General features: G+C 36.2%; 1 protein-coding gene across 1 annotated transcript; it reads right to left on the reverse strand.

The window, feature by feature from the left end:
- Positions 1 to 23,646: 23,646 nt before the first annotated feature.
- Positions 23,647 to 38,514, reverse strand: LOC131040985 (light-harvesting complex-like protein 3 isotype 1, chloroplastic). The gene is made up of 4 exons (XM_057973956.2): positions 38,137 to 38,514; positions 26,478 to 26,615; positions 26,132 to 26,393; positions 23,647 to 23,892 (listed from the first exon to the last, which is right to left on the reverse strand). The coding sequence occupies exons 1-3, from the start codon at positions 38,462 to 38,464 to the stop codon at positions 26,143 to 26,145; spliced, it is 717 nt and encodes a 238-aa protein (XP_057829939.2). The 5' UTR covers positions 38,465 to 38,514; the 3' UTR covers positions 23,647 to 23,892; positions 26,132 to 26,142.
- Between the last annotated feature and the right edge of the window lie 33,575 nt (positions 38,515 to 72,089).

A 72,089-nucleotide genomic window follows, 5' to 3' on the forward strand; every position in this document is an offset into this window, starting at 1 on the left:
AGCAACATAAAACATGGGTTGATTTGGTGAAAAATTGGCCAAGGTTAGATCAATAGGTTATGCAGGAGCATGGCGGCCTAACACAACTAGTTAGGGTTTCAATACCTATATATAGGTTCGAGGAGGATCATTTTTCCTTATTTACATCCATCACTTTTAGCAATTGAGCCTAGGGCAGATCAAAATGGAGGAGAGGTAGGATTAGCAGAGATGGTACGAACATACGCATGTAGCCACTAATTTGAGCGAGTGAGACAACATGAGAGGCCAAAGGATGCGGGTGAGCCAATATGTATCTAACCCTCTTGTCAATTTTGTGAATTTAATATGTTATTAATAGGGATAGAATGTTGTTTTGCAAAAATTTGTTAGGACTACTTCGACATATATGTAGGCTAAAAATGTGTAAATATCACACAAAAATGTGTATCTAGAAATATCTTGATGCGTATATGCTTGTTTATGCATATATGATAGTTAAAAATGTATTTTTATTATGATTATGTACATGTTAAATGTTAGTATGTATATGGAAATGTGATGCTACATATTAGTCTGAAGCTACGTATATCCAAGCTTAAAATGCATATTTGTAGTAATGATGCATATATGCTAGGTAAATTTTCCTATTTGATTAAAATATCATAGCTGATAGGATACACTATGTGATTGATAAATCGATATTTGGCAAGCTGATTAGGGTTTTGCTAATGCAATGATTGATGTGATTGCAGATTGATTTATCATTGTTGATCTCAAGGGATCGATTTTCCTACACAGAGTAGATGTGGCCACCTTTGACGGAGGGGAATCACGAGGTCTTATATGAGGTAGGCCTCTAGCATGTGACCTTTAGGCTCGAGATTAGAGAAAACCTAGGGATGTTATTCCCGCTAGCAGAGAGGTGGCATGGTGAGCACAACTAATTTCATCTCCTTACTGGGGAGATGTTAATGAATTTGGAGGACGTCTGATGGATACCGAGGATATCAATTGCAGGAGAGATAGTTGCATATGATCAACATGGGGATGCAGATCCTCTACAATGGGCCTTTGATAATGAGGATCTAGTGATTAGATGAGATGGGATAGTTAGTTGGAGGGAAATGTTAGCACCATGTCATTCACTCCCATCGGTTCTAGCAAGAGTCATTGGGGATTACATTTGCCCCAATAGGCAGACACATCGGTTTGGGATTGGATGGGGTTGAACATTGGAATAGATGATTATGGATGGGTTTCATTTTACCTAGGGTCTATGTTGACTAGCACACCTATACTATGATCTTCATTAGTTCATCTACATGGGTGTTGCAAACTTATCAATTGGTGTTACACTACTACATGTATGGGCCTACGAGCACATAGAAATTTTGAGGCCATTCTATATGAGGTTTTGTAGGGCAAGACAACCCTATGTATATATATAACATGATCACTACTTAGCCTAAGTTGGGCAAGATGAAGTGGGAGACATGCGATTGATGACACTGACATAGTTAGCTAGAGACCATATTTTAATTGTGAGGATTGGAGGATGATGACATAGAGCTCCCATTTTTTTTTCCAAACCCGATGCCCCATTGGTCACACATAGTATACCATTAAGAGGTACCTGTCAGATGGGGTATCCAAATGGTTTGGGAGGATATAGGGACCACCACAAGGATCAATAGAATTTGTGCGGATGGTGCGAAGATGCCCTAGTGGGGATACACACTATCATATGATGTAGCGTTATCATAGTTTGAGTCACTTCGTCTGGTAGCTTGTGATCTTAGGAGGAATATAGTAGACACACGCATGACGCCTAAGTTTGAGGCTTGGTTCGTGACACATCCTTTTCCATGATTGACAAGAGTAGGAGAACTCCATGCCTTTACAAGAGATGAGGAGGATGAACCTCTAGCAAGGAGGAAACTCAAGAGGAGGAGGGTGCAGGTAGAGAAGGGGGATGAAGGTGGAGACAGGGGATAGGCTATAGAGGATGGAGGGTAGGAAACACTTAGATGACTGTGAGGGAAAGGATGGATGCCCCAGGTTAGAAAAAAAGGAGTGTAGATTTGAAATCATCCAGATCCATAGGTACAAGGTCAAGAATAGCCTATGCCATGGGCATAGGGAGGAGATGGTCAGGGGGATAGATATGTGATAACCTTTAGGCTCAAATTTAGGCCAAGGATGATCAGATTGGGATACTACATTGAGAGATATCATCTCTTAGGAAACAACTGAAGGATGTAATGGATGAGAGGTATACCATGATCCAAAAATATAGAGAAGTAGAAGAGATCATTCGACAGGATATAGCAACATAGGATGGTGATATGGATACCACTGTGACATTCTTCTACCATGTTGGACAGGAGACACGATATTGGTGAGAACTCAATGAGTCGGTAGTTCTTCTTGGATAGTGGGCAGGTAGCTATTAGCAAAGTTCCTTTGGGATGCCCAAACGGGCGAGGACAGATAGCACATGAGTGATGGGACCTCCACCACCACCACCAGGAGCGGTAGGATCAATAGGAAGGGCACCACCACCACCAAGGATAGGATGGATAAGACCGTCTAGAGCTCAACAAACTCTGAGACTGGCTAGTTCAAAGGGAGGGAGCACATCGTAGCTCGTTTTGGCCCTTATGTATCATTTTTGTTTGATATAAACACTTATGGGATATGATTTTGAGTCTCCTGGTAATCATGTATGATTTATGGCATCATTGTATCTGACACATTATTTTTTTATTATATATGTGATCACATGAATTTTGGCAGTGGCTATATACATGCGTTTACATCCGTATGTGATACCTTATGTGATGATTATGGATTCACTTAGGTTCTATATGATTATTCTCTAATACAATGTATCGATCTACAATTTTTTTTATGATTGTGGTCTTATTTGTTGTTTCTATATGATCTTTGTGATGTATGATTCCTACATGTGTGCATGTGTTGGCATGATGTAATTATGATGTATGATGATCTATATGGATATGTGCATAGACTTATGATGGTTTTGAGATGTTTCTTATATTATTATATGAGCCTATGATGATATTTATGGATCCATGATGCATGATGTTATGTGATGGATTATGATGCCTATTATGATATGATTACGAGCTAACCCTTGTGGAAGTAGGATGGGATACTATATGATATATAATCCTAACATGTGGTGATGCAAGATGGTGTCTAATGCAATGGATTCCCCTAGTATTTTAGGTGATCAATGTATTCATTCAATTGGTGAATGACTACCAATTTGAGGGAGAGGAGATGATTGATTAGCCATAGAAGAAAGGAGCAAATATGGATTTTCGTGGGATAGGGGAGCGATGAGATCTTATGTGAATCTTAAGTTCTTTATCATCATTGGGCTTATTATAGTAAGTGGTTGCGACTATCTGGATATGAATTAGACCTAGACAATCTACATACCATTTGCATGGAAGTAAGACACTCACATATAAGGAATGCCATCATTCACACTATAATCATAGGTCCTTGATGATCATAGACACTCATGTCCTAGGACAAGCCATAGTGTTACAAGAGAACAAACCACAAGCAATAATCAGGTTGAACATACCCCATCTTGGCCACTCTAGTTCGTAGACATCCTTGACTAGCATAGAAAGCATGTCACAAAAAGATAAAATCAAAAGAAGAGAAAAGACCTAAACCAATAACCAATGAAATCCTCATTGCATAGATGTTTCTTGCCACAAATTGGATCTACTCAAATTTTTATGGTGTCCTGATCAAGGACGGATAGTGCTTGGGTAAACAAGATCTTTATGCATGCTAAGTCTTGGTCTTGAGAAAAGATTGATTTGGTTGAAGCACAATGCTACATAGGTTCATCTAAAGTATCTCAATCCATGAAATAGATGCTTTATTGCAGAGAAAGATAGAAAACCTAATACATATTGGTGATGCTAGTGAGATTTTATAGCGGATTGTGAGCGTGAGAAGAAGGTAGAAAAGCGAAGTTCCTTGTAACATGTGGTACCAAGGATCAAATTCCATCACTAGGTTGAGGATATGCCCTAGTTAAAGATAAGACCTAATTATTATAGATGAAGCAAAATTGACAAAAGGTTTTATTGTGGATGCTCAAGACCCTGGTAGAGCAATAATAAGCCATGATGGGGATGCTAGGTTTATTATGAGTGATGCTTGTGGTATATGTTATAGTGTAGAATCTTGAAGGAGTGAGGAGCAAAGTCCCTAGACATGGCATCGATTGCCTGATTTTAACCAGGGTACTTGCCCAAGGCGCCACCAAAGTGGTTTTCACCATTGGACAAAAAAAAATTATATTTTTTACATTTTTTAATATTTAAAGGATTTTTTAAAGGGCTAAGTATAAAACTTGTAAAGGTGCATGATGTTGATAGGATCTTAAAGTGGTTCACCTTCAAGAGTAGATAATTGATATGCTTCAGAGCCATAGACTATAGTAACAATATAAGGGCCCAACCAGTTAGCTTCAAATTTTCCCTTCTTTTCTCAATTCTGCTAATTTTGGGGATTTTCCTTGAGGAACAGATCGCCTACCTCGAATGTTTGAGGTTTAACCTTGTGATTATAACTATGACAAATGTGTTCTTGATATGATTTGAGATAATTAAAAACATGTTGTCAGCTCTCATCCAATAACTCAAGATCCTGAGTCGAGAGACTTGATATTCCCTATCATCAATAAGATCGTGCAAGGAGACCCGCAGGAATGGTAATTCAACCTCAATAGGTAAGATAATTTTTGATACATAGAATAAGTGAATATGGTGTGGCACTAGTGGTAGTGTGAACACTTGTATGGTAGGCCCACAAGGCGAGGTTATGTTGTATATGCCAATAATGGCTAACATCATTGACCGTCTTCTTAAGGATTTTTAAAATTGTTTTATTAGACACCTCAACTTGACCATTGCCTTGGGGATAATATGGAGTGGAGAAACGGTGTTGAATATGGAACTTCTCACAAAGTTCACAACGCTCCTGATTTTTGAAGGTATGCTCATTATTTGTGATGATGGAGATAGGGACACTATAGTGTCCCTCCCTGATTCATCTTGCCTTTTTGTAACATCAATGGATCATACTGATATAGCTTAGTCCACTCTATGATGTTTTGATGATATCATGCTATATACTAACCCTATTTCATGATTTTATTGGATATGATGGTGATTATGATAGTGCTTGGTTGTCGTGATTGTCTTCTACTATGGTTTTGATAGGGACGATGTCATACCACTCATTCATTCTACTTTCTTTTTTGTTGTTATTATTTATATTGGTCATTCTGAATGTTGAGTATTGTGGGCCCTCGTTTTGTGTTAAGTGTTGTCTCTATCTTGTTCATTTCAAACCTCTGATAGTGCGTGCAAGGGAGGACATTGCAGAGAAGTGCACTAGACTTGGCAAACAATTAGATAATGATGATATTAATTGAGTAGATAAATATGTTAATAGGATGAATTATAATGGTAACTTTCTAGATTTTATAAAATATTGGATAGAAGTGCATTTGGATTTGAGGAATTTTTAATAGTTAAACATAAATGAACTGCAGATGTCTTGCCTTTAATGAGTGCTTATGTGTAAAATGTTGTGTAAAATATATATCTGACTTCTTAATTTCATGTAACTAGTTGTTAAAGGAGTGATTGGCAGGGTTGAATGATGTGAGTTATTGTGATTTTTCTTATAGATGCTAACTCAATGACATAAATTATAGTTTCGTCTCGCAAATGTGGTTAAATGAAACTCTCTTGAAGGTTATTTTAATGATTTGGAATGCTCTATGTAACTAGTAAGAATTTTGTGACTTGTTTTATCTCTTGTGTAACGTATTTACTTGGGTAATTGAAGCATAGAAAGGAAACTTTCGTTGTTATTATCTTACTTTGAACTAGGAAATGCTTGAATTAAAATGTTTTGGGTTGATGTGTGTATGTTTTCAACTTAACCCTTAGTGACTTCTAGGAGTAAGTTGAGCCCAAGGGGGGGAAGATGTAGTGCCCCTCCCTGATTCATTTTGTCTTTTTGTAACATCAATGGATCATATTGATATAGCTTAGTCCACTCTATGATGTTTTGATAGTATCATGCTATTTACTAACCCTATTTCATGATTGTATTGGATATGATGATGATTATGATAGTGCTTGGTTGTCATGATTGTCTTCTACTATGGTTGTGATAGGGACAATGTCATACCACTCATTCATGAACATGAGATGGCGTCGTGATTCCCTTTCACTTGTCTATTTATTTTATGATATATGTTATCGTATATGTTGTTGTACGTGTATTGGTGGTGACAGGTTTGCAGGTACCAGACATCGACTCCACCTGGCTTCACAAGTCTGAGTGTGTCTTCGTCCCAATGGCAATTTGATTGGAGGTGACATGAAATATCATTCTACACTTTAGGTTTAATTTGGTACCATGTCAGTCTTAGTTTTGTGTTTGGAGTTGTCTTGTGGTATTTATGTTACCCTATATTGGGTTGTCTTGAGGTATTGTGATTATTGGTTAATTAATTAAATTGGCTCATATAGTTTATAATAATAAATTAATTTAATAGTTGATATTAATATTTAATATTAATGCCAGATTATTATTATTATTATTGGGATTATTATTTATTAATGTTATTTTGTGGATTATAGTATTTAGCATTTATAATTATGCATAATAGATTATTTATTTATTATATTAGCTAGAGTATTTATATCTTTATTTATTTATTTATTGTTGGTTTATCTATTTATTGGATATTATTTTTTTACTTACCCTTTGTTATGATTGGACCCTTTTGGGAGTTGTGCTTGTGAGATATTATTATTTAATTGTTTATTTATATTATTTTATGGTTTAATATTTAAGTGAGCCTTCATATTTTATTGTGTCTTGGTTTATTTAATTAATTGGCTGATTATATTATTATTTCTCTTTTTACTCCTTTGGGTTAATTAATATATTATTTACTCTACCTACACTATTTTGCTATTGGCTGGATATTTTGGGGTAAGTTAATTAAATAATATTTTATATTCTTACCATGATTTTGGAAAGGATTGGTATGAAATATATTTTAATCTATTATTTTTATTGGCCGACATGTTTCTATAGTTTTTGGTTTAATTCTCTATATATTGAGTTTTCTATGCTTTGTCGAGGGTTGGCCTCTTGGGAATTTTCTGTGATTTGGAGTTTGCTCGCTTGGAGCTTGGATTGTTGAAGCTTGCTGGATTTTGAATTGGAACTGCTCTTTTTTTTTTTTTTTTTTGTGCCTGTGTGTTTTTTGTTTGTGGGATGGGAGAAATTTTAATGAAATCAAAATAATGATATAGTTTATATCATTGATTTGGGGAAAGATATTAACTCAGATTTTATTTAATTATTACTTCCTTGTCATGAACGACACTGTGCCTTCCCTATGACTGTTGTAAAATTCTTTGAGTGATGCATTCTTGTTTGAGAGGTATTGGAAATCTACTGTCATTAAGTTTATATGGGAATTGACAATTTGTGATTCTTGGAGTCTTGTTTTCCTTATTGTGTTTAAGCTTCATGTGGTTGGCTAGGAGTTGTGTTCATTTCTTGTTGAAATAATCTTTTATTCTTTTGATCCCCATTGTGTTATTTGTTAAAGTCCTTGATTTATTATTGATATTGTGTTTCTTTCTCGGTTGATCTGAGACCTTGATTGTACCTTAGAATAGTTTATTTTGGATTCGCAATTGTCTAAGTTTGTTTTATGTAATTCTGAGACACTGTCTTGTATGCGCTAATTCTTGAGTCATATGCGCCACAATTTGTATTAAAGGCATTATTTTCTTTATCAAAGACGCCATTGTTTTTGTTATATGTGTCATTACCTGTCAAAGGCGTCAGAACAGTTATCAAATACGTCATTTTGGTTGTTAAAGGCGTTGGGAAACTTGTTAAAAGTGCTACAGAAATTGTCATATGCGCTAATCTGATGTATTTTATGATTGAGGCTATTTTGATCTTCGGAGTTTGATTTTCTGAGTTTAGACCTTGTACCAGAGGTTGTTTTCAGTTTTTTGTTGTCATCAGAATCCTGAAGTTGTTCCAGGATCGATTTGGTGATTGTGATATTGATTTGTGCCTTGCTGTTGAGGTTTATCTTGCATTGCTCCAGCAAGACGAGTGTTCTTTGTTATGAAGGGTATATATTTTGGCTCCAGGGAGAGGGCCAATGCCTCACTGTAGGGGAGATTGTGATTTGGCTATGCAAGAGGATTTTTGCCTTGCCTATATGTGTAATTGATAGTATGAGGCTCTTGATCTAATGTTTGGCTTTATGGTCCTTGTATATGTTTATGTAAATGTCATTGGTGAATTGTATTAGTTGAGGCTCCTCGATGTTATTATGAGAAGTATGTGTTGTCACCTTAAGGTCTAGGTGCATGTTAGGAGGAGTGGGCTTCCCTGAGTCTTTCGAGGTCCTGAGGAATAGACTGCGATGATTCCTTGTGTTATGGAGCCAGGATCTAGACCATTGGGATAGCTCATTGAAGGGTAATAATCAAGTGATAACATAATAAATTAATTGTAGGTGGGTTGGGTAGTAGAACTCATCTTAATAAGATAAGAAATATATATGTGTGGTGATGCCCCATCTCATGGCCTGGAGTAAACCAAAGTGAGGTATGGGAAGATCTCATAATCGGATAAACTAAACTCCCATGATTTCCTCAAAGGTTGAGACGGTTCCGCATGTGTATCACGGATGTCGGGACAGAGTTCTGGGATATCCCTCGATAGTGATAGCATGTGATGACACTCTTTCCCTACATGTAGGTCCTAGCACTTTGAGTCTTGATTTGTGAATTGCCTCTCGAGGTCTTATGTTTATAATGAGTTTGATTTAGTCGCGTGTTGTGTGAAGTGTTATCCTTGGTTGTTAGGTGTCAGCCTAGATCTAGAGTGTACGTGGGATCTTGTGTCATCTCCTAGCATGGGGGATGATTCCTTATGGTTCCACATGGTCGAGTGGTTTGATGTCTTCTTCCATTGGGATGCTCTTCATTGGATGCTTTTGTGCGTCGATGTGGATTCTTATATTTCAACTATGGATGGATTAGTGGAGCAGTTTGATGTATATGATTCATATGGCATATGTATGTGTATACTTCATGATGTAATTGTATTTGTAGTTGAGAGCTATGCTCCTTGATGTAAAATGGTTGATGTTTATGTAATGGTATATGATGTAATAGGTCATAATCATGATACTTGTAAGGGAATGCAATGTTGTATCTTGGATAATGCTCATTAATGGAATTGGTTTATGGATGTGTATTTAGTGTTATGTGAATGACTATGATGATTAAGGAAATGGATTAGTAGTGTGATAATTAGCATTGAAAATAGAATAATGATGCTAGGATGTTGATTAAGTAATTGGGATTAGTAACATTTAGTTTGGTGCTCTTAAAATGAACTTAGAAGGGGTCTAATGGGTTTGGCATTATTAATGGATGTATTCTTGATAGATAGACTAGTGAGGTATCTTGTGTATGCATAAAAAGAGAAATGTTAGTTGAGTTAAAATGCATTGGATCATGGTAGTAAACATGATGTTATGCTCGTATGGGTATGATCTCGAGGAGAATGTAAGTAATGACATTGAGATACCCTAGGGAAAGATAGATTATAGAGTTGTAGTTATTTCCGCTTGCATAATGAATTCTTATGATTATGCTTTTATGCTTATGTTCATGTTGGATATGTGTATATCATGTATATAGATGTTAGATGCATGAGTATTTGGTAATATGTGTTGTATTAGATGTTTTTTTTTTAAATTATCTCTATTTGTTAGTTAGATTAGATATTTTCTCTAGGTTATTTTGGCAAGCATTATAGACACTATACCGACATATAATGTAATTGAGCATAAATGTGGTGATTTGCTTGTCAGTAACTTGTGTAAGGGGAACAACTCCAATCACTTTTTGAAGTACTTGGTGGCAATAATGATGAATTTATGGTTATTAAAAGATGGAGGATGAATCTTACCCACAAGATCGAGACCCCACTAACAAAAGGGCCAAGGTGTTGCAGTTGGTTGTAATTCTTATGCTAGCACATGTATCAAGTCTCCATGTATTTGGAACTACTTGCATTTCTTGACAAATTGATATGTATCTTTCTCCATAGTGGGCAAGTAGTAACTATTCCTCATTAGTATTTTGACCAAGATTGGACAACTAAAGTGAGCCCCACTGTTGGTGTAAATAATTATTCATCATGGATATTATTACACTTTACTTAAGTTAACTTAGGATAATGCATCTCATCATAGTTTGAATATGAGACATTTATGGAAGTGTGCACATAGGGATATAGCTTGTAGGAGAAATTCCACCTTTTGTGGTCTTATCTTGCTGTTACACTCCACATTCGGTGGGTCATCCACCTCTTGTGGAATATTATATTATTTCTCCTACCTACCCTTACTTTTTCTTACCTACCCTTGTTTCTCATTGAGCCACATGTCATGATTGTATGCTCACATATCCATATGGCCTTGCCTATATAAGCAGGCCCATATTCATTGTATTGGTTAATCCAGTTGATCATTTGTATATTGATGAGAATACAGTTTGTTCTTGTCATACTTTTGTCTCTTTTTTATGCTTTTCATTGTGCCCTTGGTCTTGGCAAAATCTCACATGGTATCAGAGCTATTGGGGCTTCATTGATTGGTTTTGGGAGACATCTTGGAAGGCTTCAATTTTTGGATTTAAGGTACTCCGCATTTTGGAGGCATCCTAGAGCGTTTTAGACCTCACCATTACGTCCGAGAGGCTGTTTCCATAAAAATCAAGTTTAAACTCAACTTATTTTGGCAAAAGTCAGATTTTGGGTGGAAAAAAAGATTGCCCAATTTGGGCAGTATGGTACGGAATTTTCGGATTTTTTTTCTTTTTTTAATTCATTCTGAAAAGGCGAAAAAAAATTGAAAAAAAAAAAGAAGAAAGAAATTGTTTGGGTTTCGGGGGGGTCATTTAACCCCACCCCCGAACCTTGTCGTACTATGCAAACTGTTGTCTGTAGGCACCGTACCTACCGGTAGCAACCACCTCAACACCTTCGACGACCACAGCAACCACCGACAGCAACTGCTCCGGTTCCCTGACCCCGTCCATCGGCGGCCCTGTTCACCCCGCTCTGACAACCCCGACAGCGGTAGCCGCCGCCTCCCGTCGGCAACCAGGCCCACTGCCACCGGTTCCGGCTCCGGCCACCAACTCCAAGAACCCCACAGGCTACTGCCCAACCACCGGGCCCAATCAACGTAAAACCGGAGAATCCACGCCTGCCACATGGCAGGAAGCCACTGGCCCATGGAAACCCTCTGACACGTCAGTGCCCAATGAGTGCTCTGTCAGCCGCCACATCAGCACCCAGTCAGCCTTGTCCGTACGGTCAGCCAGGGGGTGCGATGGCCATTTTGACAGTCAGATGACCATCAAATTTAACACAGTGCTTTGTTGACGTCAGCCTGCGTCAGAACTTTTTTGAAACTTTTAGACCCCTCTCCATTGAGTAGTTTGACTTTTTGGGTCAACTTTGGAGGCTTGTAACTTGCTCGATTTTGCTCCTTTTTGGGTGCAATTTTTTTTATTTGGGCTAATTTTTCATGCTCTCTACAGTGGTGTGGTTATTTTCTGATTTTGGTGCACATTTTTTTCAAAATTTTCGGATTCTCTCAATTGTACCTATCCAATCCTCGATTTTGCAACTTCAAAGGCTTTGTTTGGGCTCATACGACCTCCTTTTCAGGTGTCGTTTTTTTTAAAGTGCATATTTTTTCATCTACTTTCATAATCTATGATTAGTTTTCAAAGATTTTGAGTGGATATTGTACTTTTAGATATTGGTCTTGTTTGGCCTACTTGGTACTTGTAATTTGCTTGGATCTTAGTTTCGATCTCTTGCATTATCAGTTTGAGTTTCCTTTGGCCTCTTTGAGGCAATTGCAAAGTTAAAATCAGAAGTCCACTTTGCCATTTTTTGCAAGTGGCCCATTGTACACGCACTAAGTATAAAGTGTCAAATCATCATTTTTTTTTCGCGGGAGGGGGGGTTCTTTGATTGAGTGAATTTGGGGGGGTGTCTTGTGTGATTGTGTCTCTCTTTCCTTGTGATCTCTCATTTTTTTTGCTACGAGTCCTCATAAATTTTCGCCTTTAACTCCACATAACTATGCATCTTGGAAAATTAAAACATGGACCAAATTAATGGAAAAAGGACTCACGCATTACATAGATGGAACAATAGCAGCACCACCTGATCCTAATGCTCAGTTAGAATGGCTCTTGGAACTTTGTGTAAATATGTATCATATGACCTCATTTTTCACATTGAGAAGTGTTCTACAATCAAGGAGGCTTGGGCAATGTTTCAGAAATTGTATGGTCAAGTTGATGAAATCAGAGGTTACAAGATTGATAATGAGCTCACCAACTTGGATCCCAAGAGTTTTGATACAATCCAAGATTATGTCACCAAAGCAAATGAGCTAAGAGCTAAGCTTAAGGATTGTGGAATTGACAAAAAGGATGCTCAGTTGATATTCAACTTGTTGGACAAGCTTGCACCTGAATATGCAGCATTTGTTTCTAGCTTCCAAACTCATCGTTTGACAGTGGGAAGCTCCTACACTATGCCTTCATTTGATGCTTTCACAGAAATGTTGATATTGGAACAATCTAAGTTGTTGAACATGGGGCTTCTCAAGTCTTCAAAGTCCAAGGCTTTGGTGGCTAATCAAGGGAGTCAACGGAGTCAAGGCAAAGATTCCAACAAAAAGAAGAAGCAATCTAAGTCAAAGCCACAACAAAAAAAAGGACAATCATCCTCTCCATCACAAGGAGATTTTTCATCCTCTTCCAAGAAGGGGACTCCACCTAAGAAGGATAAACCAACTTGTGCTTATTGCAAGAAGTATGGTCATGATGAGCATCGATGCCACGCCAAGCAAGTTGATGAGTTGACAAATCTTCTTAAGAAAAATAACATCAACTTGCCATATGCTTACGATAAGAAGGATTCAACTCCTTCCTCTTCCTCACAGTCTAAGGGAAAAGGGCAAGCATTTGTGGCTACAACAAGTTCTTCACAGCAGTGGATACTTGACTTGGGTGCCTCTTATCTCATGGGTTCTACAAAGGAGTAGTTTTCTTCATTGGAGCCATCAAAGGTACCTCACATTTACATAGGTGATGATACACAAGTTGAGGTTGAATGGAAAGGTTTAGTTGACATGGATGATGGTACATTTGAGAATGTTCTCTATGTTCCTAACTTGTCTACAAATCTTCTCTCTATCTACCAAATCACTCACTATGGGAATGGGAAAAAGGTTGAGTTTACACCTAATTCAGTTGTGGTAAAGGAACTTGATAATGATGTCTTGGTAGTAGTGAGACAAGTCAATGACAACTCAAGACTTTACTCATTCTCCCACTTTGTGCCAAGTTCTCCTTCTAGGGCCTTGCTTACTCATTCAAATTCAAAAAGTAAGCTATGGCATGAGCGGTTTGGTCACCTCAACTACTGCTATCTTCAATAGCTCAGCACTAAAGACACAGTCACAGGTCTACCTCGAATCAATTTTTCAGAGGGTGTATGTTCAGGGTGTTCCATGGGCAAGCATCCCGAGGAGAAGTTTGATAAGTGGAAAGCTTGGAGAGCTTTGGAAGTTCTTCAACTTGTTCACAGCGATGTAGCAGGTCCATTTCCATCACCTTCATTTAGTAAGGCCTGTTATGTCCTCACCTTCATTGATGACTACTCTCGCTTCACTTGGGTCTACTTTCTTATTCATAAGAGTGAAGTGTTTGACAGATTTTTAGACTTCAAGGCTCATGTGGAGAAGCAATCAGGGAAAGTGGTCAAGATTCTTCGCACAGATAATGGAAGGGAATATGTGAACAAAAGACTTGAGGATTTTTGTACATTTGAGGGGATTGATCTTCAGCATTTTGTTGCTTACACTCCACAGCAGAACGAAGTTGCAGAGCGCAAGAATAGAACTCTCAAAGAAATGGCTAGTTGTATGATACACATGCACGTTCTCTTGATCCCTCCTTTTGGGCAGAGGCTATCAGTTGTGCCACACATCCAAAATCGGGTTCATCACAAAGCTTTGACAGGTATTACTCCTTTTCAGGCTTGGGCTGGTAGGAAACCGATTGTGAGACATTTCAGAGTCTTTGGGTGTCCAGCATGGGCTCGCATTCCTCCGCAGAAATGCAAGGCATTGGAACCTTAGAGTAGGCCTTGTCTTTTTGTTGGATATCCTGAGGGTGTTAAGGCATATCGATTGATGGATCCTGAGACACATGAGGTGTTTATTGAGAGGAGTGTTCATTTTGAGGAAAGCTCTCCTAGCTTAGCCTCTCTACCTCCTCCACCTTCCTCTGTGGATAGTGATGTCAGTGATTCAGATGATGAGACTCCTTCAACTTCGACTCGCAAGGTTATACCTCCACAGGGTCCACTTGCAGTTGAGGAGCCTCGTTCTCCACCTCCACCCAGACCTCGTTGGGCTCTACAGACACTTGAGTCAACGGGTTCTCTTGTTGGGGATCCTTCAAATACACGGAGGACTCGATCACAGCATCAGGACCTTCCACATGCATACATTGCTACCGCTTCCGATCCACAAATATTTCAGGAAGCATCAAGGGTTCCCGAGTGGGACCAAGCTATGGAGGAAAAGTATAGTTCCTTGATGAGGAACAACAAATGGGAGTTAGTTCCTCTCCCTAAGGGGAGAAAGATGGTTCGATGTAAGTGGATCTATCGAACCAAGTTTGCAGCGGATGGTAATGTGGATAAGTATAAGGCTCAGCTTGTTGCGAAAGGTTTCTCTCAGGTTCCAAGTGTTGACTATACTGAAACCTTTGCGCCCATAGCCAAGATGATCTCCATTCGTTTGACACTTGCTATTGCCACAGCTCATGGTTGGGTTGTACATCAAATGGATGTGAAGAGTTCTTTTCTTCATGGGGATCTTGATAAGGAGATTTATATGGAGCCGCCAAAGGGTTTCATATAGGATTCTTCCTTGGTTTGCAGACTAAGGAAATCTCTCTATGGCCTTAAGCAGGCCCCCAAGGCTTGGTACGCCAAGATGGATTCCTTTCTTCTCTCAGCAGGGTTCACTTGGTGTCATTCCGATTTGAATGTTTAAATTTTGCGACAAGGTGACTCACACTTGATACTTGTGCTCTATGTTGATGATTTGATAATTACAGGGACCACCGCATCCATCATTAGCAGGGTCAAATCTACTTTGCATGACAGATTTTCTATGACTGACTTGGGTCTTTTGCACTACCTTCTCGGGATAGAGATTTCACAGTCATCTTCCGGGATTACTCTTTCGCAACCCAAGTATGCTCTTGATCTACTTGCACGCTTTCATATCGCTGATTGTAAGCCTGCACCGACTCCCTTTCTTTCAAGAGTCAAGCTTGAGCCTAGGTGCTCTTCTCCACCAGTTGATGCCACATTGTATCGTCAGCTTGTGGGTAGTCTCATCTACTTGACTTGCACATGCCCTAATATTTCATTTACAGTTGGCATGGTTTCCCGCTTCATGCAGGAACCACATGAGCTTCATTGGAAAGCCGCCAAACGCATCCTTCACTACATCCAAGGTACACATCATTATGGGATTCACTATGCAACAAGCACAGGACTTCACCTGGTTGGTTACACAGACTCTAATTGGGCTGGTGATCTTGATGATTGTAAGTCTACTTCAAGTTATAGCTTCCACCTTGGTTTGGAACCCATTTGTTGGCAGAGCAAGAAGCAACATGCTATTGCTCTCTTCGACTGAGGCTGAGTATCGAGGAGTTGTTAACGCAGCGACTGAGACCATTTGGCTTCAGCAGATTCTCACAAAGTTTGGGTTCACCACTCCACGACCGACAGTTCTACATTGTGACAATCAAAGTGCTATTGCAATCTCGAAGAACCCGATCCAGCATCAACGGACCAAACACATCGAGATCCATATGCACTACATCTGAGAGCTGATTCAGGAGCAAGTCATTGATTTGCAGTATTGTCCTACGACAGAGCATGTTGCAGACATATTCACCAAACCTTTCACCGAGAGTAAGTGCCAACAGTTGCGAGCTCTCTTGGGGGTGCAGAATGTCTCATTAGGGGGGGTATGCTGACTTCTCCTTCCTCTCTTATGGGGGGGACTTTTTCCTCTTTGAGGTTTTGTCCTTCTTTGAGAGTCTTTTGTACATTCATCTCTCTTTTGGGGGGGAGTTTTTTCCTACTGGGTTTTCTTCCTTTCTCCGTTTATGAGAGATCGCATTGCATAGGTTTTCTTGCATTTGCATATTGTACATGGGTACCTATCATGCCCTATTTGTCGAGACCCATCTTGCATTGTTGACTTGAGTCTTCATTCCCCTAAGTTGCACTTAAGGGGGGTGTTGGTGTAAATAATTATTCATCATGGATATTATTACACTTTACTTAAGTTAACTTAGGATAATGCATCTCATCCTAGTTTGGATATGAGACACTTAGGGAAGTGTGCACATAGGGATATAGCTTGTAGGAGAAATTCCACCTTTTGTGGTCTTATCTTGTTGTTACACTCCACATTCAGTGGGTCATCCACATTCTTGTGGAATATTATATTATTTCTCCTACCTACCCCTACTTTTTCTTACCTACCCTTGTTTCTCATTGAGCCACATGTCATGATTGTGTGCTCACATATCCATATGGCCTTGCCTATATAAGCAAGCCCATATTCATTATATTGGTTAATCTAGTTGATCATTTGTATATTGATGAGAATACAATTTGTTCTTGTCATACTTTTCTCTCTCTTTTATGTTTTTCATTGTTCCCTTGGTCTTGGCAAAATCTCACACCCACATATGCCTGCATGTACCTCACAAAATGTGGTCTAGACTTCCTCACGCTCTAGACATGTTAGAAGAGTACCATCACAACCTCTATGATGAAAAGTGTTGCCAATGATTACATAACGAGAGGTTTAGTGGATAAAAATATGATGTTGATTGTTGGAAAGGTTGGTGGAAAGGGTGTTGTTGCAAAGATAGGTATAGATGTTGTTGTACCAAGGGGAATCGAGACCAATGATACACACACGATCAGATGGAGGGATCTCAAATGTGAGGACCAAGAGATTTATCTACCAAATACTTGCAACCGGTCATGTTTTATGGCATATCTACTAGATAAGTAATGGTGACCATATAATCAACACTCTATTATTATCCCTCGAAATCTGCTCAAAAGTGATCTATGTAAAATATTTCTTTTATATATATAAATACACTAGTGGCCCAAAAAAAATAGTCAATAGGCTTTTAGAGATCAGGTTGGGATTGGATATCTATACCATTAAGCCCATAAACTACTATGTAATCGTTTCTTTTTGTTTTAATGAAAGGGAGCTACCCCCTATGGTAGTACTTATCTATAAAAAAATTGTTATTATTTAGATAAATTGTTATATATTTACAATCAAAAATAATTTTTTATTTGATTTGATAGTCTTTTTAATTTTTTAATTTAAAATTAAGTCACATGTAAATATTTGACATCAAATTATTCTTGGCAAAATTTGATTAAATATTCTATAATATGAGTTTAAAAATGTTCAAAGATTGTCTATCTCATTGTCATAATGTGCCTATCAACATTAGACTTTGTCCACTTCATGAACCATCCTATCTAACCTTTATGTAAAAGTGGATGGGATAGTGCACACAATTCTATCCTTTTAATGCAATGTTGTCTTCTATTGTTCGGTTCTATCCATTTAACTACAAGTGTCCTCCAACTATGATGGTATCTTGTTTCCCACCTAGTTTGTCCTATGTAGTTCTATGACTCGTCTCTAACATATAACATATTAGGAAACGGTGTTGTCATAGGCACCTTTAGGGACTCATTTTGAGTAGGTTAAATTTTTTTACTTCTTTAATTGCAATTAAGCTCTACAAAAGACCTTAATGATTGGAATGGGTACTTGAAAGTCACACAAAATTTAAAGGTGACTGAGCATACTATCTAGAGATGCGTAGGTGCAAGCTCATTAATGACTTCTATGATGTCATTTGTGCACAAGCACATTAGTGTTCCTTGTGTTTAATGTTGCTGATTTGTTTTCAATTACAATTATTTATTTATTTTTAAAAATAATTACTAAGCATTTTTATTGTTTGCACATGGAAAGGTAGAAATATAAGTTGGAGTGAAAAATAAACATAAGAGTTAAAAGAAAAAAAATAGTTTTTGGTCGTTAAAGATAATTATGCATAATTCTATCTAAAGCATGATAGTGTCCAACATAAATAAACAAGGGCTGCAAAGCAGCTAAGTTCCTGCGAAAGAATGACAAGATGTTTTTGTTTTGTCTAATTGAGGTTTTTGCCAAGTTTGCCAAAGTAAAATGTCAAAAAGGCTGTTAATACTATTCAAAATATTCCTAGCACTAAGAGTCAATATTTTTTGCACTTCTTGAGTAAACCAGACAATAAAGGATTTATGCTTTGGCAGGAGAGACACAAGTTCAAATCTAGAGAGGGGTGGAATATGGGATAACTATGCCCCATATTATGTAGCACGTATGAGGCCTTTCTGCCTACCTGGAGTTAGTATAGGTTGGTCTCATAATTTTTTAGCTTCCATCCAATCTAAGCAAAGTTGGGTCAATAGGGAATCAATGAAAGAGCAAAAGTAAACCATATCACACAATTTACAGGATTGCAAGATTAAGACTAATAGCCAGATACAAAATTCGTCATAATTACATATTCTCATATTACATGCATATCTAAAGCTGAATAACAGAAGATGATCGTGTGAATAGATGTTAAACACATGACCAACATTTGGCCAAACAAATGGTCCTATTTCAATGCCCTAAAAAGAAAGACATAGCTAATACCACCCAATGCAAGTGTCAAGTCAATATATGAATTGCATACGACAAGATAGATCCAGATTGCCTTATCTACAAGGCAAGAATGGCCTTGATATACATCTTCAGAAAAATAATCTTTGAAGTTATGTTTTTCAAATACAGTGCAAGCAATTGACAATCATGAGTGCACGACCCTTTTCTCAAAGACATTATTTTCAAGGAATTAAATTCCTAGCCTGAAGACATAATCCTTGTATTGGATGGAATCATAGCAGGGAAAATATTAAAGGGGTTATGGGCAATTACAAAGGTAGCAGATGCATGAAAATGAAAACTCACCATTGGTGTCCGATTTCTTGACAAATTTGAAATTGACACTACTTACAATAGTGGATGTAGGATAATTGTGTGTAAGACCATGAAAATGCACAAACAACTAAATCCAATAAATCCTTTGCAAAAGATAATGTTCATGGTAGTCAACATTAAGGACTAATGTTGATGGTAGCAGAACTAACACACTTAGATTTGAAGAGTAACTGAGAGTTGCCTGGCCAAAATAAAAAGAAAATAACATATGAAACCAAATTTTTTGAATTAGTCTTTCAAGGAAAGGTTAAAAAAAACATAGGAAATAGAAGACATGGGTGGCACAATAAAACAGTTGAGGCACTCAAAGACTTCGTAGATAAGCGATGATAAAAATTGGTGCCCACTGAAAGGCATAGATGAAATCTGACACTAAGTTTGAGGATTTTGAAAAAGAAGCAACATGTAAAAACTCTTATTTGATTTTATTTCAATAAACAATTTTCATCACTAATTGAGCTGACCTGTCAAACATGATTCTTGTTTAGAAGATTGATTGGAATTTTTCAAATAGGTGACCGATAAACAACATAAGATGCAAACATGTTGCTTTGGATTAATTATTTATCGACAATTCCAAACAATCCTCTTAACTAATCATTATAGCTTCATTTCACTAAATTTTTGAAGCAAAAGCATCGTGCCTGAAATAGTAGTTGTGCCAGAGCAAGAATTACCTCCATTCTATTCACTATTTAAATTCACAGAGCCAACTTTGCTCAAATTCGAAGATTTCCATGATCAATCAAACCCTAAAGAACAAAAAGTGGACACTATATCAAAAGTCTTCTTTGAAAAGATTATAGACCAAGTTCCATTTTTCAAAACAAAAAGGGCTTAGTTATGGATCTAAGAAATATTAAATTTTCGGACGGAAGAAAATAGCATAGTTCCAAATTTTGATTTGCAATCGACAATAGTGACCGAATTTTTTGAATGTGAGCTACGAGATATTTGGTTATCTTATCAAAGATTTTTTTGATGAGAGTGTTATGAGATAAGTGCTAGTTGTGCTATTTGATATGGGAAAGCATGGTTTTGAACCCTCTGTATGTCAAAACAAATGAACTAGAAGAAGCTGAAGGTTTGTTTCTTTAAATGGAGGATACACATTTACAACCAACCTTTTCTTCTTATAATATTCTAATTGATGCATATAGTAACAAAGGACGATGCAATTAATAAATGACTAAGGCGAAAGAGCTCTCTTGATGAGTCCACTTTTTTACCTATCACTTAATCTAGAGCTAAAATTTATATGAGAACTCCAAACTATATTCCATGCCTTCCAAGATGAAAATTTTTGCAAACAACGAAATTGACATTTATCCTGAAAAAGATCAAAACCTGAAGGAAACAACAAATATATAAACACTCATAGGATAACTTGACAGTGAATTATACACAAATTTGAATGCTTTCTCTAAAGTTAATCTCATCTCACAAAAAAAAATTGAAAGAGGTTTTAAAAAATCCAATAACATGCATTGGGAACAAGTCCAGTAATGCACGGGTTTCCCGCCCTCTAAGAAGAAGTTGAAATTGAAATCCTATTGATGTCGAATAAACAAGAGAAAAGAACCTTATACTTTTCCTGTATAGCTCCACAGCAGCTGAATGGACTATCATTACATTATGGGCAACAATATATGGCTCAAAACTGGAGTTTTCGGCTATACAATTTCTAAAAGTGTAGGATCAGCGTTGAGGAGCAAAATGATCATTATCATACCCTACAACTGTAAATATATTGGGTTCATTGAAAGTTGACCAAAATTTTACCCTATCACCAGATTCTTGAAGCATGTCTATATAAGCCATAAAGCCTTTTCTGCAAATAATTACTTTAGGATCAGTCTATTATGTAGTTTCCATGTTCACAAATGACAAAGTAAAGGACAAAATGATAAAACCCTAAAGATAATTTGTTGTAAACACTTTGAATCTAATGCTTGCCTCCTTCACTCTATCCAAATTATACGTCAATTAATAGAAAGGTATCTTCATGTTCGTTTTCATCTGCAATGTCACTCGGCCCAACGCACTACAGTTTCCCAGCATCCTCCACTTTTCAGCAGCATGCAAAACGTCGGAAACCCTAATCGCCAGCTGTTCTCCCCAATTAGTCACCTTACCGTACGATGATCCCCAGGGGTTTTGCAGAGCTAGGTTTTTCAAAGCCAACATTTTGTAGGCATGAGCTCCCTGTTTTGGAGGCGTTTTCCTCTGAAGTTGTGCTTTCTCTCATCTTCATGTTTGCACGAGCAGCTATAATGAGTTAGTCCTGCCCTCGAAAGTCACGTGTTCTCTCGTATTGATAACAATGAATGCCTCTGAGCATCCAATCAAATCCTAGTGTGATTGATTTCAACAGTCAATTGTTAAATGTCGATCGGTTTGTTATATGAACATTGAAAAAGAGATAAATCTTAAAATAATATTGAGTTGTGATTGGGCGTGCAAGATCCATTTAATCACCGTTTAGGGCGAACCATTGGCTATAGTTCCATGTTGTCGCAGGAACTAATAATGACATATGGAATCAAGGTGCATAGATTCTATCTAAAGCATGATGGTGTCCAACATAAAAAAAAATAATGACACATGAAATCAAGGTATATAGATTTAAAAAGATTGAACATAAAATAAATTACAAAATTAAGAATAATTCACATGTCAAACGATTATAAAAAAATATAATTTTTATTTTTTTGATCGGTAATATTTATATTTTTATTAATCAAAACTAAACAATACAGCTTCAGAAAGATTTTTAGCTTTCAAAACATTTGCCCAAAACCATCCACAAAGTTCATCCAAACCACCCATCAAAAACCAGGAAATTCTAGAGCCAGTAACCTGCTCAAACATTAACCCCACACCCCAATACCACGAGTACGGAAATTCAAATATTACATCTTGCCATTCAAAAATCTAGCAGATACTGTTCAAACAATTCCTAATGAAAACACCAGAAAGTTTAAGTTTTTCAAATAAAAAATTAACTAAACAGAGGAAATTGGCACCTAGAAGTACCCTGGCCCGCAGTAACCACTTCATCTACCTTCCTTCATAGCATCTACAGCCGAGGCGCTCATTTCTCCACCCACCCTATCACCACCTTCACTCGGTCTAATTGCCAACGACAAATTTCGCTTGGACAATTCCACAAATAAACGTCTAGTTATCGACCTCTTCCTTCTGCATCCACCTCCCTTGCTTCCACACGCGCCTGCCTGATAATCTCCTCCAATTCCATGATTTGTACGTACATTTTTAGGCCTTCCCACCCCCTCCTCGCATCCTCCCGAAATCTGGCTTTCACTTCTTCTCAGTGTCTCGAGAAGGGAATCTGCATATGTCTGCCTCTAAGTTCTGCATGCTCCTCCAGAATGCCTTATGAAACACTAAAGCTCCATCCCAGGACCGCCCACTCCAGCAGAGACTCCATGTTAATCAGGTATTCTTTCGGCACTATTGTCGTCATCACTCGCCTAACCTCTGTGTAGGAATAACCAAATTCAAGTCCCCACGCCATAATTAAAGAGTAGATATCTACCCTTGTTCTGTACCTATGTCCAATAACCGCCACCTCCTTGCCTAAAACCAATTGAACAACCTTCAATAATAGAGGATCCTTCGCAAGAAACCAGTTTTGGAGCCATTTTTTCTAGAACCGGACACCAAAAGGCAGGCATGAGTTTAGTAGTTTTGAGTGTGAAATTGGCTTCCATTTCAAACTTCCACCACAAAACCGTCTGTCTCTGCTATGAAACCACTTTCTCCAACACCAGATATCGCTCATCAACCGCAATGAATGTGCATACTTTCTCATTCTTACTATTAATGCAACTCTCCCAACTCCCACCACCGTTGCAGAGAAATTCGGCATTAATTGCCAGTGTTAGTCGAGCCAACCTAGGCACGTGATCTGAGGATAAAGCATTTATTCTAATCTAAATATCCAGCATTTATACTAAATGATTCTTCCAATAAAAAGTTCAATAAATATCCATTTCATTCGTTGCTGCTGTCATGTTTGAGATGGGTCAAAATCTACCATTATTAAACTTGAATAGGTGTCTTCCATTCGTAAGCAACTGTTTCAATTGATAATGAAGGTCCAAAATGGCAAAAAGGTTGAATCCAAAGAACATATAATTTTCTTTCAGGATCGAATTAAATATGATTTTTGAATCTAAGAAGCATACAATTTTCTTTCATGATCAGATGCCACGGGGTTGATATAATTGTCTACTTATTTAGCAAAATTAAAATAAAGAATGAAAACTCTATTTAAATTGCACGATTGTTTTATAATATTCCAATAAGCAAATATCAAGTCACCATTTTCCAGAACCACTTATAGGTAAATTGAGAAAAGAATCCAGTCTCTCTATTGTCAATTTGGTTGAAATAGACCTCAAATATAGAACAAAGAAAACTCCAAATGATCAGACACATTTCTAATCTCGTTGTTTCAGCAAGAAAACATACCGATAGAAAACTGTTTATTCCTGCAATAAAACATATATCAGAAATATTTAAATGTAGTTAAACAAAATACTTTAGTGCATGTGGTGCGTGCACATGTACATGTGTTGCTTGCACACGTGTACACATGTTGCGTGCACACGTGTACATGCATGTGCATGTGTTACATGCACACGTGTAAATGTGTATGTGCTGCACACGAGCATGTGAGTGTGTGCATATGGGGAAAGGGAGAGATTGGGGGTGGGGGGACGCAGAGAGAGAGAGATTACTACAAAAATTATAAATAATTGTTCAATTCAAGATTTTGAAAATATTAAGGATTCAAAAATCATTGATCAACCTAAACTGGAAGACCAATGCTCGTCTAAATTTTAAATAACCTTCTACGTAGCCAGACCTTACATAGCTTCCAAGACTTTCAAAAAAATGATTACCATCATTGATAAACGAAAATGGAATCAACTTAGCTGCAACTTTTATGTCCAACTTACAAAGCTTTAATGTTCACAATCAGTAGTTACTGTAAATTTAAGATTTGAAGGAAAGTCACAAGAATATAAATAGCTAGCAAGTATGATTCTGTATCTTTTTTATTCTAGTCAAGAAGTGTATATATATTATAAAGTCAGAAATTCTCAATTTGCAAAAAACGCCAAAATTTTTGGGGCTAAATATATGCTAGGAAAAAAAATTTGATCTTGTTGGTCCTGTTACAGTCATAGTATGTAACAACATAGGCTAGAAGATGAGGATTTTTATCAACAATTTGAGAATAGGATTGAAATGCAACATGATTTATAACCATGGGATCACTTGACAACAATTAGATATATATAAACCCGCTCTGTACTATATGTAAATACAAGCAATGGTTTACAGCTAGAAGGATTTGGACTCGAAAATCCTTGTTTGGAAATTCTTACAAGTAGCCTTTTGTACATGGGAATAATATGGTGCATAGCTTCATCTTTTGGACATTACAGTTGCATTAATTATCCTAGTACCACCTAAACCTTTTTTCACCCAAATACATAAAAAAACTAAGTTAAATAAGTTTTTAGAATAGTGAAATTTATGATTAATAGTGTTATAAGAAAGCTAATTCATGCAATGGGTTGTTATGGTTAGGTTCTAGGTCGACTTGAAATCTGAGATGTCTTTGACAGACTTGTATTGCCATGCATGTGTGATCAGTCAACTCCTAGAAGGCATGCTTTGATCTGGATTAATTCAAAATAAATAATTTTATTTAATTGAAATATCTTTTTAAAAAAAAGGCATTTTCTATTTCCAGATCCTCTCATTTTCTAAATAGAGAAGAGAAACCATTTTTAACTAAATGGCTTAATAGAGAAGGAACATGGTTGTTGTTTGCTATGTTTTGCGTGTTTGCAAATGTGCGTAAGGTTCTACCATCTTCAATTGCGTTGTCCTACAAATTGAGTGAGTTGGTTCAGCATATTGTGTATAAAGACTGCACAGTAGTGTGTCAAAGAATCATATAGTTGCTCACTCTACCTCTAGGTGCTGGACCAACAGAAGGTTGCAAAATATTTGGAAGAAAAAATATAACAAGATGCATAGTCATGCTCAGAATGAAGTGGAGTCATTGCCTGATATGGTTGCTATGGGTGAACATTCTAGATTAGTGCCCCTTTTCCAGTGTCCCTTGCCACACCAAGCAGGTTTCAGAGGTGGCTTGTAGGGAACAGATTGACAGGGATCAGTTAGAAGTGCTTCAGGTTAATCAAGCTTCAACCCTTATAATGTGCTCCAGCAGCCAGCTATCATGCCTTCTCTGAGCATGAATGAAAGGACAAATAGAATTGGACGTGAGCCTTCATAGTGACCCAAATGGATCCTTCAGTGCCTGGGTAGGCCTTAAAAAAAGGGAGATCAGCCAGGAAAAATAACTGCCTCAATGTTTCTGAGAGTGGATCAATTGGTATTTTTCAAAGCTCCCTGTAGCACTTTGGTTTCAAACCAGCTCAGTCATTCAATCTTTCGTGTTCCAACCCTTTTTGGGATTTTTTGTGTGTTGTTGGTTGTTTTCAGCCCCTGGGCTCTCTGTTGTGTGATGCTTTAACTATGCTGGCTGTTGGACTTAATTTATATATCTTGTCTTTGCTTTGTGTAAGGTTTTGGGGTCCTTTCAAAACCCACTTTTACCCTCAATCAAAAAATAAAAGAGAGAAGGGAAACCATTTTTTAACTAAGCAATGGAAGTAGTGGTCATTAAATGTTATGAAAAGCACATACCTGCATAACTTTTATTTTTCCCCCAGATCTTCTGGTTTCTCATCTTGCCATGTGGCTCTCCATTGCTTGTCATATAAATTGAATTCCTTGACAATTTGCTTCAGGTTCGCCACATCTCCAGTATTTCGAATAAATAACACACCAGTCACAGCAATCAGCAAAAATAACTTTCCAAAAAAGCTGTTCATTTGGTCCACAAGACCTACTCCAGTCAAACTATCAACCACATAAGTCATGAAAAATCCTACCATCGCAGCACGACCTGCAACGAGCACAATAAATAAATATTAAGATATCCAAAAACTGAAAGAAAGGACTGTAAACGCCGCATAGAAATTTGACTTACCATTTAGTAGTTCAGCCTGAGGTAGATGGAATCTCTTTACCCATGCCCACCATGGAACTATAGATGTATCAAAAACAACAGGTTCGCTGTTGGTGGATGTTTCCGGCTTATCCTCTAACCATTTTCTCCTCCGCACCTCTATGATGGAATGCAACGACATACCAATGCAAACATTTAGCAAACACTCTTAAGAGAGAACAGTAACAAATGGAAATGTGAAGCAGATATTGACTCATACAATAAAAAGTTGACTTAGTGTCTGTCTTGAGAAATAAAAAACGCAAGCATCTAAAATGCCATTATCTTTTATGTTCACCATCTAATACAGAACCACAAAACTGAACCAAGATACAGTAATAAGAAGAACCAAAACAGTGTAGCCACAGAACTTTGCATTACTAGCAGCAATGATAGGGCAAAAGAAGAAACTAGTGTCTGTCACTGAGCATGTAAATTGAAAAAGAAAATGTCAGCCTAGAGTAGTAACTCAAAAAATTGCAAATCATAGTTACAGCACAACTACTATAAGTAGAAAACAGAAATATGACAGAAGTACAACATTTCTAGAAAATACAAAAACTACCAAAAATGTTCGTCTGTGTCCATATATAAAATTACAAACATGTACTTGTAATTGGCATTTATTTCTCACATAGCACAAACACAATGGAAGGGTAAAATTATCTCAAGATGAAAAGTTGACCTTAAATGATTCTTTGGTAAGTTCATTGAATGGTAAGTGAGTAAAATTATTGCTAAGTGAACGATAAAACAGTTCATTGAATGGTAATTGAGTAAACTGTAATGTCCCCTTTTGTAATTGCCCTAGTTTTTGCCCTATAATCGCAATCCCAAGTATAATTAAGGAATGAAATAGAGATATCATTTACCAATTAGATCCCGACTGAGACCCCTTAATCATGTTAGATACAAGATTGATCATTCCTACTAGGGTTAGGGACGTTATCTTAATCATTATTGTAAATTACATAATATACATGTGGGATTCTTTTAAGGTTCTATCCAAACAACCTATCGTCATTATGGAGCACCAGTTGAGAGATCATACAAGGCGCCTCAAGCCGTTCCATCCAGCCCAGGAGCACAAAATGACAACCGTCATTCGGCCTCCTAGCCTCACTTGGGGTGTCTCTACTGAAATGGCTTCCTAGCTACTTGCCTTCCTCATATGCATTATCTCCCCTCCATAATGGAATGGCAGATTGGATACGAGTTCAAAAGGAATCGACATATCTATTTTATTATGTAGAGCCGACATAATAACAAGGATAACAATATATTTAAGTATACATATAACAGTAACCATTTGTTCTCTAAATATTATTCTTATTTTATATTAAATAGAAGACAGCGACAGTTCAGCCTTATCAGAATGTTGTGCATTATAAATCATACCAAAATACTCAGATCAATATATGTCCTGCTGTCTTAATTAATAATGGTGAGACTTAAGTTCCTTGCTTTTCGAATGCTTATCTTTTCTTATCCCATGCTTATCACTTTGGTGATTGATGTACTGTTGTTGAATGATTGGTACTTGTATGAATGATTGATTGATTGAATGCTAACCTTTGATTGTATGACTTGAAGTATTGGTGAGTGATGTATAAGTGATGGTTGATTAGGTGATTGAAAAGTGATGATGTAATGAAAGCAGGTTTCATATATTGGTGATTGAATGAATCCCGATTTGATAGTATGATTTGCTGATTGATTGTTCGTTTGATTTGATCATTGATGATTGCTTTTGTGGATCCATGCGAAATGAGTGATGATTGAGTGAGTAATTCTTGGAATGATCTCTCCTTTATATTTTATTGGTGAAAGAGTCACCACCTTTCATCACCTTTCATAGGGATTGAGGCATCACCTTACATAAGATTAGACTCACCACTTTTAATTGCTGTCTTTGAAAATAATATATTATTCTCCAGACTGATCTCTTCCTCAAATGAACCTTCTTCCCTTTATATCTTCCAATGTGAGGGAGAAATCACATCTCTTCATCATGTATGCCCTTTGGCAAGAGACACAACCTTTCACAATTTCCCCCTTTGAAATAGTACAACCCTTCATAATCTCTGTCCTTGGAAAGACACACAACCTTTCACCATTAGCACCCTTTTGAAAGAGTGCAACCCTTCATTTCCTTCCCATTCCTCCTCCTTCCATTTATCCCTCTTTAATTACTATGCTCCCTTCTTTCTTCTCTCCTCCATCCCCCCTCTCAAATGAGGTTCTCTTCTCCCTTTTATATCTCATGCTGGAGGGAGCCACAACTTTTAATTCATTCGTTTTGACCATTCATTAACTTATTAAATCTTAATTATATTTAATTCTATCCTTTTATACTTTAATTTAAATTTTAGTTTTGTTCAATTGTATTTTAATTATTTATTATAAAATCCTATTTCAAAGAGGGGACATTACATAAACCTCTAGTCTTGTTGTATAATGTGAGTGGATGGTAAAATATCACTAACATTGCATCCCAAATTATTATTAAAATCAAAAGAATGTTTAATCATAGAGACTGCACTATAATAACAAACTCTGAAAACTTAGTAAGACCTCAAAACAGCTACAATAAATTTGTTTGCATCTCAGTAGGATAAAAGAAAAACATTTTATCACTGCAAAATTTTCAGGTGGGAATCTTCAAAAAATATATCATCCAAATAAAAATGTAATCAATCGATAAAAGAGAAACCATTTCTCATTACAGGTAGAGTCAAATGGACATGAATTATGCATTTTCAAAGATTCTGGGTACAAAACCAAGTCACGTTCCAAAAATTTGCTATTAAACCAAACCTTCAAATTTAGTAAAAAACTGATTCATATAGATAGAAGTAGAAGATACACACAAAACACGTGTAGGATAAATATGCATAATATCAGAATAAGCATGCAAAATCACAATGACCAAGATTTTGATGGCACAAAGATCAGACATCTTGGTGCAATACTAGGTTACATATAAACATTAGGCTGATGTTTTTATGCAGCCAAGGGTTTTTGTACTGCAACTTGAGAGAACAATAAAATGTTATGAAGACAAATATGACCTACATATAACATTACCTATTCACTTGTAGTAATGAGACTCTGAAAAAATGAAACTACAGCATTGTCACATTCATCAAGCAAAGCAATGATATGATAGAGAGCCTAAATTAGCATTAATTCAAGCTATTTAGCCAAGAATATGTTATGGATTATTTCTTTCCACAAAACTAATTTACAAGGCTGCCACTGTAGAAAAAGATAGACCATCAAATGTTTTTTTGACCAAATAACCAACCAATCTTCACAATAACAATTTTATTGTGCAGAAAATCAAGATAAGAAGTAGACAAAATTAAACCAAGATAAAGTATACATAAAATATGGAGCAGACACAGCGAGCTAAAATATAACCTCAGAATATAGACCATTCACATGTCACAACAATAAAATACTCTCTTTGGATGGAAGCCTTACCAAAATAAAATAGGTTTAACCTTTTATATTTTGTTAATTTAAATCGAAAGATCCTTGTGATGTGCACATTGAAAATTTTATATTAAACCATGATAAAGTAGACACAAAATAAGAAGTATGAACAGCAAGCGAATATATAACCTTGGAATATAGTCCATTCACTTGTCATTTAAAATATTATCTTTTTGGATGGAAGCCCAACCAAAATAAGATAGATTTAACGTTTCTTATCTTGTTAATTTAAATCAAAAGATCCTTGTGATGTGCACAATGAAAATTTTATTTAACAATTTATTCATCTATTTGTATGCATTGGTTGAATTTTATGTAAATACTATTTATATGGTGTGAAGTTATAGAAAGTATTTGCAGCAGTGTTACAACAAAAAATTGCCTACCTTTGACTCAAATTCACTGCTTCCCGAATCCCTGCAAATTTCCAACTTAGTTGAGCCTTCTATGCATGTCCCAACGAGCTCTTGTATATAGTTGTGCACTAAAAATATTGTACAACTGCACTATTTCATATGCATGCACATATTTTGGTTTATTCACTTGGGTACGGCCCTTGGGAGCCAAAGAAGAGTGCTAGGGAAGGCTTAGGTGCTATACCAGGGTGCTAGAGACCCACTCTGCCCTCTCCGGTGCTAGTACAAAGCATCTTTGTAAGTAGCAATGCAATCTGGCAGTGAAGTCTTACATATCATTCAAAAACTTCGAAAGAATGCTCTCTCTACTTTGCTGATTACAAATGTACCCTCAGATTATCTGTACCAGTCAAATTTTCTGCAATGCAAGCTTCATTATAGGGGACAAAAAGAGAGGGTGTGGCTATATGGTAAACTGCCTCAATCAGTCCCCTAATTGGTTTCTTTCAACCTCAACTCAGCCATAGATGGAAGGATGTTGTGTGTGCAACCTAGAGTGAAATCGGTGATGTGATGTGTGTAGATTGAGTTAAAATGAAAACCCTATGGGCTGCACTGTTGCAACATGAGGTGTGTCTGTGTGTGTGTGTGTCTGTCTGTCTGTCTATCTGTCTGTCTGAATGTCAAAAGAGAATGATGAGCTTGGACTGATTTAGGGAAGGGTTTGAATGACAAAATCTGACACGAGGAGTGGAAATGCAGACAGTAAATATGGAAATTTGGGATTCAATGAGAGGCAAATTGGGGTAGATGAAAGACAAAAGGTGGAGGCAAGAGGGAAAGACAATGGAAGATTGTTGAGAATAAATAGAAGAATGCTAATAGGTGTGAAACTTGCAAAATGTGCCTCAGATATGGGCTCCAACACCTATTAGATAGTTGTTGCAGGAGATAGAGAAGAAAACTTAGTACCAGGAACTATGTGCAGTTGTTATTGTGTTAAAAAATGAAGAATTTAGGTCTTCTGTATTGGGCTTGATTAAAAATTAACCATTTAAAATGGAATTAGGTCAACACTAAATTAAAGTTTTCAGGACAAAAAGTTGTCATATGTTGGAAGTAATTTGGACTCTAGCATTCAAGTTCATTTTGTCCTCTCTAATGCTCAAATGTTACTTGAAAAAATCGTGAAAAAATCGTGAAAAAATCGCCTAAATCGCGATTTTTCACGAGTCATTCTGGCAAACGATTTAATCGTCATTTAAATCGCAGACGATTTTTTCTTTAAAAATCCGCCATTCTTGGACGCCAAAAATCGCGATTAAATCGCAACTAAAATGTAGAATATTGCAGTTTCAAAACGCAATGAAAAAACAGAGGTCGCAGCCCTAAAAAGATAAAAAAAAGGTCGTGTGAAAATTAAAATAGCGATTTCAGCTTGGTCAAAATGCGCGATTGCGGCTTCCCTCCCCCTCGATGGCTGACGCCCGACGATAATCAACAACATTCAACCTTGTAAAACCTAGTACTCTTCCTCTGCCATTTTCTGTCCCGCTAACATTCCCATGGCAGCACCGAGAGCATGCCCTTCGATCCAGAAGTTCTAACTTCTAACTTCCATGCTTGCGAACGCTTGCTTTCACGGCGTTCAATGCTCTCTCCCGTCGAGACTTCATTTGAAGATTTTTAAGTTTTCTTATATGTAGTTCAAACTTTTCAATAGTTTAATTTAAAACATATATTTTATATTTGAATAATTAACATTTATTAAAAACTTAATATTTTTTTGATCGATTATTAAAAACTTAATATTTTTTTTGATCGATTATTAAAAACTTAATATTTTTTTTGATCGATTATTAAAAACTTAATATTATTTTACTTTACTTGTTTATTTTTATTTTTTAATATTAATATTTAATAATAATTAAACATATTTAAATATCTAAATTTATTTATTTTTACTTATCAACTTAAATATAATATTATTTTAAACTTTAGTATTAATAAATTATACTTTTGTGAATTAATTACTTATAAATTTAATAGCTGTAAGATATCTGATATATACCAGTTTTTAGTGTATACATGTATTTTTTTAGAATATTTTAAGAAATTATATATTTACAAATGTTCAATAATTTTGCCGATTTTTCCCAATTTTTTCCCGCTTCCCGAATTTTTAAAAATTTTCGGCCAAAAGATTTATTGCCGATTAAGATATTTACATCTTTGCTTTGTCCCGATATTGATATTTATCATGAAATTTTTATAGATGTTGTAGGTGTGATAAGAGGCTTAGGGGTCATTAGAAATCAGGCCAGAACTCAAGATAAGGCTTACAACCAAGGTAAATGCAAAAACATATGATTAAAACTGCAAAGTAGTCGATTTTTGACATTCCAGGTTTGAATGGACAAAGTTGTGGGTGGACATAAGCCAATGGGGTGACCAAAATTAGAAGCACTCAATTGTGTTGACATCTTGAGAAAGTGAAGCGGAAGGTCAAATGGGAAAAAGGGATACTTCAAAAGGTTTCAAAGAGTCCACATGGCTCACCTTGCCAATAGCAAGAAAGATGCCATTGGATCTTCAGCTTCCACAAGGGTATCTTTGATAGTAATCTAGCTATGGAGGACTGCTCAAAGTAGAATTCGCTGCAAAATTGGAGCATAGGATAGTCCAGAAGGATGTTGACTTGGGATGGTAGCAATGGGTAATGAGGTTGCTAAGTGAAGGACCTTGTTGGAAGCATCACAAAAGCCCTTGCTAAGTGAATATTGCAGTCTCTATAGTGCCTCTAACAGTGTTTACCCAACAGGGCACATGTGAAATGCACGATAGAACATGAAGAGGTGGCCACAAAAGGAAGAAGATGCCCACCCAAGCAAAGTAGATGAATTCCAAGAAGTAAAGCTGACTGGTCTATCCATGGGTAACATGGTAGACCATGTGGCAAGATAACTATTGAAGAATGAGAAAGAGCAATCCCAAACAAGCAAACTAGGACAGAATGTGACCATTGATTCCAAAGTAACTCCTAACCAGGCGATTGGGGCATCCAGAAACTATAAAAAAAGTTAAAGCCTCAGGTAAAAAAAGGACAAAACTAGAGAGAGACGAGTTAAGCCAGAGACATAGCTAGTAGAATATAGAGGAGAGAATGATCATAACTATTTGTAGTTAGTACTCTCACAACTTCTGCAAAGTGATGTAAGTGGAATAAATGTAAGGAATAATTTGAATAAATGGAATATATTTTGTGTCATTTTTTGTATTAAGTGATGATGTTACGACCTGTTGCATGTTCCAATGGACCAAGATATGCTAGGCATAGGTAAACTACTAAACTTGCAAAAATGACAACTTCAAATACAGGTGATACCAGAAGAACCTCATTTCCTCACAAATGCATTCTAGTAAGGGTCCCCAAGGAATGCTAGCTTCAAGTGAGCTCTCAAACTCTCCTAGATCTGAGTAATAGGATGGTGTGACATTTCCCACCTATCTAGAGTGGCCATTAGTTTGCACAGAACCAGATGATGGCTGCTTGTGTACCCACATCACAAATAGACTCCAATAATTCCCTAAAGGAAAGAACCCACACAAAATTCAATTCTTTTTAGGACCTACTGTAATGTGATAGTCACTTTATTTGTGGCTCGACTCCACTCTGCTGTTAGGGATGGGCAAAAATTTCATGTCTCAAATCTTCTAGCCTTCAAGGGAAGACATAATTTTAAAACTTGGGACTCAACAAAATGCAGACCCAATTTTGACATCGGGACTCACCAAAACTCAGTAAATTAAGAAAAGAAAACTTGAATTTATTAATTTGGCAAAATTTCAGTGAAGTAAGAAAATGCTCAGTTTCAAGCACAGACTTGCCATGAGTTATGGGCTGCAGCTCACCAGAACTTGCACATGAGTAAGTGAGAAAGCTACTCGACGCGCTATCAAACTCGCAAGCACTCATTATTTCTGAGAATTTTGCATCTATGATTAAAAGCTTCTCCTTATCCCCCTAGAAAACAACCATACATCCCAACGAGCATCATCCATGAAATACATAAACAACAGCAAAAAGCAAATCAGTTCCAACGAGGAGAGAAAACTTATTACAATACATTGGTGAATGTTACACTAGGTTCACACCTAATGTGATAACTAACATATCATTAAGGTACATACCGAAAATGCAATACTGAGAATACATACAAAAGGCACCACAGTATATGGCATAGTGACCCACTAATAGTGGGCTTGTAATAGACATGAATCACACAAAAAACATTATGACTTCAAAAACATGAATATTATCCTTACCACCTTCATAAGCTCAAATTCAAATGCTATTGACCTAAGACAGGCTCTGAGACTCAAATGCATCATGCTTTTTATGCCATTCCTTAAGCAGATTAGCAAGGTCGGATTTACTCAGCTTTGTCCCAATATCATAATTACAAATTTGAAATAAATTATAATATAGATAAGGCAAGCTGAAATTTCCCCTTTATTCAAACATAGTGACTCTCACATCAAATAGGTGTACTAGCTAGGTTGAAACCTAAGAGGTTACTTTTACCTAGGCCAGAACTTAAGGGGTTATTTTCAAATTTCATGATGCCATATGGTATGGTTTAAGGGTGGTGTTTGGCTGGTTATGCTCTGCCAAACCTGCAAGCTTGGTTTTTGCTGCAGAACTATTAAGGATGGACGATCAACAGAGGGAGGACCCTGGCAAGTCCCCTCAGCATCAGGGTATGATTTTGGAAAGATGGCTGCAGATAATCTTCTCCTGTGTCAATCAAGCAGGCCTAGGGTTTGTGAAAGGCATTCTACGTCAAAAGAGCTTGGCTTCAGGCAATAGGTCAAAAGCAGATACCATAAGGGATTTTATTACTAACTTGGCATTTTACATCCTTGATAAACAGCTATGTTTATGGCTCTTAAAACAAAATTCCCAATCAATTTGGGGCAATGTTGGATGGCCAATGAGGAAGACATCAAGGTTTGGCAAAGATAGAGGTGGGTGAAGATGAGGAGGATGTAGGTTCTGCAGCCTCTCCGCAACATAATACTGCTAGAACAACAGAGATGAAGAATTAATGCTAGAGATAGCTTCTCTCAGAGCCTATAGCAGCAGCATTGGAAAAGTCCTCACTAATCTTCATGTGCATAATCACCATGGAAGGTTAGAAGTTGGAAGTTGTTACACTATTCCTTTCTTCTGTGGCAGAACAGTGCACCATTCCTGTCACCATTGAGAAGAATGTTAAGGAGTTTAGTTCCTATCTCTGCCCATAACCCATGGGCGATGCAGAGTCTGGTGGAGAGTAACAGATGGAAAAAGTACTTCAGGAGACAAAGGACAAACCAGCATCCAGCAAATGCTGGAGTTCCGTGTAGGGTTTGTCTCTGGAGTATCAGTGCTATAGTTGGCATGTTCTCTTTTTTCTAGTTGGTGTAGTCAGCTATTCCGATTCTGCTTATAATATCTATTTCAAGCTGGTGCTCCTTTGTCCTAGTTTCAACATTTTTTTGCCATAGAGGAATTTCTTAGCGTGCAATTTCTGATTATGAGCAGGGGCCCCAATTGATCCCCCATTTACTTATCTAAAAAATATTCACAATTTCACAAAGCTAAATGTTGAATTAAGCATCACAAGTGATACTTCTAACAATATTACAGAACACGTGCATGTGAAATAGTGCTACCACACTTTCCCAAAAATCCATTGCACATTCATTACAAAGACCTGACATTACTTCCCTCATATTGTGGTATCAGTTGCCTTTGAAGGTGTTGTTTCAGTTGATGCAATAGAAACATGCAAACGTGCTTAGAGTGGCATTGTTTGGACCAATGATGTGAATAATTTGTGCACTAATTTAATCCACCACCAGGTTGCTTATTCCAGCCTTAATTCTTTTCAAAAACTGGTATCTCATGATTTAGAAATTAATGCATAACAGAAGCTCAAACCAGGCTAAAAGAACTCAGCTCCTGTACACAGCATTTTAATGTGCATGAATAGAATATGAACCATATAGAGTCTAGACCATTGCCTTCTAAGCAAAATCACAGACATCATAATAGCTGGAACTGATCATGCTAACAGGCAAAAAAAAAATTGGAAGTACACCAAATGAACGAAATTTTAATGGAAAAGTTGCAGCAGCCCATTGTCAAAATTTTTGTTAACATCCCCATATTTAATTTTTTTAGCTACTCTTTCTTTGAGTCGATTAACAACTGCAACTGAAAAGGACACCACTTCAATTTTCTTACAAGAAAATTATAACAGAAATTGAAATTCTTTTCAATAGATACTAATCTTTAGGTGCATCAGATCCCTGACCATTCAAAATTCAACCCCACCTCCACACGCCAGAGACTTCTATGAGCTCTGATTTTAAAAGAAACTTCCGTTCTTCCTATGTTAGAGTCATTTTAAACAATACCTCCACTCATCTAAAACAGGAATAACCTTCCATTCAAGAGCAAAATCGAAGTGGCAATATGATTCATAAACTTTCATTGCAATCCATAAGGATATAACAACCAAACTTCAACGATCATATGAAAACTGTAGCAGGTATGCACACACACACACACACACAACTGGTAACCTCCCTTTGTGTTCAGGGCTGAAATTTTTTAGACTGGGTCGTTTCAACTTGCTCCCTAATGATATGACTCAAGCTAAAGTCCAGGCTTGCCATGGACTGTGAATGTCAAAAACTAAAACATGTCCCCACAAATTGTGCACATTTCTCAAAACCCTGGGCTATCCTCTGCTTTTAAGAGGAATATTCATTGTGTTTTCTTCAGGCCTTGGCCTGTAAATATTTGTATACAGTAAGCATAAACTTACATGCACAGAATCGTGGGTTCTAAACTTCTAAGCTTGTAACCATGGCTGGCCTCCAAACAGCGATTGTGACGATAATTATGTCCCTCCTCCAAGGAAACCAATTCACACATATACCATAAGCATGTGAAACCCAACTCGTAGAGAAACCCATGATATTTATGCATATGCTATATAAGCACAGGGAACCCTACTCATAGAGAAACTCATGTAATTCTCACATATGCCATAAGCACAGGTAACCTAATTCATAGAGAAACCCACAAGATTCACAAATATAATATAGGGACAGGGAAACTAATATATTAACAAACCCATGGTACTCACTCATATACTATTAGCACAGGGAACCCAATTCACAGACAAGCCCATGGTTAGGTTAAGCATTCCCCATGTTTGGTGCACCAATTTCATATGCATACTTATCCCAACAATTTCTGTGGTGAAAACAACTGTGTCTGGAAGCCAAATGGCACGGAACAGATTCTGGAGGAACGCACTATGTTTGGAGAACCAATTTCACACACATACGTATCCTATAGACGATTGTCCTGTTAACCATATTTAATCAACTAGGGAAACACAAACAATTTTACAGAGCATTCATGCCTATCTAAGCTAATCATTCGTCTGTACTCCATGTATCTTTCCTACCTCTCAAGAGAACCAGAATTCCCCTGAATGTGGATCACTCCGAAAAATAGGACTGTGAATGTTTGTTACATTGTACCCAATATTATTATCTTTGACTTCCTCTCTCTTTTATATGCAGGCGGTGGTCTAGAAGTGTATCAGATTAGATGGTATTTTTTCAGGATTCATCTCTCTTCCCAAGTATATAAATTGAAAAAAAATAGTAAACGCATACTAGAATGCTACAAAGAAGTAATAAGGCAGTATAAACTATCTTACCAGAATCAATTACAGCATCCCAGTCTACTTTGCCGTCTTTAGTGAATTGTTGAATATCCCAGGTGCCATTTTTCCACTTTGGGTTTTCAAATTTCTCACTTGACTTGAAAGATAAGGAAGAGGAACTCTTATCCCCATCAGTGCTCACACTGTCTATTGTTGCTGCATTTGCTCTTTTCTGTGCTTCTACGTTTGCATCGCTTCTCAAGTTTACTGGACACAAATTCAAATGTTCAAATTTCCTAGCTCTACGCAAACTTCTATAGCTACCGAAGCCACGAAAGAAGTTAGGTCTTCTGCATGCAGAGGATTGCATCAAGCCTGCCATTATTACTCTTATCCAATCCTCTGCGTTCTTCTAGGCCATGCATACATGTATATATATAGGCGTGCAAATACCTTTCTATGTATACGCTTGGAAAATATACTTTCACAAAGTGTAGTTTAGGCTAATCGACTAGCATTGTATATAGGGGAAAGGACCCAGTAGTTGAGCATGTTCCAATTGTTGTGAGGGTTGTTGATACCTTTTGTTCCAAAAATTGAACAAATAAAACCTATTGTTTGAAACAAAAAATATCAATTTTTGTTAGGAAATGTACCAACAGTTGTTAGGAAATGTACCAATAGTTGTTAAGAAATGTACTAATATTGTAAAAAGTAACCAATCAGGTGATGCCACATCGGCTGCACAACTATTGGGGTCTCTTTTGCACGCCTATTGGTCTCACTTTTTTTGGGGGCTGTTTTGGACACCTTGGCAAAAAGCATGCTGATGTGGCATCATATTTGATGATGTGGCCCTGAAACCTTAGTTATAAGCAGGGGACTTGCCAAGTAAGCTGCTGTAAAAAAATCGGAGTGATTCGAAATTTCCAAGTAGGATTTTGAGAAGCGTGAAGTTAGGGTGCACGACTACTGGGTCCTTTCCCCTAGATAAGCACAATTAATTTGTTCATATTTTTAAATTAAATGTTAATTTTTTAGTAAATATTTTTTTTTAATTTGTTTAATTAGATTTTTAATATCAATATTTCAGATCATATTTCATGATTTAGTATCAAGGTATGAATGCTTTTTATTAAAATAAGTTGCAAAACAAGGGTGATAGCTCTATATACAAACAACTCGTAGGTGGTAAAAAAGAAAGGTAGCAAAATAAGGGCGCTGACCCATAACAAAACAAGGTCAAATTGGCTTTTAACAAGCAGCTAGAAGACCATTGTTAAAAGCTTGTCAAACTAGCAACAACCCAAAAACTCGACTCAAGAGTGGGGAGAAACACCCAAAACTTGACATAGAGGACTTTGAGGGGGGGAGACTTACCCTCCCACCTACGACAAACAACATTCCAAGCAATACTATTATTAGGAACATCATAAGAAGGATCAAGCAGGGAGATCCTCGCAGAGTTTTTGTTCACAACAAGAGCAAACGGTTGTTGCAGAACAACATTAAGAGCATATCGATGCTGCAAAATAGGAGCAACGGGTGTAGGAGCCTATTATCACAAAGGATTGCACCTGTGAGGCTAAACTGAAAACTCAGCAATCCTGTGAAACATGGGAATACTTTCAGGCCTGTGGGTATGCCTATATTGAAAGTAGACCTTCGGATTATAGGTCGGCTTCCTATATGATAAATCTCCTGCAAAGAACTTTCTGTCTAGAAAAAGGATAAAAGGAATACTGAAATTAAACCTATCCTACGAGGTGATGCACCAAATATTCTTTTTGAGACCTGCAACCTACTTAACTCACAAAATCCTTCAACTAGTAGACTTCAATTACTCACAACTCAATTAAACATGTGGATGCATCAATATTTCATAGAAAGGATTGAATTTAGAGCTTGCCTAAAGGAAAATAATGTGTTTTCACGACTACAACCTACTAAAATCAACTAGCACAATCTATAACTTGCAACTATCATGCAACTACTCACACCAATCATATTTGAATGAGACATAATTAAAGGAGTTAAGGAAAAATCACAATAATAACATCAAATAATTCACCAATAACACAATACAAGAAGTGTTAAGAAGGAAAACTCTGCTATTTTATTAAAAAATGAAGGAGTTGTTGCTCTTACAAACTCAGAAATATGAGCTACAATGTTGTCCTTGAGCATGAAAGAGACCAAAATCAATCTACAATTATGCTGAGGAAAGAAAGAACTAGCGAATAATGAAGAGAAGAGAAGAATATATAGAAAAGAACTCCTAAAGATAGAAAGCTAAAGATAGCTGAGTGCTTTTCTCTGAAAATCTACATGAAGGATCCCTTGGTCGAATTTGCCTAAAAAAGCGTGCAAAGAGCATGCAAAACCTTGCCAAATTTAGTGTTTGATGACAAAAATAGTCCTCTTGACTTAAAGGATATGTAAGTGTAACTCTCACTGATGCATGAGCGGTCAAAAATAGCCTCAAAAAAGCACTCTCCTTCTAAAATCTGCATGACCATATATTTCCTTTTATCTTTTCAAAATAATTTTATTTTAACATTTATATAAAACAATTAATAATATTGTTTCAATAAATGCTAAAATAAAAATATTTAATTTTATCAATTTCTTTTTTATAACTTAATATAACTCTATTAAGTTTTTTAATAAAATAAATCTTAATAGAGTTATATTAACTATAAATAATAAATAAGCACAAGGAAATAATAAAAGTTCAAAAAAGCTTTTAGCCCTCTTGCATGAGGGTTATAAAAGAAATAACTTAGGTCGATGACTTTGAGAGTCATGACCATGGCCTGTTTTAGTTGCATGATTTGTCTTTAAAAAATAAAAAACAATACAAAGAGAAAAGCTCATGAAATTAGGGCATGCAGAATAAATCTTTTTGAACCCTATCTTTATTCATTTCACTTTGGCGAAATTGTGGCAAAACTTCTACCACCTGTGGCCGCCATGCATGGACCTCTACTGTGTGAGCTTGAGCTTTGAAAGAGACTTTGAATGGTGCATGGACGTGGTATGTTGCTCATATCCTTTTTCCTACATGCTACTATTTGAAAGATCTTTGCCTTTGGTCATGCATACAACTAGGGTTTTCATAAAACCCTTTTATTTCATCCATTCTCTGTGATTCATCTATGAGTATTATGGTTGCTCAAATCTTTGCTCTTTGTCTTTAGTTGAAACTTTGTTAAGAATCATGATAGTTATGGATGAATTTCTTTGTTAATATGACTATATTTTCATTCATCGTTGCTAACTGTAGGTCTGCAATGAGATCTTAGATGGCTTTATCAATATCTTGGGCCATGCTGCTCTAATTGGGACTTTGAGTAGGGTTTCTAACTCAGTCTACAATAGTCTTTTAGGGATCCTTGTATAACATCTCACTGCATGGAAGAATGCTCATCGTTGTCTTTATAACAAGGTGGTCACTATCCTTTTCAAAAATCATTATTTCCCTAGCAATCTTCTAATTCTTTAATGACTGTTTATGCTAATGGCAAGGCATAATTATTGTGATAATTTCTCATGAATGCTTTGAACAATATGACAGTCTATTGACACTTATATAGTGCACGGATCTTAAAGGCTCATTTTGTCATTAATTTATATCTCTGCCTTTTCTATTGCTTTACAGATTAGACTATGTCTTCAACCTTCTAGATCTCTTTTTTACTTCTCTTCAAAAGTTACCATTGACTGTCCATGAGCTCTTGGTCTGTTAATGATCTGAAACTCTTAGATGTGTTGAGATTGTTTGCTTATTGTACATATTCTTTATGCCCTTGAACAGTCATAGGGCTAGCTATATGATAGTAGAGACCATTAAGGGACTGATATTTGGTGATCATTCAAATGTGACTGAGACTTTGATCTTAACTACCCTTGATCAGATTTGAGGAGTGAGGTTTTATACCTTGTTATGACAGTCTATGTGATTGTTCATAAAAGGTCTCTTTGCTATATGTTAAGATATTTTCTTATGAGGCCCTACAGTGCCAAAGGTTGCTCAAATAATCCTTTATCTTTATGTCACTTATTCATACTCTACTTATGTTGTGCATTTGATCTTCTGAAAGGTTGTAGATGACTGTGATTATTGCACCGTGTTTTCAGTCTTAGACTTGGGATTGTTTTCTTCTAGACTGTGGATTCTCATAGTTCACTATGACATTTTGAATGCCCTTATCACCATTTCTTATGACTGCAAATTCTGGGATAGGGATCCTCCACTATGGGTCATTGATTATCATTGAAAAGATTTGACTGTGAATAAGGTATTGTTCTTTGTTAATGATTGTGCATGAGCTTGTTTGGCTTCTCATGATCTATGTCTATGTGACTGTATATCTCCATTTATAATTGTCCTTCTATGTTGACTTTGCTTTTAACATGGTCATTTTTTATGACACAGTCTCCATTCTTTTGGCTTGCAAGATCAATTGCTCTAAATTGGCTTTAGACTGTCACAGACCTTAACTATTATATATTGTATCACTGTTCTATCTCTTCTACTAGATATTGTTGTCTCTTATATTTTTATCAGTTCCACAATTTTGTTGTCATCTGGCATTCTTTATGGTATTTGGTTGCATATTCTCACATTAATCAACATTATTGACATAATGTATTCTTCCATATATCGTTGTGCTCGCATCTTCAATCATGAAGGGCTCTTTATCTTTAAACCTGAAAATAAAGCTTTGTATTGACTTTGTAACCTCTGAGACTGTCATCTTATGGTTGTCCTTATGAATAGGCTTAAGGATACTTGTGGTAATGACAATAAGAGTATACAATTTTGTCTTTGTTATTGTACTAATAGTAATTCTTTACATTATATAGGTTTTTGCTTCTTTATTGCATAGGCCCATGTGACTGAGAATGACTCATTGTCAATATTCTTGATGCAACCTTTTACTATTGTTTGTGATCACTATAAACTGTTCTTTGAACCTTGCTTTTGATTGCTCTAACTATGCATTCACTATCTTTGTCTGTAAAATGCAAAACTATCTTTTGGATGTTAGAATCTTGTCCATCATGCCTTTTGAGGGTTGTCACTATTGTACAAGGAGTTCTAAGATTCATTGCTCTATTCTTCATAATACTGCAATCATACCTTTGTGACTGCAATATACTGTAATTACTCTTTATCTTTATGATTGCAATATATAATGCATCAAGGCTCTTATGCCTTGATTGATGATTGATCTTTATGGATTGCATTTTGGTTCTCATCAAATGGATATCTTTTTGCTATTTCTTTGACAGTGATCTTTTTGCATTCCTATATTGTGTTACTATGCTTCTTTCATGAATGCTTATGAATAATGTGACTGTTATATGGTAACATTGACTCCCTTTTGAGGTTGAATATCCCATCCAAGGTTGGAAGATGCTCATCTTGTAATGATAACTGGTATTATGAGTCCTTGGTACTGCTATTAAGGTTGTGCTTATGAAGATATTGATGAATACTAAGAGGGGGGGTGAATTAGTATACCAAAAGTTACTGTAAACAAACTCTTAAACAGTTTAGCAGATAATTGGTGCAACAGATTCACTAATAAACTGGTTAAGATAAATGCAAACCAAATAGCAAACAAAGCATTCACCCAAAAGAGCACAATCACCATAACACAAGATATTTGACGTGGAAACCCAAATGGGAAAAACCACAGTGAGCAGAAACTCACAAGTAACTATCTGCAGAATAGAAACCAGACCGATTAAGGTCATACAATGTTCTTCACCAGAACAGATCCTATTAGGAATATAGATCTCTATTAGGAGATAAGTCTTGTTAAAGACTACCTTGTTAGAGGATTGCAGATCCACAGTTGTGAACCACCTTGTTAGAGGATTTACAAAGGCTTTGCTAGGCCTACCCGGTTAAGGGTCTCATACTTGTCGAAGATATTAGTAATCAACAAGTGAATGATCTAGGTAATAGCACATTATACTTAATTAGATCCTTGTCAGCTCATTGTTAATGCATTTCAACATTACTTCAATCTTCAATATCTCCACACTCTATCTCTTCACACAGACCTAATCTTCTCTTCAATGATTGCACAATGTCTTATACTCTGTCTCTTACACATATCACGCATCTCACATGCAAACCCTAGACATGATGTCCTTATAAAGGAAACTGATTTCATGTTGGTCCAATAGGATTAGACTACAAGTTCCTAGGTACAGTGCATCTGGACACATTTGGTAACACGACACAAACACATTGCCAAAGTGTTAGTGGATGATAACTCATCACACATTATAGTAATACCAGTTGGTAACTCATCACAGAGTAATACCGGTTAGTATAATATACTAATTACCGGTTGTCAAAAATGAAGACTAGTAGATCATAGTGTTCCGATCAAAATTTAACTACCGCTTGGGTCCTTCGTACCCCTTATGATCCTCGAACCGCTTGGGGTCTCCATACCGCTTGAGCTCTTCAGTCAATCTGTGACCGGTAAACATTTTCTGCAAAATACCCATAGTCTAAAGACTATACATTCAATAATACACAATATCGGTTGGAACAATTACTGGTTGAGCATAACTCATACATCAAGAAAGTGTGTGTCCATCATCAAGAAAGTGTGTGTCCATCAATGACAATCAAAACATCATCAAAATGCCAACAGATATTGTGGCAATGAGTATCACATATGAGATTCACAAAGCTTTAATGATTCTTAAACTACTGAATGAAACTTTTATCATGGTTGTTATACTCATCTCCAACCAGTGACTTCTCTTTCATGAATCTTGTTGTATGGGAAGGCTGCCATTTATCTTATCATGAGTTTATATCTTTCTTTATATATGTTGAAGATGTGCTCTATATTCATATAAAGGTTGTTGTCCTTCTTTATGAATAGTCACTGTGTAATAAATTTCTTTATTGTTCTTAAGCTCTCTATAGCTTCATGTCATAGTTAAATAATTGACTACCCTTGGTGATGTGTTATTGCATTCTATCCCATTCTTTCATCTTTTACTATGATATGCCCTTGTGCATGCTCCTTGAAAGGACCCTTTGTCACTGTGATTACTGCTATCTTTTGTGGGTCTTTTGATTGCTCATAAGAACTATTATTGCAAAACCCTTTGTGACTGTGATTAGAAATTATGACTTTTGCATGAAGGTCTATAAATGGGATAATGTCTGGTTGTTTGATATGCCAATATGGTTCCATTGGACACAAGCACATTATTCATAACAGTGATCCTTAAGGTTTGTCTATTGTGGATGATGGGTCCCTGTTCAATGAAGCTATATTGACATATTAGCATGTTGGGCTCAATCCTTGTGTGAGCCTCATTTAACCCCACATGCTTTATGATGAATTAGTAATGCACTATGTATCTATATCTGTATCAGCACATGAAACAAACACGTTAAATAAAACATGATATTTGTTGTTATCTCATGGCATTCTCTCTACATATTTCCATTGAGTTTGAGTATGAAAGTATGGTAATCCTCATTTCTCTAACTCAGCTAAAATTATCTTGCAGGTACTCTTGGAATGGGGAGTGAAAGAAGCTGGAGTGGATGGGAAGCTGAAAGTTTCAACAACTCCTTCAAATTTGGGCTCATCATTACAGGCAATGACGAGTCACCCTACTTTCATATTCTTCTTATATTTTGTTATATAGTTTATTTCCATATTTATATGAAGATATATGTCTATAGTTCAATGAGCTATTCCCACAGCTTGTGTGGAACACCTTACACATTTCTTGTAATGAAAAATCTATTTCTATGCAAACTTTTGTTGTCATTTACTTGAAATACTTGCATATATGAAATAAACTTTGACTTTTAAACCATAATATGCAAAATGAAGAACTTGTAAAAAAAAATGTGTACGTTTCTTTAAATGCAATGTGTAAGGCCTATAACAGGCCACTAAATTTGGTTGTAGCAAAATTTAGGTAACAGAGCCTTTGAGCCAGAGGAGGCCACATTAGTAGCAACAAGAGGGTCAATGAAGGCCTCAACAATAGTAAGAGGTACAACCTTATCTCAGGAGGAGTCATCATCCTCTTGTGAGGAGTCATCAAAAACATTAGAATTAGAAGTCTTGACAGTCAAGTGATTAGTAGTAGCATCTTTCCACCAAGTAGTAGCATCTTTCCACCAAGTAGCAGCAACTTTATGGCATGAGAGAGAACAATCCGAAGCTAAGTGACCCATTGAGAATCATCTCCAACAACAAAAGGAGAGGCCCTCATTATCCAATGATTGAGTCTATGGCCTATCCCCACCCATAAGAACCACATCCCTAGGGAGAGGCATAAAGATGTCAATATTGATTAAAATGTGGGCAAAGGTAGAATGACCCATGGTAAATATGGAATCATCAACCTTCAAGAATTGGCCAATAGAGTTACCAATAGCCTCATAACAAGAATGCTCCCAGAAATGAAGCGGAGGATTAGGAAGACAAACCCATGCTAGATGCACATCGAGTGGTTTGGTAAGAGGGTTAAAAGAGGTTGTTCAGGGTTTGATAAAGAGAGAGTTAACTCCTCAAGTCCACAACTAGCCCAACACCAAGTCACGATCATGAGAAGAAGAAAAGGAAGCAACAAAAAAGCCTTTAGCATAAGGGTAAAGTTCAATGTTACTAGCAACCAAAGGTGGGGTCAGGGAGAGAAGACCGTAACCCAACAAATTTACACACCAATGCACAACGTTGGTAGAAATCGACATTTTCCACCACATCCTCGCCACAAACCACCACAAGGGAGGTGTTGGCACAAGGAAGAGGATGATTCCCCTTGGGAGGATGAGCAACATATCTAGCCATGTGAGCAAAGCTTCAACCACCAACAAAAGAAGTCTCATGAGGGACCTTAGAACCCACATAAGTCCTAAGAGGACCACCATCATCAATAGAGGCACCATCAACATCACCGGAGGAAGCAGCCACAACACCAACACCCACAGGAAAAGGTAGGGCACCATCACCAACCTCCACAACAAAATGAAGCACATGGGGAGGGGGGATCGTCCATCGATGCAACAGAGGAAGGCACAATGGGAAGGATAGTATTCAAAATCTGTTGGGCTAGAGTCTCGGGCGATAGAGCAACAAGTAGAGCAGACATCATAGAAGAGCAATGGGAAGGACATTATTCAAAAACTTAGGAAAAATAGGTATAAATCTTAAAGTAATGGAAATAAATGAGAATAACAAATATATTTAGTTTTATAATGAAAAAGTAAATGCCATATGTTATAGTATAGGAATATGGATATTTAGAGAATATAGAAATATCATAACAATCTATAAATTGTCTTAGAATTAAAATATTTTGTTTTCTTTGTGGAGGGTTGACTATAGGGTTCAAGATTGGTTTCATAGTTATGAAAATGTCCTTCACTCGTGGACTTAACTTGGTAACCTATAAAAGTATACTTTTAATTTTACCCAACTCACCTCTACTTATTCTACATTATGGCAAGATTAACATTCAATCAAAAGGAGATGTGTTATCCTAGGTCAATCCTTAAACATGTGTAAAAAATAAATGATTGTAGATGAGGGCTTTGGTCAACCCTTAAATTTATTACTACTTTTAGTACATTAGATCCAAATGTTTGACTACTGACTTTTTATTTAATATTTGAAGACAAACTATGTTTAAGAATGCATTGGCAAGATTAAGAATTGATCACAAGGAGATGTGTTATCCTAGGTCAACCCTTAAATTTATTACTACTTTTATTACATCAAATCCAAACATTTGACTATTGATTTTTCATTTAATACTCTAGAATGAGAGAGGACTTTTTTTCCCCAGAAAAAAAATCGTAACATCATATTGAAATATATGAGATTACATCTTGTAGAAGCTGAAAAAGCTTAGAAGGAGGAAAAACTACATAAAGATAGAAGAAGCAACAATACACAACCACAAAGGGGCAACCACAAAGAACGAGCAACCACAAAAAAAAAGCACCACAAAACAAAAGAAATAAAGCCCACCAAGATGGGGAAAAACCCCATCAAGAGAAGAGAGGAAAACAAATTAACTAAACACAAAACCTTTAAATAATGAGAGAGGACTTGTGAATACCTTTAAATAATAGCACATATCATCAAATTTTGTAAAACATGTAGTTGACTCAAGGCAAGAAAATAAAAAAGGATCAATCAACCAAATTTTGAATTTAAATTTTAGAAAGGAAAGGGTCAAGCTAGTGAATGCAAGGTTGACTTTGCAACTACATAAATGATCATAAGTGGACATAGATGAACAACACCTATATTGAGATAGTCATATGTATAAGTGTAATAAATTTTAGGAATAGATGAATAAATTGGAGTATGTACATATAAGAATAAGGCGAGTGCTATGCAATATCCTCTTTTTTGGTCCATTTTAACATTCTTGGAGAGTATGTTTTTTCAAAAATAAATTTTGATGGTGGCTACAACTTGTCAAAGTGAAGACAAGCACATCATCCTTATCACAAGTAGTACATCATCCTTGAAGAGTGCTAACTTTTAAATGGGTAGTTTTCTTATCCACTTATGGTGTTGTGAGGTCAAAAAATATATTTCTAGGCTATTTTAGTATTTTTATATAGAATGACAACTTACGTTTACTTGATTATTTTTATATAAGAATGGTTGATTCTATAAAGTGAAATTTAAAGGGGGGCCATAAAAGTGACTTAATATGGGGTCCAAGAATAATATTAAATTATTATTTTTTAAGTCACTTTTGGATGGACATGAAAAGTTATGGGAAATAATATACTATTGTGCAATGAAAAATGTGCATGCAAAACTAAGGGCTAAAAAGAAAGCTAATTAACCAAGCTAACACAATACATCATACACCTCAAGATTAGAATGATAATACCAAAACAAGCATAAAAATGATAACATAAAATGCAAACCAAATGCCTGCTTCGATTTAATTATTCCACGATTGGATGTGTGCTCATGACATAGCTTCAGATGTTCGATATTGCTCCATGATAGCAAACGCAAGTGATAATGGATAGGTTGAAAAATGATTTTGGTAGAGTAATGGTATGATGCATGAAAAGTGGATTAGAGAGAGCTTATTTAGGCATTATGATGGTATGATTAAAAAAAGGTGGATGATGTGGTCTAAAATGAGGGGGATTAAATAGGCAAGATGAGGAAGGGAAGGGGAGGTGAAGAGGAGACACTTGTCCTCCAAAAAGGACAAGTGGCTCAACTAGAAAGAAAATGAGTGACATTTGTCCATAAGGACATGTGTCTATTTTGGGCAAAGCCACCCAAAAATAGGAAGAGTGACATGAGTCCTTAAGGACTTATGTCTATTTTGGGCAAGGCCACCCAAAATAGGAAGAGTGGTATGTGTCTATAAGGACACATGTCTATGTCTATTTTGGAAAAGGCCACCCAAAATAGGATATTTTCACCAAAATAAGGAATTGGTTAGGATGTGCACACATGTGTGGGAGGTTAGAAGGGATAGGATAAGGTTAGTTGGAGGGTTGACTAGGCTAGGGAAGTGGGTTGGAAGGATAGGGTTGGTTAGGATAGGATTGGAAAAGGTTAGGGAGAAAGTTGGTTAGAATGTAGGAGACATGTGACTAATTTAAATAATTAACTAATTATTTAAACGGGGAGAGTGCAATTAATTAATTTAGGATTAATTAAAAGGGGATTGGAAAGGGAGCATTAATTAATTAGGAATTAATTAATGAATTAATTAATTGGAATAGAATGAGGGGGATTAATAAATTAGAAATTAATTAATAGGATATGATGAAAGAGGGATTAATTAATTAGATTAATTAATTCAAAGGGATTGGAAGGGGAGAATTAATTAATTAGATTAGTTAATTCAAAGAATGGGCTAATTAATTAAATGGCTAAGGGAAATAAATTTGATTAAATTGGTTAACCAAATTTAAGTGTCTACAACTATTATTTTTTAAATAGTATATATAGAGAGAGGATATGTGGAGAGTGAATTCATTCTATGCTTATCAACCCTAACTTATTCAAGAGATCAAACTTAGTTCACTCTTTAGCCTAAAAATGAGAACCCTTTTGTCAATCAATTTCGTGGACAAAAACCCACCTAAGTAATCAAGTGAATTCATCCAAGACTCACCATCGTACTTCATTGATTATATAGATTAAATGATATTTGTTTAATCTAGCTTTTGAGCAAAAATATTAAAGATTTTACAATTTTTAAGGTTGTTATTATACCACTATGATACTACCACAATACCCACCATAGTACTTATTTTTTAAAGTAGGAATCAACATCCTTCTAGTTGTATAATCACCCTTGGAAGATACTACTTGTCAATTTGGTGATTTTCTAATGTGATTATTATCATTCAAAAAATGTTTGGTGTTGTAATGAAAGATGCCTAAAATATTAGTTATTTATTGCATAGTTTTTATGTCTAGCATATTAGTTGTTGTTGCTATGGTGAATATCAATTGTTGTCACTATTTTATCTTGACATTAAATACCAACAATGGTTGTGTTGCTCGATTATTTGTGAAATCATCAATGAAAGGTTGATGCATGTGGCAATTGTTTGCTAAATTATCCACTATTTGTTCAATGCCTATAAATATTTATGAATATGTCCATCATAAGATAATATAGTTGTAGCTATTATTAAGCACTAAATTTAGAATTATCGATTGGTTCCATGTTCTGTCATTTGTTGGACAAATTGTCTAAGAGTAAGAAATTCAAAAATTTGCAAGTTTATTAAAATATTTTGATAGGGACTTTATAGGCTAATTGTGCAATAATATGTGTATATGGATGGGTTAAAACTAAAAGAATGAGCCCAATGTTACACAAGATTGTTTCATTCATCAAAATGTACATGTATCAAAATATTGCTTTAAAATGGCTACAAAAATAATTGAAAGAGACATGTACACTCAAATTTTACCATCACATTTCACCCCCACTTTAAGGTGTTTGCACAAATCTTAATTTGATCGTGCATCTCAAGGTATGTAGAACTCATAAAACTTCATGTAAATAAAATGTTTATACATCAAAGTAAATGAAAGGGAGTCCGCATAAAGTACTAGATTTTAAAGAATGTGATACTATATGATTATCTTTCAACATGCACTCTACATAAGAACCTAGAAAATAGAGGAAAAACATGGCATGTGTAACTTATGTCTTCATGAGCTCTAGAATTGACCCTATTTTACCTATTTTTATATCATATTTCACAAGACATTGTATACACTTTTAAGACTTTGGCCTAAACTTTGTTAATACTTTTTAAAGTTTAATAGATGATATGTGTCGTATAATGAATGCATGTAATTTTGTGAATATTTATGAATGTTATGATCTCATGATGTTATAAATGGTAGTAATGTGAATGAATATTTTTTAAGACACTAACTTGCAACAATAAATCCAACCATTAACCCATCAATAAAGAAAACTACCCACATAATGATGTCCCTTGCAACTCACAAGGTAGCAGTTGTGGAGGTGCCATATGTAATGCAACTATCAAAAGTGGGAAAGGTCAAATGTTCTTCATGTTGATGTTGCCATTATGAAATAAATGCATTCAAAAGATAAGAAGGATCTTGCATGACAACAAAAATATGGTTCCTAATGACATTTATTTTGTTTTACACATTTCCTATTTTGATTGTTCTTCAGTTGTAATAAGAGTCTGATTGGAACTGTGTTTCCATTGACTCGTGTTAGTTAGGTTGTCATTTCTAACTATGGAGAAGAATAAGTCATCCACATTTTCATTAAGGATCAACAATTTTTAGTAGGTTTTTTAGAGTCTTAAGTAATCCACTCTCTAGATCATGAATAAATTTCAGAGTTTGTCAAAGTTTGGGGTTATCAAGAATTTATTAGTCATATTTTTTATTAGATTCTATTAGAGTTTCTTGTCAATTCAATGAGGTTGTTATTATTAGTTTATGTATTCATATTAATATTGAACAAAAGGTAGAGTGTTGATGATATTTTGAGTTAGACCAAGCATTATGATAGGAGGTTACAACACTAAAGCAAGGGCCACTTGATTTATTGTAATTCTCTTTATAGTATAGATTATTAGTATTAATGTTACTTAGATTGTTAGTTATTTTGATAGATTAATTGTTATGTTTACTTCTCTTTCTAGTTAAATTGACATGATCAATTAATAGAATTGATAAAATAAAGTTGCATGTCTCAAGCTACTCCATAATCATAGTAGGAAATCACTTGAAGCTACAGTTGTGTTAATTAATCAATGGCCCACAATAATTGTTATGTAGATAGGTTCACCTTCATAGTTGTTTATATTTCCACTTTAATTTGTTGATTCAATTAGTTTCCTATACACAATTGATAGATAATTTAGAGAGTCCTTAGCTTCACACATAGTGCTAGCATAATCTAAGAAAACACATCTGTGATCATTAAGTAAATTGGTGTAAGACAATCCTTTCCTACTATCTTCAAACTCAAATAGAATAACATATTTTTATGTCAAAGGTGTACCCTATATGAATAAATTCGATTAACTATGAAGATCAATGACTCAAACTCTTTTAGAGGGGATGCAAGACGATGTGAATCATCCCCACCATTGAATATTCCATGTTTTTCATTCGTTGGTTTTTTCCTTTATGAACTCTATAGGTGTTGAGGAAAAATCAACTCTACAACTCCCAAGGATCACCTGCATGCAAACCTGTCACAGAAGGAGAGAAGCAAAAACAAAGCTACGAAGACCAGAATTCAATGATCCAGAAAAGAGGATTCATATTGATTGTGCAAGAATAATAAAATACAATTACTTAAATTACAAAGAGAGAATCCTTATAAAAGGATACTAGAAACCCTAAAGGAGAAAACCCTAAATAATTATAAGATGCCTAAGTTTAGCTTAAGCGTAGAGTATAATAGACTAATAATTAAATAAATAATTATTAGCCACAACAAGATAACTCTAACACCCCCCCTTAAGATGAACTTAGGGAGTAGCTAAAAACAACTAAGGAATAAACAATGCATGTACACAAAATGCATGAAAGTAACGATGGGTCCCGATAACTAGGCCTGATGAGGTACCCAAGTACAAAAGATCTCTCACAACTGGAGAAAAGGAGAAAACCTCATGGGAAAAACTCCTCTCCTTAAGAGAGAAATACAAGTGAAGGACTGAAGAAGCCTCCAAACAAGAGAATGTCCCAGAAAAAAGGAACAAAGGATGAACATGAAGAACATCATTGAAGCATGAAGCTACAAACATTGTCGAAGAATGATTATCGATTTGATGAACCTCCATTGAAATAGAAGATGATCAGGTAGAGAAGACTATAATCTGCATGAGTGCCCTCAAATAACACTACTCAAATCAGATGGCAAAAACACCAAAGTCTGAAGAGTTGATCAATTGAAGATGGAAGGTTGCCTCCAAAAATAGGAATGAAAGAGTATATGGTAAATGATCCATCTCACCGAAATGCAAAGGTAACCAGCCACTGCATCCACCTAGTACATAGGAACAAATACTTAATACATAGCTCACTCCAATGAACCAAAGAAGCACTAGAATCAATAACCAATAGGAGAACCCCCCCATAATGCTGACAAGGGAGATATGACAGATACACTGAAACTGAATGCCAAGAAAAACTGCATGACGAAGAACCAGGAATATCGAGAGTGCAATAGAAAGTATAAACACATATAAAGGCTAGTGTCATGGAAGGAACAGTCACTTGACACACATCATGAGGCTAATGTCATGGAAGGAACACTCACGTGACAAAGGTAGATGGTAAACAAAGGCAAACATCAAACCCCCCCATGACACTTTATAATGGAGTGCGAGTACAATAAGGCACAAGATGTGCAAGATCCTAAGCATGCAAAGCATAGTGGCACTTTATCTCAGTGTGTTTGCAAAAAGGAAAATGCTTACAAAATTATGTATACAATGCTCAAAGAAGACAAAAGGCTGGAAATACAAAAACAATAGCCAAAGATGAGTCATCCCACACAAAGAAAAGGATCCAAGGAGTTGAAACATCCAAGATATTCACTAGAGTGCATAAATGCAAAAAACTGAATAAAATGTACCTGGATTAGAATCTGGAAAGAAGACCCATACCAGTAGAAAGTGCACAGAACCAACTTTCCAATGATATCTCATGTGCCAAAAACAGAGTCTGGATGCTCAAGATATGCCTCTTAGAGTGCAAAAAAGAACTTATGGCTTTGACGTAAAAAAAGACATTAAAACAACAAAAACAAAAGATCAAACCTCTAGATCTGAAGAGAGACCGGAAAGAGCTTTCAGATGCCTATTCTTTTGCCAAAATCTGACTCTATTTGCCCAAGTTATGGAAAAATAATGACCCCCCTATCAAAAAGCATGTAGAACATGGTCTGATGGAGCTCTGGTGGCCACTGGGCGGCGCAGCTGGCAGCTATGGCACTCAGACTGAGCGGAGGCAGCAGATCGGGGTGGGGCATCAGCGGTGGTGGTAGTGGTCAGCTTGCGGGCGGCGGTGGTGATTACCGTTGGCCACAACGGTTAACAGACTGTCGGAGGGCTGCTGACCATGGCAGCTATTAAACCGTCGATGGTGGCTAGTGGTCACCACAGCGGTTGTTGTAACTGCTTCGGCCTGGGCACCCCGTTAAACTGCCCAAAAAATAATTTAATTTTTTTTTCTGATTTTTTTAACGAATTTCTGAGCTCAACGGTGAGGTCTGTTTGATTCCAAAATGCCCAAAAACAAAGAATCGCCCCAAATCCAAATAAAATGCTCTGAAAAAAACTTGAAATCCTCAAAGCTCCAAAAAATCTTCAAAAAACAAGAATAGGCAGCAACAGATCTAAGCTCTGATACCATATAGGTGTTGAGGAAAAATCAACTCTATAGCTCCCAAGAATCACCTGCATGCAAACCTGTCACAGAAGGAGAGAAGCAAAAACAAAGCTATGGAGGCTAGAATTCAATGATCCAGAAAAGAGGAGTCATATTGATTGTGCAAGAATAATGCAATACAATTACTTAAATTACAAAGAGAGAATCCTTATAAAAGGATACTAGAAACGCTAAAGGAGAAAACCCTAAAGAATTATAAGATGCCTAAGTTTAGCTTAAGCGTAGAGTATAATAGACTAATAATTAAATAAATAATTATTAGCCATAATAGACTAATAATTAAATAAATAATTATTGGCCACAACAAGATAACTCTAACAAACTCCATTGCTAACTTTCAAGATCAACGGTTTACACTCACGTAAAAGTGTGCAAGACAATTGGGAGATGGACAATCATTACATCTTTTTCCATTGATTTTTTCAACCATTTTCTTGTCACGTGTTTCCCGAAACGAACTAACTCCATAATTTATGTTCGCAGTTTTCCTCACCGATCTTCATCCAAGGCTAGGGTTTTGGTGATCGTGAAGGCTCAAATATTGTTTTGCTTTTACTTCTCATTGTTTTGATCTTAATTTTTTGATCTTATTATTATTATTATTGCATATCTATTTTAAATGCAAACTTTCTTTGTATTATAAGACTCAAGAAAATATATTCTAACCTAGTTATGTAAAAGCCCTTCTAGAAAAAACATTAAAATAGAGGATTTGTTTAGCTTTATTTTCCATTCCACGTGGTCTAATGATAATGCCAATTGAAAAAGAGTTAGCTATGACTATTTTTAATATTATAAAATAAAATATGTAATATTTAGTTATATATATTTTATTTATGAAATATTTAACATAATTATATTTAAAAATAAAATATTATAAAATTATTTTTTTTATTAATATTTATATATATAGTTAATTATATGTTTATTTTATATATAAAATATAAATTATATTTAAATTTAATACAATTTTAAATCTATAGTAAACCAATAAATGGAAAATCTAAAGATCCACTTCAACTTTTTTGGTTAAACTTGCATCATTATTAAATTTCCTATCAAGAAAAAAAGATACTTTATTAATAAAATCATTAGCCATTGAAAATTTTGGAAAAAGTTAAAAAAACACAAGAAAATAAATTATTGCTCTCTCTCTCATCTCACTTCTCCCTCTATATATTTATCTTTGTCACACCCTCTATCTTTCCCAAGCTATATATATCCTTTCCATCCCTATCTCTCCCTCTTTCTATCCCTATTTGTCCATCTCTCTCCATCTCTCCCTATCACTCCCTCTTTTTATATCTCTCTACTTCTCTCTCCTCTATCTATTTCTCTCCCTCCCCCTCTCTCTCTCTCTCCTTCCCTATCTATTTATATACCTATCTCCCTCTCTATCTCTCTCTCACTCATATACACACTTCCTTTTTCTCCCTCCATATATATCTTTCCCCTCTCTATCTCTCTCCCTCTCTCTATTACTTGTCTATGTCACCTTATTTCTATCTCACTACTTCCCCCTCTATCTATATATTCATATCTCCCCCACCTTCCCTAACTATATCTCATTATCTCTAGCTCTCCCTTATTCAATATATCTCTATGTCTATGTTTCTCTCCCTCTCGCTCATCTCTCTCTCTCTCTCTCTCTCTCTCTCTCTCTCTCTCTCTCTCTCTACTCACCCTCCTTTGCCTATCTCTCTCCTTCTCTTTCTCCCCCTCCCTTTCTCTGTCTCTCCCACTCTTGATCCCTCCCTTTTCCCTATCTTTCTCCCTTTCTCTTCCCATCTTCCTCTCTCTTCCCATATATCTATCTCCCCCTCCTTCCCTCCTCTCTCTATCAACCCTATTTATCTCTTCCTCTCTTTATCTATATTTATCTCTCTCCATCTCTCCCTCTTTCCCTCCTCTCTATCGCCCCTTATTTCTCTCTCCCTCTCTCCATATCTATTTGTCTCTCTCCCTCCCTCTTTCTCTATCACTCTATCTTACCATCTATATCTCTCTCTCCATCTCTCCCTTTCTATCTCCCTATCTCTCTATCTTATCTTTCCTTCAACCTCTCCCTATCTCCTTATCTATTTGCCTCCCTCTTCTTCTCTTTCTCCATCTTCGCCTCTACCTCTACCTTCATATCTCCTCCTATATCTATAGACATGAATCTCTCTCTCTCTCTCTCTCTCTCTCTCTCTCTAGCACACATAACATGATCATGTTGGTAAAGGAACCCGATTATCTTCTTGATTTAGAGATTTAGTTTTAATCATATTTGGATACCTATAAGTGGATGTATAGTTTATTTGAAGCTATCACTTCTCCATTGAGACCCTTTTTGCACAAGCAACATCATTTTATAAGTGCCCTACTAATTTATCTCATGTACTACACAAGTGAATGCAAAAAATATACCAAAAAATTCTCTAATTGATTTTCCACACCTCTTTCAGCGTACCTATTGCACACCAAAGTGTGATTGCTAGTTTAATGTTCTTTTACCATACACTTAAATCACCATTCAGAAGAAAAAAAATACCTTATTCTATTCAATTATTTTTTATATCTATACATCAAAATTGTAATATTTTATTTCAATTATGGTATGTCAAAGGCCTCTCTCCCTCTCTACATAATACATTTGTGGTATGCTCAAATTCAGCATTGCTAAATAGGAAATAAGGAAAATCACGAATCCCTTAACTATCTAGACAATTCGAACACAAACCAATGAAATAGATGCAAAATAGACTAAAATTAAACAATGTAAAACTCCCCATTGTACATCATGGCTTCCATTTTTCTTCTCCTCTTTGTGGTATGGTGGCTCTTAGATATCGTGCTGACAACCTGCAAATGACACAAAGATTCAAAGTTCGTGATTTAGAGTAATTGTCCAGGATTGAGGAGGATTGAAAATGGAGATTGAATGCTCAATTTATAGATAATTGGAGAAGATTGATTGAAAGGTAGAACAAATTGATCAAGAGGTGGAACTCAGGTGAGCTCACATGAAGATTGATAGCTGAACTGCTAATTTGGAGGTGAAACAGAATACATTGAATAGATTAAATGAGTTAACTGATTGAGAAAAAGCTAACTTAAGGAAGAAAAAGAATGATTGGAGGATAATTAATTGATGACAAAGAAAACTTTATTTAGAAAAAGCTAACTAGAAGATGAAAATAGAGATCAGAGAGATAAATGATTTAATTAATTAATTGATTGAATTAATTCATTTAGCATGCGCTTGCAGTTTGACTTAGATTTTCAATTTAATCTTTGCATGAGATTTATTCAAATAATTGAATTTATTTTAAATTCAATTTAGTATTTAGAACTTGACTTTGATTTTCAATTTGATTTTTGAAATCATGCACATGTATTTCAAATTGGAAGAAATTAGAAGAATTGGAATTTTGAATGAAATTACAATTTGGGGATTTGGAAATAGAATTAGAAGAATTAATTAGCTAATTAAATAATTTAAAGAAACTATTTAATTATTTTAGAAATGGAATTTAATTAAATAATAAAGATTATTTAAATTAAAGGATTAAATCACAATTAATTAAATAATAAATATTTAATTAATATTTAGAAAAGGGTTAATGATTAGTTGATTAGAGATAGAAATTAAGAATTAATTTATTTAAATACTAGAGATTATTTAAATTGGGGAATTAATCAGAATTAATTAAATAATAAATATTTAATTAATATTAGAAAATGGTTAAAATGATTAAATAATGATAGAATAAGAAATAGAATAATTAGTAAGATGATGAGGAAATATGAAATTAGAAGAATAAGATTAAATAACTATTTAATCAATTAGAGGAATAATTAGTACATGATCAATGAGACATTTTTAGGTGTCTACATTTGCCCCTCTTTGAGACAAAGTCGTAACGACATTGTTTCAAAGAAAACAAAAAATTTCTGCCCCAGTATGGCCCAGCGACGCTTAGGGTGTAATGCCCCCTTGAGAGATTGTTTGTGCATTAAAGACATGAATGATCTCTCAAAAAAAGAAGAATGTGAGATGAAAGATAGAAGAATGGTTAGAGATAGACATAAGTGATGTGAAGATGATATTGAGATAGAATATGAGAGAATGAACCTTAGAATGAAATAGAATAAAAGATGAGAATTAGAAGCAATTGAAGATGATAGAAAATGATTTAGAAAGAGATGATGAGAAAAGAATCAACAAACTAGCAATAAGAAAATGAGATGAAATGAGAATGATTGATTCACGAACCCGTGTCATTATTTATTACACAATATATATTCATCACTGAGCCTTATTATTGAACAATGAAGCTTAGTACATTAGGGTATAAGGAACCAAGATGTAAAGATATCTCATTGAAGAAACAAACACGTAGCAAACAAGGAGTGAACCTCTCCATTCTGGGAAATACACTAGGGGTCGAGGTATGTGTGGCATTCAATAGAGGAATGCTCCTATCACAGACACCCACTAGAGTAATTTCCCTAGAACTTCATCGGTTCACACCACAAACAACAAACAAAAGAAAAAGATAATGCCCATCATGGCTCCTCTAGTCACTTGTGGACATCCTTGAGTAGCATAGGAACATGATCTATCGCCAAATGATAAAAGATAAAGATTGACCCAGACAAAATTCAGCAGCTATACTGACCTTGTGCCTTCATTCTTAGTTGCTTGATGTGATGGTTGATAATGTTTGATCTAAGAAAGTTGCGGACCCCATTTAAGACTGACCTGTTTGATTTTGAGTGTATCCTCTTCTGTTTAAGACAAGATAATGATCACTTGATATGGATATGATACGATTGATAAGACAGTTTGATCAGTTGATTGCAGATGTTTGACTGGATAGTCGTATCCTTTGTCAACTTTGTGTGAAGCGTTTGCTAGATATCTGCTAGGGTATTTGTTTCTTGCGAGACATTTTATTGCAAGTTTTTTCATTGATTGATTTTCGATTTTTTAGTTCTTTTCCAAGAGCTTTTTCGATGTTTTTGGATTATGTGGATCGATATTTGAATGTTTTTGATTGATTTTTTTTAGGACTTTTTGCAGATGTTTTTTGGTATTTTCAAAGGACGTTATATGAATGTTTTTGGTATTTTCACGACTCTTTCCGAATGTTTTGGATTTTTTGAAGGATTTTCCAATGTTTTTGGATTTTATGTTTTTCACATATTTGAATGTTTCTGGATTTTAAGTTTTTTACTGTTTTTGGATTTTATGTTTTTCCAAATGTTTTTGGTTGATTTTTTCAGGACTTTTAATGATTTATAGGATTTTTTCAGTTATGCCCCTAGTGTGCAGACCTGTATGACATGATAATCTACAGAATGCATGTAGAGACAATGAAATTTTGACATGACCTATGTTAAATGCAATATGCATGATGAAGATGCATTTCCTATTTGAACAAGGATGACTGTGTTTGTCTGGCATTTTGTAATACACCAATTGAATTGGAGGTACAAAACATTTAGTAGATAAGCGGTCAATCGATCCTTAAGGTCCCTTGGAACATCCAAATTAACACACTTAGTGACTAGGATTTACAAATGGAGATGCGGAAAACTTCCCCATTGGTTCTTGAAACTTTGTTCTTCTTTTGCCCATGTGTGTGCAAATGAGTTAATTCCCGCTCTTGTGTTCACTAAAGATCCTTAGCATCCTATATGACTAGCTACGTGGATTATCCTAACTTCAAAAGCATCTTGAATAGAGCCTCGCTGCCAGTAAGCTTTTTAGAGCTCCGACGAGGTTATAGACTGTAATTTCTCAAATATTGCTCCATTGCCAACATGCGTTTATAGCCCTAATGGAGTTACTTGCATGTTCCCATAGTCAAGATTTTTGTCACACTTTGTATGCATGATATTTCAGTTATATATCATTGCTCTTTTGCCTTGAGATGAATATTTTGCATAGCACTTTTTTCTTTTTCTTGCCTTGACTTGTAAGTAATGAAACCTACTTGGGTGTGACAATTACAACAGCGCTGAAGTAGAACTTCAGATTTTTTACTAGTCATATGATCAGCTAGGTGTCTATAATGAATTGGAGATTTTCTTAATATATTTAAGATATAACAATTGATATATTTTGGGTTAACATGTCTCAAAATAGTGAAATCACTACCCAACCATAAGTAAAGTGTCATCACAGGGTAATGTTGAAAATGAATGACCTTAGGACCTCAAAGACTTCATGTACGAATATCTAAGAAAGGAGATGACCCTTACTTCTCTTAAATGCAAACAGATGACCAACTTAGACAGTTGCCTTGTTTTAGTGATGTTGCTATATGCAAATGCAGAAACTTTGCAAATGTGATTTCTGAATACGATGGTGCTTGGAAAGAAACTATATGTGATGCAACACTTTGAATAAAATGGTATGCAATGCAGAAAGTAAAACCTAAACTAACCCAACCCCTAGGTATAACATCGTTTAAGGTGCATGATGTTCATAGGGTTAGGGAGTTTTGTGTAGGTAGTTCATTGGCCTTTGTTTGAAGAGTCCGATAAAGATGTCTTTTCCAATAGGATATAAGGACTCAGCTAAGTGTACATGTTCAACATCTCCAATGTTGATTTCTTTAGTTTTTGGATTTTGTGGATCATCAAATGGAAATCCATCTCTAGAACCCATGAATTCAACTATAGCCTTATCATTTTCAAAGCAATCCAACTGTGGTAGATTCTCTTGCCCCTAGTCTTTCAAGTGTGGGTATATGAGGCAAATAGATTCTAGTTCTGAAGTTATGACATGAGCGGGTGTTATGCTTGTTTCTATTGATGCACTTGAAGAGGATGATGAAGTCAACCAGGTGTTGATCTCATTAGCTGGTGTTATGCTTGTTTTTGTCACTACATTAGCATTTGATGATGGCACACATACAATTGTTGACAAGTTACTCTGTGTAGTATGATTTGGATTGGTGATTTCATTGATAAGGGGTTCATGAAAAACTTGTGTAGAGGGTTTGGGATCATGAGAGCGACTAGGAGAAATGGTAAGTTCATTTGAGAGGGAATATTGTGAAGAACATGGAGGATTATGACATGGAGAGGAAGGGGTGGAGGGATCTTGATTAGGATTTGGAGAAATAATGGGACCTTGTTTAGGACATGAAGGTAAAGGTATGCTTTGATCTTGTCTTGAAAATGGATTATTATGAAGGATATAAGGGATGTCTCGATCTTGTTTAGGAGGTGGATGTTGGATGGGACTTAAAAGGACACTTTGTTTTGGAGATGGAAGGGTTTAATTATGAATGGAATAGAAAAGAGCGAGGGGATCATCATAAGATTCTTGGTCGGTGGGATCTTGATAAAAAATTAGGTTGGATGGAAGTGGTTTTTCGTGATCTTTATTTGTTTCAGGACTCATTTCTTTTGATTTTGGATCATCTTGTTGACATGAGGAAGAAGTTTGGATATGCATGGGAGATTGTTGGAATGTTTCAAAATTTTGGCCTGATGAGAAAGGATTTTGAATAAGATCCTCTGAATCATGACTTGAATTAGATTGGATTTGTACAATGGATAACCATTGGGAGGTTGTGTTATTAGATAGAGATGGCATGGATTGGTCTTGTGTGACTTCAGGGGATGATGAAATGTCGAATAGATATGGTTGATTTGGGATTTGGTTGAAAGGGATTTGATTTTGGTTGAAAGGAGTATGATTTTGGGTGAAAGATGTTTGATTTTGGTTGAATGAATTTTGATTTGGAATTTGGTTGAAAGGGGTTTGATTTTGGTTGAAAGAGGTTTGAATGTTGGGTTGGTGTGAATTTTGATTTGGACTTTGGTTGAATGGGGTTTGATTTTGGTTGAAAGGGGTTTGAATGTTGGGGTTGGTGTGAAATTTGACGGACTTTGGTTGAATGGGGTTTGATTTTGGTTGAAAGAGGTACTTTGAATGTTGGGTTGATGTGAATTTTGATTTTGAATTTGGTTGAATGAGGTTTGATTTTGGTTGAAAAAAGTACTTTGAATGTTGGGTTGATGTGATTGGTATGATTGATATAGTGGGTTGAAAGAAAAAGAAGGTTTACATGACTCTAATGTTGGTTGAACTGAGGTAGGAACTATTTTGTTGAAGAATGAAGGTTGGCATGTTTGAATGGTCTCACAAGAAGAAGAAGGTTGGCCTGATACTGATTCCCTTGTGGTCATCACTTCTCTCATCATTTTTTCTAACCAGCCCCTATGGTTGTTAGGACTAGTCATGTCTATCATTTGTTGTTGCAAAGTCTTGATTTGTTGAGCTAAGGTTTCTATGGATGGCGATGGAATAGGAATGGAAGGGATGAATTCTCCACCTTCCTTACAAAATGTATAATGCCAATCCATGATGTTTTCTTGATTGGTTTGGACCTAGGATCACAACATGTAAGATGTTTTCTCCATTTCTTTGAATGTGACAATGTTTGATTTGTTGAACTTGACAAACTTGTTTGAGTTGAGGTTGAGTTTGATTGATCCTCTGATTATGATTTGGATGCTTGGGGTATGACTTTCTAGGATGATTATGCAAATGACGATGAACTAAGATAGACGTATATGAAGTCTAGACAAGGACTAAAATGAAGATTATAACAACACTAAAATGAAATAGGAGGTCAATGGGACACAAATAAGAACTTATGCGAAGATTATGACGAAGTATATGGGAACACGATGAGGATGATAATGAGGATGATGCAAGGACTTATGCAAATTCTAATGATGTAAATGAGGATGATAATAAGGATGATAATGAGGATGATGCAAGGACTTATGCAAATTCTAAGGACATAAATGAGGATGATAATAAGGATGATAATGAGGATGATGCAAGGACTTATGCAAATTCTAAGGACATAAATAAGGATGATAATAAGGATGTAAATGAGGACTATGCAAGGACTAAGGACGATAATAAGGACGTAAATGAGGACTATGCAAGGACTAAGGATGATAGTAAGGACGTAAATGAGGACTATGCAAGGACTAAGGACGATAATAAGGACGTAAATGAGGACTATGCAAGGAATAAGGATGATAATAAGGACGTAAATGAGGACCATGCAAGGACTACCTATGGTCACAAGTATGTAAAACTTTGAGTTTGCAGGACTGTCTGACGTTTCAAGATGGACTTTATTTCCAGTAATTCTGTGTGTAGAACAAGTTTTGTCATTTTACAAGTCAGAACAATTATTTGGAGGTAGATATAGTTGACTAAACTGATTTTCAAACAAACTCTGAGAATTCAGAGATACCCAGGATAGGGCCTAAAATAGCCCAAATAACTGACTCAATACTAGTCTGATACAAGGATACATAAAAAGACACAGAAGACAATCTTAAGCTCAAAATTGGACACCATTCAATGAGGCCCCCGCAACAAAATACCGAAACAAGACGGACAGATAGAGAGTCTGGTAGCACTGGCTCCACTCCACGACACACACTTCTCGGGCATGCTAGTCTCTGTGTGTGTGAAAAAGTGAACCTGTAGCTGTAAGCACAACACTTCAATTAAGTCATTATATGCATGGTTAATAATCAATAATCAATAAGTAATAAACCATAACAAAGCGACCAATTACCTTCTAAAAGATGCGAGTATAAGATTGCTCTCAGATTTTTATAAGCAATACCAGTGACTAGACTACACCATGACGAAGGATTTAATCTATATGATATTAAGCTATATGGATGCAAGATGGATGAATAATTCAAACAAATAATCAATTCAAGCAATAATGGATGCAAGAATAATGAATGGAAAATGGATGCAAACAATCTAAAAAGCACAATAATCTTCAATGACTCCAAAGCGAAATTAGCGTGATAATAATCTCCAAGCGTGTTCTCAAAAATCTCTGGGGTCAGTTGGAATGAGAGCTGAAGACTGAATTTATAGAGAATTGCAAGAGAAAAAACTCAATTTAGGATTAATTGAAAATAATTGAGAAATTAGATTTAGTTAACCTTGAGATAGATTCCAATTATAGTTTAATTTAAATGCATTCAAATTAGAAGTTCAAGTTGCATTGGAAAATAATAATAAATTAATTCCATGCATATAGGATAAAAATAGATAATTCCATGCATATATTTGATTTATTCAAGAAAAAGGTCTTTTCAATGCAACTTAACTTCTTTTTTTGAAAAGCTTTGATTTCCAATTTTAGAGAATAATTCAATAATTCAATTTAATTGCTTTTCTGATTTCAAGTTCCAAATTTAGAAAAAGAAATAATATCTCAAGTTTGATTTCTCTCTCAATTCAATTCTTTTTTTTTTGTTTTATTTTCAATTCAACTCTTGCTTTGTAATTAATTCATCTTTTGTAATAAATTAATTCTCTTTGCATGATTAAATGGCAATTTATATTAATTAATTAAATATGCAAGGATATTTAATAAATCAAAATGGGATAATTGATAAAAATGATATTCTTGGAAATGATTCAATTAATTAAATAAATATTTAATTAATATTGAGTAATTGATTTGCCATGTGATATTTGATGATTAAAGAATTAATAATGTGCTCAAGATTGATTTAATTTCCTTTGGTTAGGACCTTGGTGATGTTGTCGAGATTAAGGGCCCATGGTTTAGATGACCAATTTTAGGGTATTACATTTGCCCCTCTTTGAATTAATGTGCGAGCAACGCGTTGGTTCAAAGAATGTGTGATGTCTAGGAGATGTCAGTTCTGAACTTGATTGATCATGAACCAGATGAAGAGCTAGGTGTTTAGCTTGATTTGAAGCGACAAAGCTGAATGAAATCTGATTAAAGTGATACCGATCTCGAACTTGATTGAACTGAGGAACAATAGAAAACAAAAGACAAAAGATACCGAACTTGAACTTGATTGATCAAGAAATGGATCTTACTGATCTAGAACTTGATTGAACTTAGATATAGTGAGTGATGATAAAAATCGATCTTGAACTTGATTGCTCAAGACATGATGAACGAAGATAAACTATCCATCTTGATCAAGAAACGAATACTGAACACCTACTTAGATTGAGTGTGATCAAAGATACTCTTTAAACTTTTGATTGAGTTTAAACAAATAATCAGCTTGATGTGAAGTGATGAAATTGATTAACATTAAGAGATTAACTCAGGAGAAGGACAAATATCAGCTTGATTTGAAGCGATGAAACTGATATGCCCCTAGCGATTGATTTGATTCAGATGATCGAGAGATCTCAACTTGATGTGAAACAATAAAGCTGAGATGCCCCGTAGCAATAAGAAATGATTTTCTTTGGTTGAAAATATTTTGCTCGACTTTTGATGAAGATTTGAAAATTTTCTCGACTTTGAGATATGAGGTCATAAGGTCACGAGTATGCCCCCTTGGAAGCGAAATCGAAAGATAACGAGGGTACATGATTATAGGCAAGGATGTGGCAAAAATAAGTTATTTGAGCACAAATTGATTTTGAGGTATATTTGAAGATTTGGCATTGGTTGCTGAGAAATTGAGCGTAAAGTTGATTGTAATGTTGATGTGTAGAATGAAATTGAATTCAGCATTGAATTTGAGCGCAACTTGAAGAAAGAATGAGCATTTGATGAAAAGAGCGCTAAGTGATCCAAATTATGAAATTGACTAGCAAAATGATCTCGAATTTCGATTTCGATCCCGAAAATGGAATCAGAGCAGGCAAATCAGCTAAGGGTACAATTTTCATGACCATCGGAGCAAGTTGAAAAATTAGGTTTTAGGCTATATATGGGACGAAAGTGTCATTTTCAAATCATTTTAACCCTCCAAGTTTGAAAATTCAAAAAAACCCTTATGTGAAGAAAATGGTGGTCCCTACTCATCAACATCGATTCGAGTGCCAGAGAAGACATAATCGAAATTATGAGCCCATGGTAAGTGATCGATCTTAAGCCTGTTTATGTTTTCAATTTTGAGTTTTTTTGTGCATTTTTCACATTTTTCACATATTGGGGGTCGGGCATCTCATTTTATCGTGCGAGACAAGATCCTGTCTCATACGAGAAACTGGTATATTTTATTTTATCATTTGAACCCATTAGATTTGTCGTACGGGGTCCACCCTTGTGTCATATGATAGGTCTGTTAAAAGACCATTTTGTCGTGCGATGTGTAAAAGTTTATCGTTCGAGGTTGTTTTCTCGTACGAGAGCCATTCCTGACTCGTACGAGATGCTGCTTAATTGTGTTTTGTTGTTTGAAAGACAATGATCATTTTTGAAAGTGTAAACATGAAATTTTGGTTTTGCATTTGACTTATTTGGATTTGCGTGATGTTTAACTTCTCTTGTAGGCTCATTTGGAATGTTTTTTTATGGTCGTTGTTGGGTTTTTTTTGCAGGTTCAATTACCTCTTGTGCTCTTCAGATGTGTATATCCACCTATGATGGCATTAGTTCATCATTTATCTGAGGTTGAGCAGGCTCATGTTGATTTATGCGGCTTGACTCATCTATTACGATTACCTGATATCTGTGTGAACCACGGAATGCTCACGGCATTGGTTGAGCATTTTCATTCGGAGAAGAATACATTTCATTTGCCAGTTGGGGAGTTGACTATCACTCCCGAGGATGTGTACAAAATCCTTCGTATCCCTTTTGCTGGGGATAAGGTGGATTATGATACCATGTTGTTACCTGGACTGCAGGCACTTAGGAATGTATTCAGGTGTCCAGACATTTTGACTCGGTCCATGAGTTGGGACATACTGATGAGCAGGTATAGTGAGGAGTATTCCTTGGCATGTGTTCTAGCAGGGTTCATTGGTTTCTTCTTGATGCCAGATAGAGGGCAGCAGGGTTTCCAGAGCGGATGGGGCCGGATGCTAGAGAGGCTGATAGAGACCCCTCAGAGACTTGGCTAGGGCTCTTGCTTGCTTGCTCACATGTATCGCGAGATGCATGAGATTGTATATAGAGATGGGTGGAGCATGGCTGTAGGTGTATATATTTTACAGGTTTGGGCTTGGGAGCACCTTCCCGTTTGTCAGCCGATAGTTGATGATAGCAGAGAGCCAGGGCAACCGATTATTTACAGGTATGTCGGATATATTATGCAGCCCCATTTGGGCAAGATAGACTTCTGGAGATGGCAGCTCGATGACCTTATAGCACTTGTTTGGAGACCATATAGAGGCTTGGAGTCATGGGATGACTGGCGGGCGGTTCGGAGAGACCTTTTTGTGACACGCCCACTGATCGGGAGATCACAGACCATTGTGGAGTGATTCGTCGTTTCTCGAGTGATGAGGCAATATGGCCAGCCTTAGGGGATCTCGCAGGAGTACACAGCCTATGCACGCTATTGAGGAGAGGCAGGGATGGTCTCCACGGTTATCGTATGCTTTGGCGATGCAGGAGCTGACAGGTTTACATCGCCTGAGATGGGATTACCTGGAGGATGTAGCGGATGCGGGGGTATTGCCCCAGTATAGGGATTACTTTCAGCAGCATCCGTTCCCTTGATTTACAGATCCGGGAGAGTAGGCTCCTCATATTGAGGATGATGCCCCTGCACCGGCACAGGGATAGAGAGTCGATGCTTTGAGGTGGACATGTGGAGATCCTGGTGCTAGCAGCAGTAGGGTGCCAGTTGAGGGTGGACAACAGAGGGGTGAGGGGTGGATCCCTTGGGAGAGTAGGGGCGGGATGAGCAGGGTGGAGCCATAGGTGGAGATGGGGGTGGTGAGCCTGTGAGAGAGTAGGGACAGGATGTTGGTAGGTCAATGAGAGCATGCCTTGTAGAGCTGCAGTCACCGTTGACAGTGGCTCAGACTCAGCTGGTGGAGCGAGACCAATAGCATACCGAGGTGAGGGCCGAGTGGGATCGTCAGATAGTGGCCTTGAGAGCAGAGTCGAGAGCTGAGATTGAGTCTCTACAATAGGAGGTCCTCCTCCAGAGTAGTAGGGCAACATATTATGTGGTGACATATAGTGTCGTAGTTCCTGTTGCACAACAGGTGCAACCCTATTCGCAGTATATGGCACGATCGGAGGGAGCTCGGGCACCGCGCTAGGATCCTAGACATCAGGCTCCTCCTCCTCCACTAGGCGATGAGGGAGAGGGTGCCAGCTAGATGATTCTTTTTTTGTAGCTCAGATATATTTTTTTGTAGACACCCCCATTTTTTGTAGCCTATATGATTCTTGCTCCGATGGGAGTTTGTATATGTCATTGGACATCAATTTGTACTGTTATACTTGACATTATATATATATACACAAGATCCGATTTGACTTCATTGTACTTGTGTTGATTCGTTTATGAGATGTCTCTTATATGATTTATTCTATATGTATGCATTTCTTTTCCATATGAATGTATGTAATGCAAATGATTATGAATGTATATTTTTGTTTCTTTTATATGGAAATAAATGATAATGCAAATGAGTAACAATAAAATGTATGAAGCTATATGAAATGTTATGTATGCAGCTAAAACATCTCAAAACACAAGTACTCAATCGAAGAAATGATGATAAAAAGACCACTTAGTGTAAGAAGTGATGATGCCTTCAGCTCTCCTTCAAAAGATAAAGAGATTATTACCATACCGAAATCACTCTAGATTCACAAAAATGCAAAATGATATGCAAAATGATGTGCAAAATGATGTGCAAAATGCAACCTAAACCTAGTCACTGGATTTAAAACACTTAAGATTCATCACTAAGCATAATGAATGCAACAGGCAAGTTAGAGTTCCTTTCTTTTTCAATGTGCAATATTAATTATCTTGTCCGCAATGACCCTTTTTTCGTTCATATCCTTGGATAGATTTCGCAGGGACCCGAATTGCATCATAAAGAAATTCCCTCAAAATGAACAAAGAAATGATATGGACCTCCCTGTAGCATACAAATAAGCAGAGTCAAGGTATGTGAGGCGATTTCACCTTGATGTGAAGGCTCTTATCACAGACACCCAGCTAATTTATATGTTTCCAGATCATCGGGATCATTCCTACAAGCAAAAAACAAAGAAAATATTATGCCCCCAATCCTTGCTCCTCTTAGTCACAATAGACTTCCTCGAGTTACTCAGAGGGACACTAATCGAAAATCAATATAAAAGACAACATACAAAGAAAATTTTCATTCATAGCTCAAACTGTTTAGTGATTGTTTTCCGTTATGTTGTTTTGCTTGTGAACTCAGTGATAAACTCTTTGGTAGTTAGGAGACAAGTGCCTGACTCGGAGTGGACGACCAGGTTTCACTGATAGAAAAATGACTTGGTTGACACTGCTTAGGATATGTAATATGCTCTGTCGAGTAACCTAAGACTAGGACGTTGATCAGTTTCTACTCATGAGGGTTCCAACGAACCAGGATGTCACGAAAGTGACTGAAAATATGTACAAGCGAAAGCAAACGATGCATGAAAGCGGGAAATGCCAACATTGTGTTGATAGATGGAGTGCTTGAGTACAAGAGGCACTTGTTTGCCAGGTTTTCACCTGCTTGGAAGAGATTCATTTTTTTTTACCAAGGTGCCTGTTTACCAGGTTTTCACTAGGGCAATTTTTTTTTTCTTTTCTTTTTTTTCTCTTTTTTTTTTTTTCTTTTTGATTTTTAAAAAAAAAATTTCAGGACCTTTTCCAACTATACAAGTTTGCTAGAGCAGAGAGTGCTAAGCAAAGAATTTCTTCAAGTGGATGGTGTTAATTAGTTCACGGAGCTGTTCTCCTTCTGAGTTTGAGAGTTGATAGGCACTAGAGCCGAATCCTGCAGTAACAATGTAGGGACCCAACCAGTTGGGTTCAAACTTCCCTTTATTATCGTGAAACTGTTGATTTTTTGGATTCTCTCTCAAGACTAGGTCACCAACTTGAAATTCTCTTTGTCGAACTTTCTTGTCATATCCTCTAGACATTCTCTTCTGATACACTTTGAAATGATCAAACGCCACTTGCCGACGCTCATCCAACAATTCGAGTTCTTGCAATCTAGATATTCTATGATCTTCATCAGTAACAAGACCTTGCAACGAAACTCTTAGAGATAGTATTTCTACTTCCAATAGGTAATACTGCTTCAGACCCATACACCAAAGAGAAAGGTGTAGCCCCAGTAGGTGTTTTGATATTGGTTCTGTAAGCCCATAGTGCAGGATTGAGCTGCAGATGCCAATCCTTCCTAGATTTGTTCACTGTTCTGTGCAAGATAGTCAGTAGGTTTTTGTTAGATGCCTCAGCTTGTCCATTACCTTGAGGGTAATATACTGATGACCAGTGTTGCTTTATTTTGAATTTCTCACAAAGCTCATCCAGATCTTTATTCTTAAACTGTCCTCCATTATCAGTCATGATGGACAAAGGTATCCCATACCTACAAATTATATAGTTTAGGATGAATAAGGCGACTTGTTTACCAGTTGCTTTGATAAGCGGAACTGCCTCTACCCACTTGGTGAAATACTCAGTGGCAGTTATGATGAACTTATGTCCATTGGATGAAGCCAGATATATCTGACCAATGAGATCAAAGGCCCATTGTTGAAAAGGCCAGTGTGTAATGAATGGTATGAGATCCCTTACCGGGGCATGTATGAGATTTCCATGAAGCTGACATTTCTCACAAGTCTTAGCAAATTTTATGGCGTCTTTTTCCATTTTTGGCCAGTAGTAGCTAGCCCGTAATAGTTTCTGAGCTAAAGTAAAACCATTCGAATGAGATCCACAAATACTTTCATGGACTTCTGATAATGCACATTTAGATTCTTCAATTTCTAGACATCTAAGCAATGTACCATCCAAACCCCGTCTAAATAAATCATTAGCTATGATAACATACCGCGAAGCATTTTGAGTTAGGTTTATTTTCTTGTTACGAGTAAGGTTTTCAGGGATAATTTGATTGCATAGATAAGAATAGATGTGGTTGTATCGGGATGAGTCATGTCCAATAATAGAACAGACTATTTGGGTCTCAGGAGAATCATAAGCGGGGTAATATAACTCTTCCACTAGGAAATCAAAGCAAAAATT

The sequence above is a fragment of the Cryptomeria japonica genome, chromosome 4 (genome assembly GCF_030272615.1).
Source record: "Cryptomeria japonica chromosome 4, Sugi_1.0, whole genome shotgun sequence".
Classification (NCBI taxonomy): Eukaryota; Viridiplantae; Streptophyta; class Pinopsida; order Cupressales; family Cupressaceae; genus Cryptomeria; species Cryptomeria japonica.

What these genes read in the sequence shown, in the direction of transcription:
- LOC131040985 (XM_057973956.2), bottom strand. Translation starts at nt 38,464, where the DNA reads ATGGCAGGCTTGATGCAATCCTCTGCATGCAGAAGACCTAACTTCTTT. An exon ending in GGATGCTGTAATTGATTCTG is followed by an intron (nt 26,616 to 38,136) that starts GTAAGATAGTTT and finishes ATTCCATCATAG; the next exon opens with AGGTGCGGAGGAGAAAATGG. An exon ending in TCAGGCTGAACTACTAAATG is followed by an intron (nt 26,394 to 26,477) that starts GTAAGTCAAATT and finishes TGCTCGTTGCAG; the next exon opens with GTCGTGCTGCGATGGTAGGA.